Here is a 72,089-nt window from a genome sequence, read left to right as displayed (position 1 = left end):
ATGTGATGCTGTGTTCAGAAAGATATACAAATGCTGAGGACAAAGAGAGAGAAAGCTTTTTAGACAGAACTGAACTGAAGAGAACAGAACTCAAGAAGAACATAGAAGTAAAGCATAGCGTTGAGAGTAAGGCCTTGAGAGTAAGGAAATTATTGTGTCATAAGACCAAGAGGAAAGGAGATAAGAAGAAGAGAGCAAGGAGAACCTTCTAAGTCAAACTTTATGGAGGCAGACTTTTGTCTTTTAGGAAAACTGAAGAACTTAGAAATAAAGGTTAAAATCACTGTTCTTCAGCCTTCAGCCTGGCTCACTGGCTAGCCTGTGCTCTTCAGTCAGGTTCACTGGCTAGCCTCTGCTCTTCAGTCAGGCTCAGTGGCTAGCCTCTGCTCTTCAGTCAGGCTCACTGGCTAGCCCCTGCTCTTCAGCCTGGCTCACTGGCTAGCTTCTGTTCTTCAGCCTGGCTCACTGGCTAGCCTCTGTTCTTCAGCCTGGCTCACTGTCTAGCCTGTGCTCTTCAGTCAGGCTCACTGGCTAGCCCCTGCTCTTCAGCCTGGCTCACTGCCTAGCCTCTGCTCTTCAGCCTGGCTCACTGGCTAGGCTCTGCTCTTCAGCTGGCCTCACTGGTAGCCTCTGCTCTTCAGTATGGCTCACTGGCTAGCCTCTGCTCTTCAGCCTGGCTCACTGACTAGCCTCTGCTCTTCAGTAAGGCTCACTGGATAGCCTCTGCTCTTCAGTCAGGCTCACTAGCTAGCCTCTGCTCTTCAGTCAGGCTCACTGGCTAGCCTGTGCTCTTCAGTCAGGCTCACTGGCTAACCTCTGCTCTTCAGTCAGACTCAATGGCTAGCCTCTGCTCTTCAGCCTGGCTCACTGCCTAGACTCTGCTCTTCAGTCAGGCTCACTGGCCTATGGGGCCCTGGCACATCGCTTAACCATCTGCTCATGACTGCCTGACCACAATGACTACCTGACCGCCCTGACTTCTTAAAGCTGTCCTGTAGAAAGAGCACAAGAAACCAAAGAGAAACACCACAGGGACCTTTTCCAATGGGCTTTTTTCAACCTTAAGTACTTTTGTTATTTCTTTAAAAAAGTGAAATATAATTTCTGTAATTCATATGTTCAAGAGAGCTGTGCAGTAGTCATTGCTTTATGGAATTTTGTGCTAAATCAAAAGATTCCTTTATTCTATTACGATGTTATCTGTATGTTATAAGATGTATCTTTGGAAAACACAACACCAAATTCCTAAAATCTAAATGTTTTAAGACATCAGATGATAGAGAAACATAACTGCTTACCTATCTAGACTGGACTCTTTTGCTATACTGCAGGTACTATGAATTTTCCACATTACTTCCATGATTTTCAAGAATGATTAAGAGAAAAATAGGTTGAACATAATGGCCAGAAATGGGATTCTGTCAAGTTGTCTTATATTGGAAAAGATACCAAGCTATAACTGGTCAACCTAAAACCACCTATTCCCAAAACTAACAGAACTTAAAGAAAATACATACTTTCTTATGATTCCTCCTCCCCGATGGTCAGAGATTTATTGAGCACCTACTACGATCCTAGCACTGTGCATCTAAGGGTGTAATGGTGAATAAAAAACTTAATAAAAAGCCTCATTGAGGAATAAAAAAATGAACCATAATTTTGGAACTCAGGATTCAATATTAGCAATAGCACCATTTCTTTAACTGGTGATGTATGAAAACTTCATTATTTTTTCCATGGGCTTCTACCGTAATGATACTCAGTCTTGATTTTGTAAGTCACAAAAAGCAACTCACACTTCTTTCTTGGCTCCCACAACTGTCAAAGAGAACAACATTGTCGCTGTCCATTGTGCTTCCCAATCAATCCTGCTATGGATCGTAATACATTCCAGTCTTTTAAATGTGTAAACAGGCCACCACTTGAGGGGAAAGGTTATTATAATTACCCAAACCTGTATATTCTCTAAAATTTTCACATAGCATTTTACTGATATCACAATGCAAATTCACCACAAATATTTAACCAATGAAAGAGAAATATTGAATAGCTCTGCAAATAGGATCAATAATCATATACACTTGAAAACAACTATCATGGAAACAAACGACATACTAGGAGAAAAGATACATCATTAAAAGGTACAGAAGCAGCAAAAAAGACACTACATTTCTTGGTTTAAAAGTTAGGTGATACACTTGATCTTTAAAGACAGACAATGTACTTGATCTTTAAGCCCTTCAACTGTGCCCTGTCCACATAGAAACTGCAGTAGATGACAATCTTTTGTAAGATTTATTTATTTTTATGTCAGAAAATGCATCTGTCTTCAGACACAACAGAAGAGGGCATCAGTACTCATTACACATGGTTATGAGCCACCATGTGATTGCTGGGATTTGAACTCAGGACCTCTGGAAGAACACTTGGTGCTCTTACCCACTGAGCCATCTCTCCAGCCCTCACATCGGCCTCTTACACAGCATCACAGTGGTCTATTTCACTAGATGGCTCCAGGATGATAACAGAGAAACTTTCACAGTTCCTGAGCACTTCTGAGTTCAAATACCACCAGTGCCAACTCTGTGCTGTTGGCACATTCTGACCTGTCTCCTAAGGGTTGTCACCAACAAAAGGGACGGGTTAGCACCAGACAGTATTCACTGCCCTATCCTAAAAACCCCCTCGATTCTGAAAAAGCCACATTCCATGCTTGCTCCATATTTGAGGAAGCCAAATGGTTGATCTGGCTCAAGGCTCGACTTTTCTTAGCTCATCAACTTTCTTTTTCCACTTCTTGTCACAAGAAGTATTTTTTTTTATGTTGCAACTACAGTGCAATGTGTGAAGGAAACCACCATAAACTCTGGGTGCCACCTCTTGAAATTTAAAATTCACAAAACAATTCATGGCTTTCTAATCAGCACCATGGAAAATAAACAAAAACAAGCAAAACCATTCCAACGGAACTTGCTGATCTGAAGGTCTGCTCATAGCAGGTAGGAAAGAATTAAATTATGCAGAACTGTAATCTCTCAGAGCTTTGGAGGCTAAAAAAGAGGAAATCTCTGTTTATGTTCCCTTTCTCCGAGTAATTGAAGGAGGGTATTTTACATCCTCCAAATACAAGCTCTTGCAAGGGGCAACCAATTACAAAGTAGATCAGAAGAAATCTATTAAATAATACATTCATTGCCTAAGGTTTTTAGAAAATATTTTCCCTTGATCCCTGTCCTTTAACATACAATGGAAACATTACAGGGAGTGTGCCACCAGGCTAAGCTGCCTCTGAAAAGCCTATCCTGCCCTGGCAGGTACTGGCCATTTAATTCCAAATCAACTGGAGAGAGGTGACAGCCCCAATTTGCTCTGGGGATGTCAGAGCACAGCTCTCATGCACACTCCAGATTACCTCTCCACTCTTTCCCAATGCCATAGGCTTTCCAATCCCTGCTTCAGCTCTCCATACATCCCTGAACCCTCTCTTCCCCTACCCAATGGGCTCACTTTGCATTGCCTCCTTCTGTCACTGCTTTCGCAGGGCGGGGGAGGGCGGGCAGAACCAGTCCAAGGAGGGGAGCGGGTCTCCTACCTACCTTGATGATGCTGCTCTTAAGGTGCAGCCCGCCCTGCTTGCTGCTTGCTGTCCCTGGGGACCAGACCGGAGGTCGGGCTAGGGGTCAGCACGAGCACCAGGCCTCGAGGTCCCCTGGCAGGACTGGCCTCTTCCTTGGACACTGTGAGGCTGTAGTCTCCATTGGAAACCCCGCCGCTGTCATAGCACGCCCTCTGCTGGCCGAGGTGATGCCCAAAGGCGCTAAGGCCCCCTTCCCTGGCCGCTTCTTCTGCTTTTTCTTTTTTTTTTCTTTTTTTTTCTTTTTTTTTTTTTCTTTTTTTCGTTCTCGGAGCTGGGGACCGACCCAGGGCCTTGTGCTTGCTAGGCAAGCGCTCTACCACTGAGCTAAATCCCCAACTTCTGCTTTTTCTTTTCTTTTCTTCTTTCTCTTTTTGTTCTCGATGTGGCTGCCCCTCTGCTCACTTTTCTGTTTCACAGACACAAGGCGTTTTTGTCCCAAGAAAGCATCCTGGCTTAGCTGTGTGACTAAATGCTATTTGCCCTCTTCAGTGGACCTCTATTCTCAAGATTCTCTTGTTTTCTCAGCATCCCATTTGAGATGCTTGTTAGTAACTGTTACAGGTCTTCTTTACCACTGAGGAAAGACGGAATCCTACTGGAGGCCAGAAAGAATGTTCCAGACATGGATACAAGGCCTTCACTTCTGCCTGTTGAATTCAATACGCCTAAAGGTAGGGAGTGCTCCAGGTCTGCCGCCAGGCTCCAAGGGTGGGTCTCTGAGGGGCTGGAAAATGCCCCACCAATCTGGCTAAGATAAGGAAAGGATATGAAGAGAAAGTTACAGAAATTTGAAGGGCTAAGCTAAGTCGCTGAGAGTTAGTATAAGTTACAGAGAAAGTAAGGTTAAAAGAGAAAGAGGTAAAAAGAGCAGGAAGCTAGGGAAGAGAAGAGATAGAAAGTTAAGAAGAAGTTAGAGAGCTAAAGAGAGATAAAAGACGAGAGAGGAACATATACTGGCCACAGTAGTTAGGGAACCTAGGAAGATAGTACCTGGCAACAGAAGAGAATTCCTGGCTAAAGATCAGTGTGCCTAATGCAAAGAAAAAGGACACTGGGTCAGGGTCTGCCCAAGAAAGAACAAGAGGGGCCACTGGAGAGCTTCTTGGTCCTAGTGTGCTGGACAGGGACCCAATGCTTTGTGCTCCTATGCCCCCCAGTGGGCCAATATCCAAAGACCTTGAGTGCAAGGGGCTACTGAAAACGAACAATACCTATGGACTGCCCGAAGAACAGTGGACCTTGGCGTGGGCTGGGTAACCCACTAGTTCATAGTCATCCCTGACTGCCCCTATCCCTTGCTCATGAGAAAATTGCTCTCCAAAATGGCTTGCGTGGGCCAAAATGGCTGGGTGAGGCCATGTGTATGCATATCTACAGACTGTGTATGTGGAGCTTAAGACCTGTCTCAGTGCACCAGTACCTGATGCTGGGAGATGTGTGACTTAGTCCTGTTCTGCCTGGAACACATCACTCCTGCCAATCGGGCACTAACAATTATCACCCAATCAGGGCACTAACAATTATCACCCAATCCAGGACTTAAACTGTGATAGAGTGGCTGATGTTTTGCTTTTAAATAGAGTGTCCCAAAAGATGGGACCACTGGTCAGCTTCCATGGACTAGGTTCTCCACCAGTTGGGGACAATCTGGTCACCTTGCTGCCCAATCCGGACCTGGAGCCACCACAGCACGAGTGTCAAGTACTGGCAGAAGCCCATGGGTGGAGGAAAGACCTCTGCGACTGGCTGATTGACCCCTGCTGAAAGCCGAGGACCTTGTCCACAGACGGGAACAGTTCTCTTCATGAATGAAGGTCAGAGACAAGTGGGTGCTGCCATGGTGGACAACACAATGTCATCTGGGATGGCTGAACCTCTACCCCCCAGCACATCAGCGCTGCAGATGCCTTTACCATCTCTTGGATGCCCTGGTGAAGCCAACAACTGCAAGAGACAGCCTCGATAATCATCAAGAAGATACTGGAAGAAATCTTCCCCAGTCTGGAGTGCCCAAGGTAATCTGGTCAGACAACAGCCCTATTTTCGTTGCCAAGGTAAGCCAGGGTGTGGCCAAGTATTTAGAGGTCGATTGGAAATTACATTGTATCTACAGACCTCAAAGTTCAAGACAGGTAGAGTAAATAAATAAAATTTTAAAAGAGACCCTGACCAAATTAAATTAACCATGGAGACTGGCGAAGACTGGGTGACACTCCTTCCCTCTTGCTCTCTTCAGAGCAAGAAATACCCCTTCCAGATTCAGCCTTACCCCCTTTGAGATCTTATATGAGGCCTCAGCCCCCCTGACTGTATTAGATGATGTTACTGAACCAACACGTCATGGTGCCATAGTAATAATGATTTGTGTGCCAGACTAAAAGACCTACAGGTGATACAGAAAGAAATCTGCTCACAGCTGACAGCAGCCTATGCCCCGGAGACCCCTGAGACATCCCACCAGTTCCAGGTCGGAGACTGCAGCTACACTGAGCCCAGACACTCGAGCCACGCTGGAAAGGAACATACCTGGTGCTGCTGACCACCCTGACAGCTGTCAATTCTCAGCCCTCACCAGTCGTGTACTAGCTGTTGGGGCTGAGAGCTGGGACCTAGAGGGAAATTCAGTCATATTTGTCCTTGGTTCTATCAGGATAGGTGTGGGATAGGCTTGATTTCCATTACAAATGATGTAACATTACATATGTTTGTACTCCTAATACTTCTTGGGACTGTGCTTCAGGGATCACAGTCTGTATAAGTTTAGAAGTTCTAAAAGCTAGTCATGACCTTGGTGTATAGGCTTAGATAGTGTCCAGATTAGAATCCTCATGTTAAGACAACAATACCAAGCTGTTATGCTAGATGAAGCTGAGTTCTCCATGAAGTTCTAGGATTAGAACTACTCCCAAAAGGAAGTGGGGAATGAAGAATTAAAATTTCAAAAAGTTAGGACATGCCTGAGAGGGTATTAGAGATAGGACTTGCCAAACCAGCTATCAGCCCCAAGGACATTGACCATCTATAGCCACCCCCTCCCCTTCCTTCACCCCCCTGAGTGAGATGAGCCACCCTACCTGCCTGCCGAGCTGCTAGAGAGCACGTACACCTTGCTGATGTAATTTCGCGCAGAAAGTAACTGTGCACCATTTGAAATGACCAATCATGTGTAACCTCGCGAATGCCCCTATATAAACCCCCGAGTTTGGAAGCTCAGGGTCGATTCCTCTGTCTCCTGTGTGGGATACGTGTCGACCCAGGATCCCGCTATACCGGGGATCTCGTTAATAAAAGCTACCTCCTGCTGTTACATCAAGATGGCTACTCGTGATTCCTGGGGGCACCCCATCCCGTGATTGGAGTGAGAGACGCGGCTCCCAGTTTATGGTCTTTCACCAGCTGCCCCAGGCTTGAGGCTTGGGCATGGTGATTGTGCTTGCCACTCTCCTAGGCCGGCTCAGCAGGGTGCAAGCCACCACCTGCTGTCCTCACCTGAAGGCATCCTGATGGGGCTTCAGAGCCCAGGTCCAGCAGGCGAGCCTCAGGGCACCGGGCCATGGTCTTGGCTCTGCACCTTGTTGCCAGCCCCACACACATATGGCAGCATCACACATATGGCTCCTTCCACCAACCGCCACTAATCACCATTTGGACATTCCATCACAGTGTTCTCAAAAAGAAAGATTGTAAACAAACACAAAAAGAATGAAATTTAAAATCTTTTTTATCAGGCTGGAGAGATGGCTTGGTGGTTAAGAGCGCTGCTTCTCCAGTGCACCCATGTTCAATTCCCAGCAACCACATGGTGACCGACAACTATCTGTAGTGGGATCCAATGCCCTCTTCTGTCTGAAGCTCTCTTCTGACATTCAGGCACACTCGCACACAGAGTGCTCATGTACATAAATAAATAAATCTTTAAAAATAAAACCTTCTAATCAGTTAATGTATCTACATCTAGAAGCTAGAAAAGGGTCACAGCAATATTAAAAATAATTCAGAAATAGTAAAGGGATGTACGAGAGTCACAAAATTCACTGGGCAAGATGGTGTATACCTGCAATCCCAACACTCACAAGGCTGAGGTAGGTGGATTGCCTTGAGTTCAAGGCTAGCTTAAAGTGTGAGACCTTGTATTAGAAAACAAAACAAGTGGGGAGGGGATGGAGAGAGAGACAGAGAGACAGAGAAAGACGGAGAGGGTGACAGAGACAGAGAGCCAGCGCCAGAGAGAGACAGAGAAAGAGACCTCGATGTCATTTCTTGCACTGATGACAAGCTACTGAAGAATGTGAATGTCTCCTACCAAGCACAGAGAGTGCTAATGACAGAATGGGTTTCTTATTAAGATATCATAAAATGTAGATGGAAAAATAAAGGAATGTATAATAAATAAAAAAGAAATCCTAAATTTGGAAAGCCTAAATTTAGAAGATTGTATAAGTTTAAGTCATACGGGTGGGGATGAGACGATGTGGGGGGAGAGAATAATCACAATAAATTATATATGTGTATGAAAATGTTAACTAAGAGCAACCAATGAAAAGAGAAAAGCAGGTTTGTTTTACGATGAAATTGATTTCCCATATGACACTATATAACATTTTGTAAATGGATTATATAAATTATCTGCAATAAAAAAATCAATTGTTATTAAAGATGTGGTTGTGTTCATATTAATTTCAAGTGTTTTAAATTCTTTTTTTATTTGCTAATTTATTGATTGATTTTTTTAAGATAGGGTTTTTCTATGCAGACCAGGTTGACTCAAAAAAGAGATTCACCTGCCTATGCCTCCAAAGAGTTAGGATCAAAAGTATATACACACACATGAAATTTACATTCTTAAAGTGATAAAAAATTACAGCTATAACTTGGTACAATTTTTGAACAGTGATCAAGTGAATAGAAATATCAGAAACACATGTAAGGCATTAGGTTACTGTTGTTAAAAGGATCTTGAGCAGCATATATAATTCAAATCATCCAGGAGATACATTGTAAAAAAAAACATGAAACTGGGTAAAGATGATTTAAATTTTTTTAATATTTAAAATTTTAAAGTGCATTCGATATGAAAGCTCTACGTGATATACTTCACACTTTTGCTTATATACCATCTTCAATTTTATGTGCATTCTGCAGATATTGTCCATGTTTATTCAGGCTCTTAATATTTCCCTATGACTGATAACATTCACAGAAATCATATTGAGCAAACTGTATATGTTGACGTATAATAGAATTGTATTCTACACAGTATAGCATGGAAATATGTATACATAACTTCCCATATATGTGTGTATATACATATGTAAATGGCTCAAGAAAATGAGTATCACTTTATCATTGTGGTATTATTGTCATCAAAAGCCTGAGAACATTGAAATGGCATCAAATAGTGACCAGATCGGCAAAAAAATCCACAAAATAAAACTCTTACAAAGAATCTAACAATACTAGTAAAAGATGCAAAAATATTAAAGTCTCAATGAAATAAAAAGCCCAGATGAAATATTGTATAATATTTTCTCAACTCTAGGATAATGTATTTTTGTAAAACTATCAATAAAAGGCCTGAAGTTTGAAGAAATCAAAAGTAGTACAGTATAACTTTGCAGTGGTCAATATTGATGCATACCATTTTGCATAACTGCATAAACTGTCTTTCTTTTGTTCCGTGGTCTACCGTCGAACTCAGATAGATTTATGGGGAACCATTACATTGTAGACTTAAACTGGATTAATTTGGAGGTGAGTAAGTCATATTTTGGTAAAGTTGCTTTAAAAATAAACCTTTTGATATTAGTACAGCAAATAATTCTCCCTGAAGGAAAAACCAGACACCAAGAACCTAGACCACTGCTGTCCAGGAGAAATTTCTAGATGATAGAAATATTCTATATCTGCTGTGTTTCTGGCTATGGATTCTGGCTGGCTGTTTGCCTCCTGGTTTTCCTGCTGTGACTAAAGAGGCAGATTTTAGTTCTAAGTTTAGTTCATCTCAAATAGCCATGTGTGACCAGTGGGTGCCATTTGGACAGTGTAGCCACAGAAAACTGAAGCAGTGTAACCAAAGACTCACCTAGGAGTCAGTTGACCTCCTAGAATGTGACTTGGGAAAACGTTGGCAATGATAGCCTCTTGGGGAGCTCACCTTCACCAAAAGCAAACTGTGAATCCTTTACTCTTCTGCAATAGTCATAATGCAACTGGTCTCACACCCACCCCAACCCTCACCAAAGACACTTGAGAGGGAGCCTTACCCACTGTGTGCTTTAGATTTCAGTTTAGAAAGCACTTCCTTCAAAGTGGAGCAGACTGAGATTGCCAAGTCCTTTGTGTGGCTCCAGGGACTTGGGCCTGACCAGGGGTGAGGAGGAAATGAAGAATGACATTGGACGCACATACATGGGGAAGGCTGGGTCCGTGAGCTGGAGAAAATGCAGCATCCCAGAAGCTCAGCATGTTTATTATATAGAGCTGGCCAGGAAGCAGGGCTGTTGCACAGGGCAGCAAGGAGGTGGGCATTACATGCAGATAAACAAGGAGGGGAGGACTATGCATATGCAACTGACAAGGGGCAGATTTAGCTAATCTCAGTAGGAGCAGTCTCTGCAGGGAGCAGTCTTCAGGCTGTAAATATACAGATGGGACCAGGGAGAAAGGTAGAGTGGACTTTTTCTGTACACACTATCAACACCATCCTGAGAAGGCATTGTCATGTCTCTGAGCCTCAAGGGGCACGGGGGCCTTTGCCTTTTCCCCATGGATAAATGGCTTTGGGTCCAAGGCATGGTCATATCAGGTTTACAGCACACATCCTCTTAGGGCTGCACTTCCTCAGGTCTTCCTCTGCTCCCACAGTGAGATCTCAAAAGAAAAACAGAAACCAAACAAAGAAAAAATGTGCTCAGTGAACTGGTTAATTCCCTTAACTGTACAGATCCAGTGTCCTAACTAGGACTTCTTCAAAGGCTACAGAAAATCCTGTGGACCTAAAGTAAGCAAGAAAAAAAAACACCAAAGACCCTTGGCCCCCCAAAAAATGAATGGGAGAAAAAATTTTTTAAAGATTTTCATAGAAAATTGTTTAAGAAAAACACACGGGAATTGTACTTAATAGAGTTAGTGTGCTGAGATGTGAGACCCACTCACAACATGCAGCATTTGGAAGTCTCAGACAACTTAACAGAAGAGGACTCCTAATGTTCTTTGTGACCACTCTCCACATACTACTCACAGCTTAACACTAATCTCCAAAATTGAGTTGGGGACAGTGTTCACCATAGCAGATAATTGAAGCGTTAGTGCACACAGACACAGAGACAGACAGACAGACAGACAGACACACACACACACAAAACAAACACACACAAAAACACACTCACACACAAAACACACACAAAACACACACTCACACACACTCACACATACACTCACACACATACACACACACTCAAACACACACTCATACAAAACACACACACTCACACACACTCACACATACACTCACACACATATACACACACTCAAACACACAAGCACACACACATACACACACACTCACACATACACACACACAGAACACACCAAACACACACACACTCAGTAGCACACACAAGAGAAATATATATTCTATGAAATTTCTTGGTATATTTTTATTTGTAAGCCTCAATGCTGGAGTATTCTTGGTTTTGCATAAAGTGGGGGGAAAAGTCAGGCTTCATTTTCCCCCTTTTGAAATGACAGGTATCTGTGTGTTAAACATACTCTGATGGCTGTCCAGGCTGCCTCGGCCTATTTGACAGCATCCAGGTCACCTTGGTCAGGACACTGGTTGCTCTTCTTATTGGCAACTGGTTTGCATCACAAGAGTTTTTCACATCCTTACCAATATTAGAAGTTTGGTGACAGAAGCAGCTTGACAAACAGTAAAATTATTGTGGTTTTGCCTTTCTGGAGGACATTAAAATTTACATGTTTTGCATATGGCTTTTTTTCTTAGCATTTAGTCCTGCTTTAGCACTGTTCAAATGTGGCCATGCAGCCAGCATCCCTTTGCTCCAGGCTCTCAGCACCCCATTCCCATCACTGATCTGATACATACTTGGTCCCAGAGATGGACAGCAGTGGGATTTGACACACAGCATCCACTCTGCTCCACTGCTTTGCTTTTTGTAAATTCTTTACAATGGCTATTTCTTGATTTATTATTACTACGACCATGACTTGTCTTGATATTTTGAGATAGGATCTTCTTAGGCAGCCCAGGGTGGCCTTGATTTCACAATTCTCTGGACTTGGTCTTCCACCATTCCTGATTCTGAGTTTGTTATTAGAGGTAGTTATATGGCCCCATTTCCAAATAAAATGTTCTTCTGGCTCTATTACTTTGCCCTTTCAACAGACTTTTATTAATTATGCAAAGTAGATGGTGCTTAATGTCTAAATACTAGATATATTAACTCGTCAGTCCCAAAGACAACTCTGTGAATTAAACACTCGTTATCATCCTCACTGTGAAGATAAGGGAATTGAGTCACACAAAGGTAAAATAACTTCTCCACAGTTGAACATCTAATGGGTGTGAGAGCCAAGCTTTGAGTCCAACTACAAAGTAGATCGGCCTATAATGGGCTGGTCTGTGCTGCTGTATATTCAAATGCTAAATTCTGTCCCCTAAGGTCTGGTTGCTCCAAGACAAGGAGATCCTCATGTATACCAGATTTTTTTTTTGCCTCCTAAGTTATCCCTGATTGGTTAATAAAATCCCTACAACACGGGCTGGGCAGAAGAGAGGGGACAGAGCAAAGTATCCCTGGGCCTGGGGGCTCAGGCAGGGTCCACGAGGAGAGGGAAAAGACATGGAGGAGAAGGAAGGAGACAGCACCCCATAGGGTAGGTGGATCGTGAGTGTATTACCATGAGGGCCAGCCTGTTAGAACAGGAGTGGCCCAGGCAGAGCATGGCAAGCAATACCTTGGGGTTATTGACAGGGAAGCAGAAAAATAGCACAGAGGGTTGATGTCTGCCCAGCTCTAGTACTTTAAGGCTTATTCTAAATCTGAAAGTTTTGTGTCTTTTATTTGGGAACTAAATAATCTACGGTGGGGTAGAAAACCCCTAATAATATTTACTGTAGCAATGGCCACTCATTTATTGTGGTATTTTAAATATAACACACATTGAATTTCACAATTCAGATGCAAGGCTTTTAATATTTCCAATGTGACTGTACACCTGAGGTCATGTCTAGGTATAGAGACATAACATGGGAGAAATACCTAGAACATTTTCAGGTCACCACAGGGAACAATGAAAGCCACAGGCTATACAGACTATGATGGATGAGGAGAAGGCTTAGTGCTCTCTGGGAGTCCCCTTCCCTAGTCTTGAGATAAGACTTCCAGTAAGCCAAGACCATAATCCTCTTTCATTTTCACTGAGCCAGGGTTAGAACCACATATATGATTTCTTAGCCTGCAGTGTTTTTTTTCCAAGTGCTGCCCTGTTTGAGGACTTGGCAAAGGTAAGCACCATCAGAGGAAGGCCAGCATATGAATTCTGTATAACTCTGCTCTGACAGCATGTACATATCAAGTACTGGAAGCCTTGCTGGAAAGATTAATCAACCTCTAGGATCAAAAGGAAACAACCCGAGGGCCATATGGCTGTAAAGCAAGTCTGGAACCATAGCCCAGTATGGAAGTTCAGCCTTGGATCTTACATCAAACAGCGATAGCATCCAAAAGAAAAACGAAACTGAAATGGCAAGGTGACTGGTAATGACCTCATGGCAAGGATATCTAAGTCATGTGGAAAGATCCCAGTGCAAAGACACATGTCCACGAAGCTTTCACCAAGAATCCCTATTCTGTGTTCTACAACATTATATATACACACACACAAAGAATACTCATTTATGGTCAGCTATGGGGATTGATTCTCTGGGAATCTGACTTTGAGATTGACATAGATGTATAAAGGTGTTTGACAAGTGCTCTTGGGGACCATGGCTGTGACAAAGAGGAGAGAAGAGGATGGGGCAGAGAGCACTCTGGCTTTAATGCAGTCACAAGGGTATGCAGGCAGCCCTGTGTGGGTCTCAGGAGCTGGCCTGACCCTGAAGTCTTAGCCTGCACTGGAACAAGCAGGAGGCCCGGCCTTAAAGTCTCCATTGGCTAAGGACGAGGTTCCTGGTCAGAACCCAGTTACGACATTGTAACCACATAGCCATCCCTTCTCCAATATCATTCTTCCTGAATTTCCAAGTCCTATCATGAGGATATTTGGGGCTCCACTCTGATCTTTTACTCATAGCAAACATAAAAATCAGGTGGATGGGTAGGGAGTGGAATGGCCTAAGGTTAGGCTATACCTCAATTTTAATGTGTCCATAAGTTCAGGAGGGAGTCCATTGGCATTGTCATCTGTGGCTTCTGGGTCCTTATCCCGGGTGAGCTGACTCTGTGATATGATGCCACATCACCTCCCAGATGTCAGGGTGAAAATCATGTATGACTTTTCTGGGAAGAACTCTGCCTTTTCCTACCATCTGGAGTTATACAACATCTCTATGCACAGCTCAGAAGAGAGGGGTGGAGATTGTGGAGGCCTTAGAAGTTGAGGATCTTTTCTGATTAAGGCACATATTTTTTCCTATGTAATTTTCCCCTTGCTCTTTCCCTAATGATGGTTGACTTCATTCCTGGCCTGAAGTAAACTGGATTCCAAGGTTTTGGATTAGGGAAGTCCCTAGTTTTGAGATGACAGGCCCAGCAAGGGATGCCACTGCATACAGGTTCCTATTCCCAAGGAAGTTGTTGCTGCAGAATCACAGCCTGGGGGCAGCAGCACAGGATATCTCCCAGCTTTCTCTCCTGCACCTGCTGCAACTGTAATAAGGCTGTTTGTTTGTTTGTTTGTTTGTTTGCTTGCTTTTTATTGGAAATACCTAAAAACTGGTCAGAGTTAATACATGCCTTTAATACCAGCACCCACAAGGTATTTTTGTTTTTGCTTTTGTTTTTGTTTTATTTCATTTCATAATTTCTGTAATTGTTGTTAGGATTCTTATTGTTTTCTTTGGTAATTTCCTCTAGCTATTCACTCTGTACCTAGAATGTGAAGCCCATGCTCTGCATGGTCCTGTTATTCATGTTAAGGATTTTATTCTAACCACCGATGCCACAGATGAACACATTATTTACTTTCTAATCAGGGAAACAGGCATAAAGAGGAGAGCTATGTAGTTTGGTCTCAGGTAAGCAGGCAATCAGGAGTGTAGGATGGCTTCCCAATGTTTTGGATTAGGTAAGCTTCTGTTATTGAGATGAAAGGCCCTTGCTGAAACCTTCAGTTGAGTAACAGAGAGCCTGTAAAGACTGAAAGAGTGGTTGTGAAAGAGCGTACCCCAAAACGGGGAGCCGCGTCTCTCGCTCCGATCGCAGGGTGGGGTGCCCCCAGGAATCACGAGGAGCCATTCTTGATGTAACAGCAAGAGCTAGCTTTATTAACGAGATCCCAGGTCTTAGCGGGATCCCGGGTCGACACGTATCTCACACAGGAGACAGAGGAATCGACCCCGAGCTTCCAAACTCGGGGGTTTTTATAGGGGAGGTAAGGAGCATTCACGCGGTTACACATGATTGGTCAATTCAAAAGGTGCACGGTTACTTTCGGCGCGAAATGACATCAGCAAGGAGTATGTGTTATCTAGCAGCTCGGCAGGCAGGTAGGGTGGCTCATCTCACTCAGGGGGGTGAAGGAAGGGGAGGGGGTGGCTATGGATGGTCAGTGTCCTTGGGGCTGATAGCTGGTTTGGCAAGTCCTATCTCTGGCTCTCCCTCAGGCACGTCCGGCCCTGCACATCCGGACTCTGACAATGAGCAACCTTTATGAAACTCTAGTTCTACATTCCCCAATTCTTTTTTTTTTTTTTTTTTTTGGTTAATAGTTCTAATCCTAGAACTTCATGGAGAACTCAGCTTCATCTAGCATAACAGCTTGGTATTGTTGTCTTAACATGAGGATTCTAATCTGGACACTATCCAAGCCTATCCACCAAGGTCATGACTAGCTTTTAGAACTTCTAAGCTTATACAGACTGTGATCCCTGAGGCACAGTCCCAAGAAGTGTTAGGAGTACTAACATATGCAATGTTACATCATTTGCAATAGAAATCAAGCCTATTTCCACACCTATCCCGATGGAACGAGGGCAAACATGAAATTCTTGTTTCTAAAGCACACTCCTCAAGTGAGCATTATAGCAACCTCCCAGTCAGTTTCTGATGTATCCACTTATCTGATGTGTAAGTCTAGGGAGCTTTTTGAAGATCTGAGTGTCCCTCTAGGTCTCAGCTCTCAGCCCCAACAGCTAGTATGTGGCTGGTGAGGGCTGAGAATTGACGGCTGTCAGGGTGGTCAGTAGCACCAGGTACAGTCCTTTCCAGCGATGCTCGAGTGTCTGGGCTCAGTGTAGCTGCTTCCGACCTGGAACTGATGAGATGTCTCAGGGGTCTCCGGGGCATAGGCTGCTGTCAGCTGTGAGCAGATTTCTTTCTGTATCACCTGTAGGTCTTTTAGCCTGGCACACAAATCATTATTACTATGGCACTATGACATGTTGGTTCAGTAACATCATCTAATACAGTCAGGGGGGCTGAGGCCCCATAAAAGATCTCAAAGGGGGTAAGGCTGAATCTGGAAGGGGTATTTCTTGCTCTGAAGAGAGCAAGAAGGAAGGAGTGCCACCCAGTCTGTGCCAGTCTCCATGGTCAATTTGGTCAGGGTCTCTTTTAGAGTTCTATTTATTTACCCTACCTGTCCTGAACTTTGAGGTCTGTAAATACAATGTAATTTCCAATCGACCTCTAAATACTTGGCCACACCCTGGCTTACCTTGGCAACGAAAGTAGGGCCGTTGTCTGACCAGATTACCTTGGGCATTCCAGACCTGGGGAAGATTTCTTCCAGTATCTTCTTGATGATTGCAGAGGCTGTCTCTCGTTTGGTGAGGAAAGCTTCTATCTATTCCTGAAAAAGTATCTACAAGCACTAGGAGATACTTGTGATTATATTTTTCTGGTTTTATCTCAATGAAGTTCACTTCGACTTTTCACTAAACTCTCTAGGTCTCTTTGCCCTGTTTGCTTGCTAAGCATTCACTTATTGTCATACCTTATACTTTCTACTGCCTCTCTGGCTAAAATCTTAAAGTCTATTACATACACTTAACTACTTGGACAAACTTTTTATCTCCTAAATGAGTCCATTTCTGTATTTGGTAAAGTGAGTCTTTTTTTGTTCTCTGGGGAGTATAGCTTTCCCCTCAAGTGCGTCATTGTCTTTTTTTTTTTTTTTTTCGTTTAAGCAATTTGGGCCTTTTCTTCTGTTTTACATTCTAAGTGAGGCCATCCCTTAGTCCGATCCTAGTTCTCAGTGGCTGTCTCTTGCAGGCCTTCAACCAGGATAGGCTCCTGCATAGCCATTTCCCGAGCCACTTTATCTGCTTTGTTACTGCCCAATGCCACTGAATCTCTTCCCTCCTGATATCCTGAGCAATGAATAGTACTCACAGTTGTTGGCTTCACCAGGGTATCCAAGAGATGGCAAAGGCATCTGCGGCACTGATGTACTGGGGGGGTAGAGGTTCAGCCATCCCAGATGACATTGTGTTGTCCACCATGGCAGCACCCACTTATCTCTGACCTTCATGAAGAGAACTGTTCCCGTCTGTGGACAAGGTAGCCTCGGCTTTCAGCAGGGGTCAATCAGCCAGTCGCAGAGGTCTTTCCTCCACCCATGGGCTTCTGCCAGTACTTGACACTCGTGCTGTGGTGGCTCCAGGTCCGGATTGGGCAGCAAGGTGACCAGATTGTCCCCAACCGGTGGAGAATCTAGTCCATGGCAGCTGACCAGTGGTCCCATCTTTTGGGACACTCTATTCAAAGGCAGAACATCAGCCACTCTATCACAGTTTAAGTCCTGGATTGGGTGATAATTGTTAGTGCCCGGTTGGCAGGAGTGATGTGTTCCAGGCAGATCAGGACTAAGTTACACATCTCCCAGCATCAGGTACTGGTGCACTGAGACAGGTCTTAAGCTCCACATACACAGTCTGTAGATATGTATACACATGGCCTCACCCAGCCATTTCAGCCCACGCAAGCCATTTTGGAGAGCAATTTTCTCATGAGCAAGGGATAGGGGCAGTCAGGGATGACCATGAATTAGTGGGTGGGTTACCCGGCCCACGCCAAGGTCCACTGTTCTTCGGGCAGTCCATAAGTATTGTTCGTTGCCAGTAGCCCCTTGCACTCAAGGTCTTTGGATATTGGCCCACTGGGGGGCATAGGAGCACAGAGCATTGGGTCCCTGTATCCACACTTCCCTTCTATCTCTGTACATAGCCAGCACTCTAGGACCAAGAGGTTCTCCAGTGGCCCCTCTTGTTCTTCTTGGGCAGTCCCTGACCCAGTGTCCTTTTTTCTTCGTATTAGGCACACTGATCTTTAGCCAGGAATTCTCTTCTGTTGCCAGGTACTATCTTCCTAGGTTCCCTAACTACTGTGGCCAGTATATGTTCCTCTCTCGTCTTTTATCTCTCTTTAGCTCTCTAATTTCCTCTTCTTTTTGTCTCTTTTCTTCCCTAGCTTCCTGCTCTCTTTACCTCTTTCTTTCTTTCTTTCTTTCTTTTTTTTCAGTCTCTCTGCATCTTCTTCTACAGCTATTAGGTGCTGTCCACTTTTCTGCACAGACCCTGAACCATGCATCAACTTATTTTCTCTGCAACTTACAATAACTCTCTCAGTGACTTAGCTTAACCCTTCAAGTTTCTGTAACTTTCTCTTCATATCTTTTCCTTATCTTAGCCAGATTGGTGGGGCATTTTCCAGCCCCTCAGAGACCCACCCTTGGAGCCTGGCGGCAGACCTGGCACTCCCTACCTTCAGGCGTCTGAAGGGAGCAGGAAGAAGTGAGGGCCTTCTATCCGTGTCTGGAACATTTTTTTTTTTTATAGCCTGTTGACAGCATTTCTGATCTTTTAGGCAGCTACGCACTAAGTGTCAAACCGGCTGAAACTCCGCCTTTAAGATTCCTTACTCCCAAGCAAAATTTAAATCTTCCTCTAGCTTATCTCAGCTGGCTGCGAGCACAAGCACAGATAAACCACTGTTTTAAAAATTAACTTTGGCTATCAACAAACACACTGCCACTAGAGCGGGGTCCATAAGATTAAGTTTCTTAGAACCATCTGATTTTACCTCCCAACAGAATTCCAGAGTATCCCCTTGCCCTAACATCCGTCCAATGGTCCACCATCAAAGACAAAGGGGTTATCACAGTCAGCTCTTTTTGACTGCTAGTTGCCGGGTCCTCCCGACAAAGGCTGGCTCGAGGAACGTCTCTCACACGTCCCAGAGCCAGGACCCGACAAAGACTGGCTCGCGGAACGTCTCTCACGCGTCCCAGAGCCTGCGCGATTGGGGCGTCCCCCGGTGCGCTTTCTAAAAAGGAAAAAAGAAAGAAAAAGACTATTCGGAGTAGGAATCCTTCATCTACTCACAGGCGCCATTTCGGGGTGGGGAACCTTCTTCCACCCGTGCACAGGGCAGGAATCCTCCTTCTGCCCAGACAGTGCACTCTCAAGCTAGCTTTCTACGGGGTGGGGAACCTTCTTCCACCCGTGCACAGGGCAGGAAACCTTCTTCTGCCCAGACAGTGCACTAAGACTCTCATGCACAGGGCAGGAATCCTTCATCTGCCCAGACAGTGCACTAAGACCTTAAACCGGTACCGAAAAACACAGACTACAGGACTTAATTCACACACACTCACACACAGCAGCCGCTTTCCAGCACTCACACTAATGTACCTCCAAGTGGCATTCGGGGTTCCGGGGGTCACGCTCCGATCCCGGACGAGCCCCCAAATGAAAGAGCGTACCCCAAAACGGGGAGCCGCGTCTCTCGCTCCGATCGCAGGGTGGGGTGCCCCCAGGAATCACGAGGAGCCATTCTTGATGTAACAGCAAGAGCTAGCTTTATTAACGAGATCCCAGGTCTTAGCGGGATCCCGGGTCGACACGTATCTCACACAGGAGACAGAGGAATCGACCCCGAGCTTCCAAACTCGGGGGTTTTTATAGGGGAGGTAAGGAGCATTCACGCGGTTACACATGATTGGTCAATTCAAAAGGTGCACGGTTACTTTCGGCGCGAAATGACATCAGCAAGGAGTATGTGTTATCTAGCAGCTCGGCAGGCAGGTAGGGTGGCTCATCTCACTCAGGGGGGTGAAGGAAGGGGAGGGGGTGGCTATGGATGGTCAGTGTCCTTGGGGCTGATAGCTGGTTTGGCAAGTCCTATCTCTGGCTCTCCCTCAGGCACGTCCGGCCCTGCACATCCGGACTCTGACAATGAGCAACCTTTATGAAACTCTAGTTCTACAGTTGCACCTTGAAGGTGAAGGCTGGCCCTTCAGTGCCTCTGCAGCCTGAGGCAGAGTAATTTTGGGAACACAAGAGCACTTGGCCAGAGATCATAGGGGACTGCATTTTGCTTGAGCCCTGAGACCTGGATGAGAGGAGGCCTCCACAGTCCTGATAAAGGGAAGCAGAGTCACATAGATGCGAGGGAACAATGGATCTGTGATCTACATGTTATCCACTTCATTTATCTTTGCTGTGTACATAGTATATGTAAACGACAAGGGCATCCTACTTTATCACATCTAGTCTCTCTAGATGTTAAAGCATGTGCAAGTGTAAACACAGTAGAGTTAGTTCAGCAATACATTGTGTCCCATTTTGTTAAAGACCTTTATTTTATTTCTATTTATGTATTTTTTCTTTTTCACTTTACGTTCTGCTCACTGACTACTGATACTTAATTACTCTCTCCCACAATCCTTCCCCAATTCTCCTGGCACAGTCTTCTCTGAGTGTATGAGGGCCAACTGTCTCACTACCTCCCTTCTTTTAACAAAGCCTTCCCTGGGGTCATTGGTGAGGATGCTGGTTTTGAATGCCTTGGACTTGGCTTTCTTCATGCTCCAGTTTGCTGGCTTTGAGAAGTTTGTGAAGAACTGTCTGTGAACTTGGTACTTCATCCAGATGGTAAACAAGAGGCAGTGGTTTTGTTAATATTTTTGAGAGTATATTTCAATCAAACCTCTCCTACTAATATCCTAACAATGACAAAGGTAATGGGAGGCTACACATCTATTTCATTAGTTTTTAGTTCTCCTCAGACCAGCAGTGTAGAAGCCCACAAAGCTGGCAAAGTGAAGTGAGGTCACGCAGGGGTCCTAAGAGCATAGTCCTACTTTCTTAGAGTAACTCCTAGGGACTTACCATATCCATACACCCGTAGCTCCATATGCACTGGACCCCAGTGAAGTGCTCAACATTCATTGCTTTTGCCACGCAGTTTGCCACAAATGTTAGAAATCTGAAAAGTTCAGCAAATTTGAAGGTGTGAGTAACTCCCAGTGACTGGAGTAAGCTCAAACAGTCTGTGACAACGAAGAAATGATTAAGTATCCAAGAGAGAAGACCCTCACCAGGATCGTAGTCCTATTCCAGTAAGAAAATTTAATAATAAGGATTCAGGTGAAAAGATAAATTAGGAGATCTAGGCCAAATATTTTATCCTCTGCCCTCAGGGTTGCAGCCATTCTGTCAGCCTTTCCTGGCCTCTCACAGGATCAGAGTTCTCACCTGGAAGCAGGAATATCTTGAAGGCACATAATACATATCCACAGACGACTCTTTGGGTACAAACTGACAGGCAACTTCAAGGCTTAAAGTTATTCTCTCTCTCTCTCTCTCTCTCTCTCTCTCTCTCTCTCTCTCTCTCAATCTCTCTCTCTCTCTCTCAGCTTGAGGCTGCACACACTCTCATTCTTTTGTGCACTCTGCCTTTTTTATTGCAGTTTTCTTTTCTCAAACTCCCACAATCATTCACACGTCTGTTCATTACCCTTTCATTCTCACACACAGTCTTCATACACACCTCATACCTATCTCACACACACCACATGCACTCTCCTTTCACGCACACACACAATCTTCATACACACCTCATACATATCTCACACACAGCACGTGCACTCTCCTGTCACGCACACACACAATCTTCATACACACCTCACATTCTCTCCTCACTCATTTTCAAATTCTCCTCTTATGCTCTCTCCCTGGCTCTCATATTTGTTCTTACATTTGCTCTGTGATTTACTCTCTCATTCACTCCCTCATGCACTCTCTCATTTACTCTTCACATGTTCTGTAGTTATTAATAATCCAAAAGCGGGTAGAAAAAAGAGCTTTTATAATCATTGCCAAATCAAATGCAAAGAATGACTAAATCCCACCAAGAACTAAGAATTACAACTGTTCCCCAAAGTTTCAGGCTTGCCCTATACCCAGGCCTGTGGCCAATATAATAATAATAATTGTAAACTTATCATGATTTAAACTTTAACCATTTACTTTTATACTTCAGAGTCCAAAGCTCTGAGGTCAGCTAATTGCATTTTCCTGTGACACTCTAATGATAAATGACATAGGCAAAACTGCCAGGCAGTGGCCAGAAAGAATCAAGGTAACCCTTAGCACACTAATTCCACTAGCGTTCTGTTCCTTGCACACAATGACTCTCATAAGGGTTCCAGTAGTTAGACTTAGTTTACTAGTATATTATTTTATATATTCTATACTTCCTTAACCAGTCTATAATATTATGTAAAACTTACTTCCTAACTTCAATAACTTTTTCCTTTCTTGGGGTCCCAATATTGGCTCTAATTCATTTTCTCTCATTTTCTTCAAGCTGTCTTTGCAAGTAAAACCCAAATCTAGAACTACAATTCTGCAGTTATTACATTTTTTTCCAAGATGAGAATACACAGTATGCACCTGGGCCACTAGGGCTGTGCTGTGCTGTGCCCCTATGCATCAATTTCCAATTGTCTAAGAATCATAACATCAAGGAACATCTAGTTTCACAGAATTTACCAGAGCAGAAGGAGAAAGAAGTAGGAAAGTCAGATATAATACAATAATTGTGCACACCAAGGCCAACTGATAGGCAGTCACACACAAATGAAATCTATACAGCCGTTGTCCAGGGCTAAGGTTTGGAGAAATGGAAACAACCAGTTTTTACAAAAAGCTACTGCGGGCTACTGAGATGTCTCCATTGTATGTTGTCCCCAGTATTAGCCAGAACTCAGACAAAAAAGAGAGGTCAAAAGGATACAGATTGGAAAGGAAGAAGTAAAAATATCACTGTTGCAGAGGATAGGGTAGTATACATGGGACACCCCAAAAGTTACAACAGAGAACTCCTAAGCCTGATAAACAACTTCAGCAAAGTGGTTGGGTATAAAATTAACTCAAACAAATCAGTAGCCTTCCTCTACACAAAAGATAAACAAGCTGAGAAAGAAATTAGGGAAATGACACCTTACATAGTAGTCCCAAATCATATAAAAATACCTCAGTGTGACTTTTATCAAACAAGTGAAAGATCTGTGTGACAAGAACTTCATGATATGAAGAAAGAAATTGAAGAAGATCTCAGAAAATGGAAAGATCTCCCATGTTCATGGCTGGCAGTATGAAGATAGTAAAAATGGCCATTTTCCCAAAGTGACCTACAGTTGCAATGCAATCTCCATCAAAATTCGATTCCAATTCTTCATAGGGTTAGACAGAACAATTTGCAAATTCATTTGGAATAACAAGTAATGCAGGATAGCTAAAACTATCCTCAACAATAAAAGGACTTCCCTGGGAATCACCATCCCTGAACTCAAGCAGTTTACAGATCATTAGTGATAAAACTGTATGGTATTGGTACAGAGACAGGAAGATAGACCAGTGGAATAGAACTGCAGACCGAGAAATGAACCAGCACACCTATGGTCCCTTGATTTTTGACAAAGGAGACAAAAGCATCCAGTGGAAAAAGGATAGTATTTTTAGCAAAGGGTGCTGGTTCAAATGGAGGTCAGCATATGGAGGAGTACAAATCATCCCCTTCTTATTGCCCTGTGTAAAGCTTAAGTCCAGGTGGATCAAGGACCTCTACATCAAACCAGATCACTCAAACTAATAGAAGCAAAAGCAGGGAAGAATCTTGAACACATGGACACTGGAAAAAATTTCCTGAACAAAACACGAATGGCTTATGACCTACGATCAAGAATAGACAAATGGGACCTCATAAAGCTACAAAGCTTCTGTAAGACAAAGGACACTGTGGTTAGGACAAAACAGCAACCAACAGATTGGGAAAAGACCTTTACTAATCCTACAACTGATAGAGGGCTAATATCCCAAATATACAAAGAACTCATGAAGTTGGACTGCAGAGAGACTAATAACCCTATTAAAAATTGCAGTTCAGCGCTAAACAAAGAATTTATAGCTGAGGAATATGGAGTGGCTGAGAAGCACCAAAAGAAATGTTCAACATCTTTAGTTATGTGGGAAATGCAAATCAAACAACCCTGAGATTCCACCTCACACCAGTCTGAATGGCTAAGATAAAACACTCAGGCGACAGAAGATGCTTGCACGGATGTCAGAAAGAGGAACATTCCTCCATTGTTGGTGAGATTGCAGACTGGTACAACCATTCTGGATATCAGTCTGGAGGTTCCTCAGAAAATTAGACATTGCACTAGCTGAGGACCCACCTATACCTCTCTTGCACATATACCGAAAAGATGATCCAACATACAACAGGGCACATGCTCCACCATGTTCATAGCAGCCTTATTTATAATAGTCAGAAAATGAAAAGATCCCAAATGCCCTTCAACAGAGGAATGGGAACAGAAAGTGTGGTACATCTACACAATGGAGTACTACAGAGATATCAAAAACAATGACTTCATGAAATTCATAGGCAAAGAGAATGAACCAGAAAATATCATCCTGAGTGAGTTAACCCAATCACAAAAACACACACATGGTATGCACTCACTGATAAGTGGAATTTAGCCCAATTGCTCAAGTTCTCCAAGATTCACAGACCAAATGAAATTCAGGAAGGATGACCAAAATGCTGATTCTTCACTCCTTCCTTTAAGGAGAAGAAGAATCCCTATTGAAGGGGTAGGGAGGCAAAGTTTAGAACAGAGCCTGGAGGAATGGCCATTCAGAGTCTACCCCACGAGTGGCCTATACATATACAGCCTCAAACTAGATAAGGTGGATGAAGCTAAGAAGTGCAGGCTGATAGGAACTGGATATAGATGTCTCCTGAGAGGCACAGCCAGATCATGTCAAATACAATGGCAAATGCTAGCAGCAAACCTTATTGATCTGAGAACTGGACCTCAGTTGGAGGAATTACAGAAAGATTGAAAGAGCTGAAGGGACTTGCAACCCCATAAGGACAACCATGCCTGCCAAGCAGAGTTTCCAGAGACTAAACCAATACCAATCACTATACAGGGACTGTGCCATGGCTCCATCTGCATGTGTATCAGAGGATGGTTTTCTTGGGCACAAATGGAATGAGCAGCCCTTGGTCCTGCCTAGGCTGGGAAAGTGGATGGCTGGTGAAGGGAATACTTTTATAGCAGAGGTGGAGGGCAATGGTATTCAGACTTATTTCTGGAAAACAAGGAAGGAATAACATTTGAATTCGAAATGAAAAATATCCAACTAAAAATCAACAACAACAAAATGGTATTTTGAGCTTCGAATCAAAAAAAGCCACAGTCAGGAAACAGAGAATTGTATGCTTCTGGTTTTCTTCAAATATGCTCAGGGCCCAGGTAGGTTCTGGGCCCAGGCTGAACCAAGCAGGTTCCTGCCACTGACTTCTCTATTCCTGTTTCCAGAGGCATCATGCAGATTAATATTGGGCCAGAGATGTGGGCAGAGCTGGTCAGAAGTGGCTTTCTTTCCTGTGGTCTCAGGATTATCTGCATTCCTGGGTGTTCAGCATTTTCTGCCCCGGGATTTGGGTGCAGGATTCCCGATGGCTTTAAACTCCCTTATACCATGTTTATATGTCCTGGGAGGTGTTACAGAAAAATTAATGTTTATCCTATTAATTTGGTCAAAACTCTCATCGACAGAGTATAATTTAGAGGTAACTATATATTTGACAGCAAGCATACACAGTGGGTAATGTATGCATGATGAAGTTGAAATTCAGAGTTGGAAACACAGTGCACAGTGACTGTATAAATTCCTGTGAATCTCAGTCTGACTGGGAAGTGATTTGATGCCCAGTCCCCATGAGAATGCAGAGATCCATCCCTCCCTGATAGCTGTGGGACTTCAGATGTTGACACTAATGATCAATAAACAAGGTTCTTAAGAGTGAAGAGTTTGAGATTACTCCTTTATTGACCAGAATACATCCAATTTACTTGATAGTAACCAGATGCAGGTAGTCAATATATACAGTCTATATCTTTATCAAAATAGAAAAGCAAATGAAGAAAACAACAACAACAGATAAATAACAAATCTTCAAATGAATAGAAGGAAAACCAAATACCCAAACAATTAAAAATTAACCAAACTTTAAATAGAGGAATTGCACTAAGCATTTTTTGCTGCTCCTTTTGCAGAATAGACTTATAGCCTGTGGCTTGCCTTGGAGACATAGTAGACAAGCAGTTAGTGATGGTAATAATCTTTTCAAGAGGAGTGGAAGTAGGTCTGTTTTGTTGGCGTGGGGGTATTAAGGAAAAAGCCATCCAACACTGAGTAGAAATTATATTATAGACTTTGTCACAAAGTCTTTCCAATATTGTGAACTGATCTCCATGAAACTCTTCTGGATGACCCATCAGGACAAGTACAAATTTACATGTGCACAGTCTTTCTGGATGACCAGCAGCTCTTGATTGATGTGCATCAGCACTTCTCTGAGTCCCTCAAAAAGTGTACACTTGCTGGAGAGAGGCAAGGTGAAAATACAGCGTATTCAATCCAAAGAAATCAAACTACAGGAGGAAAATGCAGTCCACAGTTGCTATGGACATTACAAGTGAGATGCAATAGTGGTGTATTTGCTGTGCACACTTAGTTCTCCTCCTGTAGCTCTTCTCTCCAAGGGAGATCTTGTTCTGGACTGTGTCATGTTCGAGTTTCTGCTGGAGAATTTCAGACCTAGCAGAGCAAGGGAAAAAAAGGTTTAGTGAGTGGTTGTCAATTCGGCTCTCCCTCATACATCAGCTCTATTCAGTTGGACAATCCAGCATGACCTGTCAGCTGAGGTCAGTCCCTGCATCCCCAAGTGTCCTAGAGTACCTGCGCTTGGATTTATATCTCACCTTTCAAACTGTTAGAATTTGAACTGTGGACTATGCACTGTACTGGGATTAAGAGAAAAATGAGTATTTTTTTCCCACTAGTCCAGGTATATGACATTGAATAATAACATTGTAGCTATGTCTGAATCTGAGTTCAAGAGAGGTATGAGCAACCTAGAATACCATGTGGATTCCTTCTGGAGAACATGCCCAGAATTGAGGTGAAATTTCTGATTATGTTAGCACTGAAGGAACCCGTCTAGTTTCTATTTGTAACCACTGAGTCTGCAAATACACAGAGAAGCCATCTCACATCAAATCCATGGGAATTGCATAGATCCTGTAATCACTGAGAATGTGCTCCATGCAAATCTTCCCAGCGTACACATGGACATTAAAGGTGATTGTGATGTAGAAACAGAACAGCACCCCTGTAAGTCTATGGCTAGTGTAAGGCAATTTGTGAGAGGACAGAAGAGAAAATGTCCTCAGATCTTTCCGGAGAGATCACAGGAAGAAAGGAGTAGAACATAGCAAGAAATCCAGAGGATCATATATATTGTTTCATGGGCAAAATTCACATGAACTGTACCAGAACAATACTCTGAGTAGATCTTTAACTGCCTGAGGCTGAAATCCAGGTGGGGTGGTCATCCACCCAAAAAGGGTATTTATATAGGGAAGGATATTCAAATGGCTTCTTCCAGCCTGTGTTCCTACCTGAACATTAATGCTTAATGTAAATATTCCCCAGGATTCGCTGGAGGCATAAAAAAAATGTAGAGTGGGATATGTACATAGTGGCCAGAGCCTATAGACAGCTCAGTCAGTGATGTGCTGTCCTCCAATAAACTGTCATAGACTCAGGGTTCTTTTTCCATTAACAATCTGGCTTAGCAAGTCCCAAAGGCTGTGTAGAGCTGTCTTGTTGCTCAGCAAAGGATCATATATTGGTGGTGGACTAGACTCTTGTTCTTGTTCACTCTTTCAGACTTTCCCCAAAGTGTGCAACTTCTTCTAATTGGAGCTGTCTTTACCATAGCCTGAGTGACTTCATGCCCAAAGCTAGAATCATAGGAAATCTCCATAACCAGGATCCAAATCAACAAATTTTCTCCCCGTAATGTGATTGCTCCACAGATAATTTGAATAAGTAAGTAAAAGCTTGCATGGATTATCTCACACTGAATCAGAATCTATGGAAGGGCTCCATCGTATGGTACACTTTTACTCCTTGGCTGATGGACGTCTGGATAGATTCTCCTTCAAGGTTACTCTGGGACCACTACAACACTGATGCTCCCTAGTTGCAATGGCAATACCTACTCCTTGTTGTGGAATCACTGGGTTAACTAAAACTTCTGTTCCACTTTCTGAACATGGCTTCTCATAGGGCTACCTGTTCTTACACTGTCAGACCCATTTGAAGCTCATCATTTCTCCTAACCCATTGAGGCTGAAATTAACTGAGAGAAAATGATGTTGATCGACAGCACTTGCAGAATGCTACACAGATAACATAGAGGAGCGCTTTGGATTATCTGTGCACCTAAAGGGGTTCCTGAAACTGCCCTGTTCTTGCACCACAGCATAGCCATGGGACTTTTTCTGGATGACGATACAATTCCAAGCAACTCAAATTCTCAATGAATAAAATCCAAGCCAACTCCCACGGGAAGTTGTAGTGTGCCAAGGTAGCTGGAAAGAAATGGTAGCAGGCAATGTGGAAAGCAACCTTGGAGAAGACACAGTGAGTGACACAACCTTCCAGTGGGCTTTCACAATTCACAAAGAACAGAGAAGCAGAATAAACTCATGAATTTTTCTAGAGAAGCCTTGCCCTTACCTCCCAGTACTCCATTCCTTTGATGTGCTCCAAAGGATTTCAATGCAGATCAGTAGTTTTGCCCGTAATCACTTGAAAATCTAACTTTACAGGTGTTTTTGTGTCCTCTTTTTGGGGGTTGCATTTCTAAAGGATTTTATTGTCCTGCTACTACACCATAACAAAAAGGGACCTGCAAGCTCTAGGCCTATACCATTTGTTACCCCTGTGAAACACGACTCACTTGAACATATTTCCACTCCTCCCCCAGACTTCACAAGATAATTCTCTTCTGAAATTTTTGGAAACAGAATAAATTAGTAATTTAAGTGACATTTTGCTGTACAGAGCTAGATGGAGATGCCAAATGACTGGGCAGCTCTATTTCATGTTTCAGGGATGTAAAGTGAACGCTTAGAGTACTTTTCTCATGAATCTTGGAAAATCAGGGAAACACACGTTCACTACTGCAAACACACACACACACACACACACACACACAAACACACACACAAACACAGACACACAGATACACACTCGCATGCACAAATGAAAACTTTGCTCTTATGCAGCACATTTCCTGTTGAGTGAGGAATTAGTGGGAACAATGCTGTGTACAAGTCTCTTAGACTTAAGCAATATGTGCTGCCCTGACCTGTACTCATTTCCACTTCAGGAAACCTTTCTATGCAGATACTTGCTGGTCCGACAAGTAAGTTACATGTTCTGCACAGATAGCCTAAACAACACAACATCAAATCCCCAAGAGAGAAATTTCTAGGAAAAGACTCCATCAAGTTCTATGCTGACTCATCATAGGCCCCTCACTAAAACTACCCTGTTTCCTTCATAGAAGACTTTGGAAGCACCAGAGAAGACAGTAACTCATGGTCAGTTCCGAGGAACATTTGATCACATCAGAGTTCCTGTGATATAAAAACAACCTCAATGTCAGTCAGAAAAAGGCTAAATAAATAACATACAGTGAATTTTCTGAAATGCAGCACTGTGTACAATATTGAGAGGGAATCTATCCTGAAAGAATGCAGTGCCCATGATATAGTCAGCAAAGCAATGTCAGCAGAGGGTTGCACTCTAGGATTCAATGCAAGATCATGGTGAAGCCAATAAGACAATCCAGAATCTTCCCGGGGGATAACTCTGTTCAGGTAAAGTGAAGAAATCTAATCCTTATTTTTAAAATAGGTGAATGGTTTAAGAATGTGTTGAGACAAATAGGAGAGGGGGCTCCACTTGGAACTGGACGAATGATGCAAAGACTGCTGGCCAGCATAAAACAGGAAGCTTCATGTTTGTTGAGAGACCTAGGCTTAAAGGACTAAGTTAGATAATGACTGGACAAAACTGCATGTCATGAACTGGCCTCCCCGCATGCTCCCTAAGATGCAGGTCAGCACAGCAATGCACCTTTCTTGGTGAGAATTGGGGGTATATACGGATAACTTTGTTCTTGAAGTCTCAAATCTCTCATGCCTACCCTCAGCCTTTGAGAAACCGTTTCCACATCCTTGCTCTTCTAACCAGCTTCAGGTTGTAAGGCCCAGTTATGAACTCTCAGGGGCACTCAAATAAGACAGGATTGACATACTGATACACAGGCTCTGTAGTTACCCAAGATCTATGAAGCATGAAGTCACCATCTTCATATACAGAGACATGAGGGGAGGAAGAACAAAAGCCACCACAAATGACAATGAGAACTATTTCTTTGGCATTTCCACCAGGCTCTCCTCCTTGAAAACTACTTACTTCCTGAGTCTCACACGATCCTGAAAGTAAAATGAGCTCCAGGCTTTTGCTTCATCCCTCAAAGCCCTGTTCTAGTCTAAAGAGGGGCTCCCACAGAGCACCCTACATACATAATGGCATGTAGTGCTGTGATGTGTGATCAACCTATCTCCCTTAATGAAGTGCAGATTCTCGAAGAGCAGTAGCATTTGCTTTCCAAACATGCAGTTTCTTGAAAAGGGGCTATCTCCACAAAAAGCCTTGTAAACCATTACATGAATGAACACTTGGATGAGACCTAGGTCAGGACACGGATCAGTCAATAGACAGTTACATTGGTTTGTCTATGATTATGGTAAGACATGAGGACAACCTGACCCTGAGGCCTAACCCTACCTGCTGTTGCTTGGCTCTGGGGTCACAGATGTTCATTCCGGCCTCTTCACAGAGCCTCTTTGCCTCCACAGAGGATGCTGGCAGTTCAGTCTGCTCCACCAGCAGTTTTCTCTTCTCATTCAGCAAAATCTGTATATTGTTCTCCAATTGAGCTTGTTCACGCAGGAGCTGGGATTGCCTGATGCTGAACCACAAACAAAAAATGGTAAATCCCAGCCAGCTTCTATTTGCCTGTCACTCCTGCAAGTCCAATCATCCCTTCAAGGGTCCTCATCCTCAGAAATCCCCAGAATAGAGCCACACTATTCAAGTTAGCACCAATTAGAGGAGGTCAAATCCAGAATCCACATTCCACATGAATCAACGTACTTCTGAAAATCCTGACACTAAGACGGTTTATATAAATCAAGGAAGAAGAGATGGTCCATAAGGGAGCTCGTATGTCCATGGTATGGTGAAACCATCTTCACGTTGTGGGGAAAGCCCCTCTGAGGGGTAGTTGAAGACCCAATAGCTATACAATCTTTCCATGTGTTTCTCATGGATCACAGATCTTTAAATCTCCTGTCAGAGTCCTAGAGATTCAGAGTTGATTGCTATTCCCATCATGGTGCAAACCTTTTCTATCTAGAGGATCTTTATCGGGGAAAATAACAATTGGAGTGTCTTCTACACCCTTCACATGTATGACAACTGAGTCCAAGAGCTACAAATCCAAGACCCTTGACAGGAGGCAGGCTTCTTGTTAAGAGTCAGACACTACAGAACCAGAGCCCTGACTTTTGTTCAAAGTCATACAGGACAGAAGCATTCCGTGCCTAGTGCTGGGTTCTCATCTCTGTCAGCGACTCACCGGTAGGAACTGTTCACTTGTATGAGCTCCTCGTACCTCTCCATGGCATCACTTATTGAGTTGGTCATCATTTGCATAGCCATCATTCTCATCTCATGTTCGGATTGAAGGACTGGCAATTCGACATGCAGCCTGGGTTAGGTCATGGCCAAAGGAACAAATAATGTTTTGAACTCACGATTTCAGAATTAGGTGAAATGTAAATAAAAATATATAATAAAATATATAATATATAATAATATATAAATATAATATAAAAATATATAATAAAAAATTTCAAAAAGATGACATTTCTCTTGTTTTGAAAGCAGGTATACTCAATCCTTGGTTTCTATCGTTACATGAATTCCCAGAGGGCATAACTAAGTTTGACAGGGAAGAGGATTTATAGCACCTCCTCCCCTCAGGAGAGTCCTGTGTGCCACCAAGGTATACAGAAGGAGCAAAGTGCTCTTTTGATCAGTGTGGGCCTCCACGTACTCATCACTATCATGACCTGCAAAGTGTTGATCAAACAAATCCTCAGACCCCATCAAAGGTCCCAGACGTCCTGATCCTGAGTAAACACCACATATACTTCCACATACACACATACCAACCCATATGCAAACACGTTTAGAATGCCAACTACATGCATGGAGGTGCCATAGAATCAGAGTATAATGAACAAATTCAGAGGAAAGAGTGATGACGTGCAGGCATTTCATTCACACACACAGTTGCAGCAAGTGTGACCAGGTCCTTCCAGCTGCTGACAGAACCAATGCTAATCCAAGAGGCTCAGGGTCAAGTACAAAAGTGGTTGACCCTAAACACACAGCACCTAGCTCATCTCACAAGCAAATGCCTGCCAAATCTCCTTAAAATCCAGGATGAGAGGTGAAACTTTCTCGTGCTATGAGTAAATTTTGAGGTAGCAGAGAGAGAGCGCAAGACAGTGAACAGGTTACTGGGCATAATGACTACCTGTGGTCCCACTCATCATAGATATAAAGATCCAGGATTTGATAAAGTTCATCCCTCTCGAATTGACACTTCTGGATTTCAAATTTGAGTTCCTCCAGTTCCTTTAGACACTCCTCTTGCTTACTGATGACATTTTGGGATGATGCCTTCCTACCAAAACCTGTACACAGATAAACCCAAGTGAATTTGCATATTTGAACCAATGGGCAGAATAGATCATTCTGAATCCGAAAAGGAGGTTGAGGAAGGGGAAATGGTAGAGACTGGGTTAATCCCTGAAAGAGCAGAAAAGCTTTCTTAAAGGTTGATTCTTAAGCTATGTCCCTCTTCCCAACCTCTAATGCCATACACGTGCCACACTCACTATTACACAACCCCCGGCACTGAAAGTGATAATGTGACAGAGACATAAACATCTGCGACATTGTTATCTCATATCAGATGTGGTGCAGATAATCCTGGAGTTCATAATGACTTCATAATAGTTAGCACCATCAAGCTCTAACCAAGTGTGGTCCAGCCCAAAGTGTCTGAGTACTCAATTCATGACTAGGTGTGCATCCTTCTTTGTTCTTGCCATCAGAGACTTATATAACCTACAGTAATCTAGAGGATGAAGTTCTTCAACTCCCAAACATGGATGGTCACATTGTTAATCTCACAGTGCCTCCTCCTGCCATTCATTGACACTCACAGTTAAAAAGCTTCAAGAAAAGACACTGAAGTCTTACAACTTTCTGGCTTTCTCTCAAATTAAAGATCAGGAACTCCTGACTCTTGGTTTGCCTTTGAAAAATCCCAAGGCTCCTGATTGTAAGGCCTAGTCTTAGAAGGCACATCTCAAACATACCTCCTTGAGGATGTTCCCCAACTCTGCCCACGACTCACCAAGCCTTCCCCAGAATGATTTCCTCCTTCCTGTTTCACTAGAGAGGGGGTCAGCTTCCCTCTGACCTGGTGCGGTCTCTCCTTGATCAACACTTTCCTTCCGAAATAGCCTGAGCAGCTGGCGAAACATGCCTGCTTGTGAACCCAAAGGGAACTGAAGTAATATCCCAAAGGCAGTTGGTGTCACCACAACACTGGCGACATCACAGAAGATTCTAGGGATCTCTTAGATACAATAGAGTGTCCAGTGAAGGGCTTACTGGTGATGTCACTGGAAAATTCTATGGCCTACCTACTAACCAGCTCTCCCCACACTGATGAATTTATGTGGGGACCCTTTCCTCCAGTCTCCCATGTGTCACTGGGAATACCATTTGGCAACCTCTATTTCAAAGGTAGATATGTCTCTCTGCTTCATTAGATGTCAACAATGCTTTTGCTGGGGAGGGTTGCTTACAACCCTGAATTGGAGAACAGATTTTTCTTAGCACCCAAATCTCTAGGGACCAAGGAGGAGGGAGATTTTTCTTAAAAGTAAATCTACTACTCGAGACAATGCATGTGACACACATTTCGATTCCTAAGCTTTTCCCTTTTTCTAGAGGCCAATATATTTCTTCTATACCTCTGAGTGTATAAAACCTGGAAATATGTGCTTATTGTGCAGTCCTTGAAAGCCGACATTGTTTCCATTTACATATCCATGTATTTCAGAAAATCAATGGTCTATAATCCTATTTTTTTGCAATAAAAACTCCTTTTACTTGGGAACATAGGGTCCAACTACAGGGCATATATAAAATAATAAATTTCTGTGCGTTTTATATATTATGTAGGACATCCTCCCTTTCTCAAATATAACAAGAAAATTAAATTGGACATCAGTGAGCAAAGGTCAACCTGGACCTTGTGTTACTACATTGTAACTATATAGCCATCAGTTCTCCAATATCATTATTCGTGAATAGACAAGTCTAGGCATGAGAATGTTGGGGACTACACCATGATCTTTTACTTGTAGCAAACATAAGAATCAGGAGGATGGGAAGGGAGTGGAATGGCCTGAGTTCAGGTTGAACCTCAATTTTAATGGGTCCATATGTTCAGGCGGGAGTCTATTTGGCATTGTGATATATGGATTCTGTCTTCTTATCATAGGTGTTATAATAATTCAACATGAATGTGTGCTATAATGCCACCCCACCTCAGAGATGTAAGAGTGAAAATCATGTCTGACCTTTCTGGGAAGAACTCTGCCTTTTACTACCATCTGGAGTTATACAACATCACTATACAAAGCTCAGAAGAGAGGGGTGCAGATGTGCAGGCCTTAGAAGTTGAGGATCTTTTCTTCTAATTAAGGCACTTGTTTTTCCTATGTAATTTTTCCCTTGCTCTTTTACTAATGGTGGCTGACTTCTTTCCTGGCCTGAGGTAAACTGGAGTCCAATCTTTGGATTACCGAACCTTCTATTTTTGAGATGACAGGCCCACCAAGGGTCCTACTGCATACAGAAGGTATGAATAAGTCTCAGGGGCTGGAGTAAGTTAAAAACGTCTGTTACAACAAAGAACTGATTAAGAAAACAAGAGCCCAGCTGCTCCTCAAGATCACAGTTGTATGATAGTAAGAAAATGTGAATAGGGCATCGGGTGAAAAGATAAATTAATTAGGAGGTCATAGGCCTAGAAGGGGTAGCCTTTGCTCTCAGTGGAGCTGCTATTCTTTCTGCCATTCATCGCCCTCTGCCACAGGACCAGAGACTTCCCCAAACAACTGGCTGGCCTTGCCAAAGACCTGGCAGGGCTTCTCCCTGTAGAATAGGAACGTAGAGTCCTTGATGAGTCACCAAGAGGTCTCCTCCACACAGGTTCCTTGTTGTCAAAGGGAAATGTTCCTGCAGAATCCTGCCATGGCAGCAGGAATTTCAACCTGGCTGCTCTTGGTCCAGCTCACTGGGTGCAGACCTGTGGCCCAGGGGTATCTGGGGAAAGAAGCAGCACGCACTACCTCACAGCTTTCTCTTTGTTGGATGCAACTGCTAGGACTGTGATAGGATTTTTGTTTCTTTGTGTGTTTATTAGAAATACCTACAAAGCTGATTAAAGTTGCAACATGCCTTCATACCCAGAGTGCAGAATGTTTTTACATCGTTGTTGTTCCTGTTTTATGTTTGGATTTTGATTTTTAATCCCCTCAGGAAATTTCCCTGTGCTTAGAATGTTAAGCACATGCTCGGGAGGGATCGATTATTCAAGTTCGGCAAAGCTTTTGTTCTCACCATCACTCCAGAGATGATGCCATTACTTACTTTGAAATAAGAAAACAGTTATAGAGAAGTAAATTAACCTGTAAGCTATCAAAGAAGAAACACATCATGATTGTGGAATGGCACCCCAGTATTTTGTATTTCCTAAGTTATTTTTATTTTAAACTTTTTTATTGGATTTTTTTGGGTACATTTCATCTTTTTCAAATCCTCAAAGGTATCTTTTATTCCTCTCCTCCCATTTACAAGGTGGGATTTCACATGTAATTGTTAGTCCAGATAGTTTGGTCAATGGCTTAGACATCACCTTGGCCTAGTTTCCTTGGCATAAGCTGGGTTAGAAGCAGACTCAAAGATTCAGGACCAACAAATAATAAATTCCACTACATCTGGATACCTAGACTCACAGCCAGGAAGGGACTGTATTTCCATTCACTATTAAAAAAAAGATGCAGTTCATTAACATGTAAAAAATTTCTCAAGTATAGTAAAGTGTTTACCATGGTCATACAGTTTTTCAAATACCTGGCATTCATCTTTTTCCAAAACCTAAAATTTCTGTCTTATTCACATTTTTTGATTATTTTTTGGTATTAGTATCATTTTTTTAAATTTCAGTTTTTTTAATAGATATATATGTTTTATTCAAACGTTATTCCCTTTCCCAGCTTTTGGTCCATAAGCCCCCCTGCCATGCCCTCTCCCATATGTATGGTCCCCCAATCCATGCCACTTAGAAACCCCTTCCTGGACATTTCCCTGCAGTCAGGGTCCAACCTTGTTAAGAACAAGGGCTTCCCCTTCCACAGGTGCCCCAACAAGGATATTCTCTCCTACATATGCATTTGGACCCCTGGGTCAGTCCACGTATAGTCTTTTGCTAGTGGTTTATTTGGTTGGCATTGCTGTTCTTATGGGGTTGCAAGCCCTTCAGCTCTTTGAATCCTTCTTCTAATTCCCATAAAGGGCGTCCTGTTCTCAGTTCAGTAGTTTACTGCCAGCACTGACCTCTTTATTTGACATGCCTTGGATGTGTCTCTCAGGGGAGATGCATATTCTGTCCCTTTCAGTAAGCACTTTTTAGCTTCATCAAACTTACCTAGTTTTGGTGGATGTATATATATGGGCCCCATGTGGGGCAGACTCTGAATGGCTGTTCTTTCGGTCTCTGCTTTAGATTTGGCCTCCATATACCCTCCTATGGATATTTTTGTTTCCCATTTTAAGAAGGAGTGGGAGCATCTGCACTTTGGTCATCCTTCTTCTTGAGTTTCCTGAGATCTGTAGATTGCATCTTGGGTAATTTGAGGTTTTGGTCAATATCCACTTATCAATGAGTACATACTGTCAACGAGGGGTGCTGAGAATCTGGAAGAGAATGAGGGATAAGAGATATGAAGAAGGATGCCAAGAGAAGAGTCTGATCAAGGTGACAATTTTATTTTTCCCCAATGCTGAATTTGTACCATAAAAAGGGTAACAGAGAGGGGAGAGAAGTAAGAAACATTTACCCACGCCAAGGACACAATATTCATGTGGTCAGGGAATCCGCTGATGTTGACAGGTAGTCAAAAAGGTCACAGGTTTGTCATATCTATTAGACAGCATGATGTTGGTTTTTCAGAAAGGTTACAGGTCATGACATTGGGTATATTAACGTCACACGTTCTCATATGATTATTCATCTTGACCACCACATTTGTATTAGTCTTCTGCAGCTGGCTGGGTTTTTCCATGAACCCAGTCATACTTAATGCTAACCATAATAATAACATCAATAATGGAGTGATTCGAGGCCATTGCTCCCAAGAACATACCAAGTGTGTTTTTCTGTGATTGGATTGCCTCCCTGTGGATGATATTTTTTAGTTCTTTCCATTTGCCTATGAATTGAATGTAGTCATTGTTTTTGATAGCTGAGTGGTACTCCTTTGTGTAGATGTACCACATTTTTCGAATCCATTCCTCTGTTGAAGGGCATCTGGGTTCATTCCAGCTTCTGGCTATTATGAATAAGGCTGCTATGAACATAGTGGATCATATGTGTTTGTTGTATGTTGGAGAATCTTTTGGGTATATGCCCAGGACAGGTATAGCTGTGTGCTCAGGTAGTGCAATATCCAATTTTCTGAGGAACCTTCAGACTGATTTCCAGAGTGCTTGTACCAGTTTGCAATCCCAGCAACAATGGACAAGTGTTTCTCTTTCTCCACGTCCTCCCCAGCCTCTGTTGTCACCTGAGTTTTTGATCTTAGCCATCCTGACTGGTGTGAGGTGGATTCTTAGGGTTGTTTTGATTTGCACTTCCCTGATGACTAAGGATGTTGAGCATTTCTTTAGGTGCTTTTCAGCTATTCGATATTCCTCAGCTGAGAATGTTTTCTTTAGCTCCGTACCCCATTTATTAACAGGGGTGTTTGGCTCTCTGTACTCTAACTTCTTGTGTTTTCTGTATACTTTGGATATTAGCCCTCTATCAGATGCAGGAATGGTAAAAATACTTTCCCAATCTGTTGGTTGCCTTTTTGTGTGAATGACACTGTCCTTTGCCTTACAGAAGCTTTTCAGTTTTATGAGGTTCCCCCCATTTGTCGATTCTTGATCTTAAAGCATAAGTCATTGGTATTTTGTTCAGGAAATTTTCCTTAGTGCTCATGTCTTCGAGACTCTTCCCTACTTTTTTCTATTAATTTTAGTGTATCTGGTTTGATGTGGAGGCCCTTGATCCACTTGGACTTAAGCTTTGTACAGGGTAATAAGAATGGGTCAACTTGCATTCTTCTACATGCTGACCTCCAGTTGAATCAGCACCATTTGTTAAAAATACTATCTTTCTTCCATTGGATGTTTTACCTCCTTTGTCAAAGATCAAATGACCATAGGTGTGTGGGTTCACTTCTGTGTCTTCAATTATGTTCCACTGATCGGCCTGTCTGTATGCCAATACCATACAAACTATTGCTCTGTAATACTGCTTGAGGTCAGAGATGGTGATTCCCCAGAAGGTCTTTTATTGTTGAGTATAGTTTTGCTATCCTGAGTTTTATGGAATACCAAATGACGGCAAATTGCACTTTCTACCTTTATAAAGAATTGAGTAGGAATATTGATGCTGATGGCATTGAATCTGTAGATTGCCTTTGGCAAAATGGTCATTTTTTACCATATTCATCCTGCCAATCTATGAGCATGGGAGATCTTTCCATCTTCTGAGATCTTCTTCAATTTCTTCAGAGATTTGAAGTTCTTGTCACACAGATTTTTTACTTGCTTGGTTCAAGTAACAGCAAGTTATTTTATAGTATTTGGGACTGTTGTGAAGGGTGTCATTTCCCTAATTTCTTTCTCAGCCTGTTTACCCTTTGAGTAGAGGAAGGCTACTGAATTGTTTGGGTTAATTTTATACTCGGACAGTTTGCTGAAGTTGTTGATCAGGTTAAGTAGTTCTCTGGTAGAATTTTGGTGTTGCTTAAGTAGACTATCATATCATCTTCAAATATTAGTGTTTTGACTTCATCCCTTCTAATTTTTTCCCTTTGACCTACTTTCATTGTTTGATTGCTATGGCTAGGACGTTAAGTACCATATTGTACTTAATTAGGGAAAGAGTGGGCAGCCTTGTCTCGTCCCTGATTTTAGTGGGATTCCTTCAAAATTCTAAGTTTAGTTTGATGTTAGGTACAGGTTTGATGTATTTTGCATTTTCCTATATTTAGATTCAGGCCTTCAATTCCTGATCTTTCCAGGACTTTATTAATGAAAGGGTAATGAATTTTGTCAAATGATTTCTCAGCATCTAATGAAATGATCATGTGGTTTTGACTTTGTTTATATGATGAATTTCATTGATGGACTTCCGTATATCAAACCATCCCTGCATCCTTGCCATGAGGCCTACTTGATCATGATGGATGATTGTTTGGATGTGTTCTTGGATTCAGTTTGCAAGAATTTTATTGAGCATTTTTGATCAATATTCATAAATCAAATAGGTCTGAATTTCTCTATCTTTGTTGTATCTTTGTGTGGTTTAGGTATAAGAGTAATTGTGGCTTCATAGAAGGAATTTGGTAGTGCTCTGTCTGTTTGTATTTTGCGGAATAGTTTGGACAGTATGGTATGAAGACTTCTATGAAGGTCTGATAGAATTCTGCACTAAATCCATCTGGTCCTGGGCTCTTTTTGGATGGGTGATGTTTAATAGCAGTTTCTATGACTTTATGAGTTATGTGGTTGTTTCAATGGTTTATTTGTTCCTGATTTAACTGTGGTACCTGGTATCTGTATAGAAAATTGTCCATTTCCTCCACATTTTCCAGTTTTGTTGAATATATGTTTTTGTAGTAGGATCTGATGGTCTTTTTAATTTTTTCAGAGTTTGTTGTTATGTCTCCCTTTTATTTCTGATTTTATTAATTTGGATACACTCTCTGTGACCTCTGGTTAATATGGCTAAGCGTTTATGTATCTTGTTGATTTTCTCAAAGAACCAGCTCCTGGGTTTGCTGATTCTTTTGATACTCGGTTTTGTTTCTTCTTGTTTGATTTCAGCCCTGAGTTTGATTATTTCCTGCCTTCTACTCCTCTAGGGTTTATTTAATTTTTTCTAGAGCTTTGAGGTGTGCTGTCAAGCTGCTGACATATGCTCTCTCTTGTTTCTTTTTGCAGGCATACAGAGCTATGAGTTTTCCTCTTAGCGCTGCTTTTATTGTGTCCCATAAGTTTGGGTATGTTGTATCTTCATTTTCATTAAATTCTAAGAAGTCTTTAATTTCTTTCTTATGTCTGCCATGACCAAGTTGTCATTGACTTCAACTTCCATGTATATGTGGGCTTTCTGTCCTATTTGTTGTTATTGATCAGCAGCCTTAGTCCGTGGTTTTTTGATACGAGACATGGGATTATTTCTATCTTCCTGTATCTGTTGAGGCCTGTTTTGTGACCGATTATATGTTCAATTTTGGAGAAGGTACAATGGGATGCTGAGAAGATGGTAAATCCTTTGGTTTAAGGGTGGAGTGTTCTATAAATATATGTTAAATCCATTTGTTTCATAACCTGTTAGTCTCTCTATGTCTCTGTTTAGTTTGTTTCCCTGATCTGTCCATTGATGAAAGTGTTGTGTTTAAATCTCCTACTATTATTGTTTGTGGTGCAATGTATGATTTTTTTGAGCTTTAGAAAGGTTTCTTATTGTTTAGGGACACAACTGCTATATACTTGACAAATATAGCAATCACCCAGAATATCCGTAGAAAGCATGTGACTGTTGGCCACATGAGGATGAGTTTCTTTCAAAGATCATCATGATTTTTGGTAAGATCTTCCCTGTAATTGGTGGCATGGCTTCCCACAAACATGGTCCAGTAGTCTAAAATCTACACCTTGGTAAGCATCTTGTTTTATCTGACTCATACACCAAATGCCGGGCCTCAGCCTGTGCATGGTCATAGGCCTGAGGGAGGATCCAATGGTGAATCTCATCCTAATCCAGTTTCCCATCCTTGTTCAGATCTGGGAAATCATTGAACTGCTCCCCAGACAAAACCCAGTCTGTCTCAGGGCAACTGTCCTCGTGAGAAAAAGATGTCCACAATGTACTCATCCTGGTCCACAAAACCATCCCCGTTCTTGTCGATATTCTACAGCGTTTCCAGAACTACAATATCCTTCATATGTTCTAAATCCTCTTAGTGTAGAAAAGCAATGAACCCGTCCTGAGTAGCTGTCAGGTCACCATCAAGGCCTTAAACCTCCTCTCATCTCGTGGAGGCAACTTGTTACAGTTGTGATGATCAGAGCTATCTTGGAATTCAGCAAGGTTTCCCAGGTAGTAGCCATAGGTAGCCTGCTTGTATTCTTCCCAGGAGATTTTTCATCTATGTCCCCATCATAATCCTTCCAGAGTTTAGCCACATTTTGGTTGATGTATCTTTTCTGTACCTGTTTGATCCAAACTTTCAGGTCCTCAGTAGTAACAAGGCCGCATTCATCACTGTCAATTGGATCAACAATTTTCCCCAGCCTCTCCTGCTCTCGTCCAGGCTTAGCTATCAAAGGTCTTGGAGTCCTCCTTGCCCAGGAAGACCTCATGATCGTACAGGAAGCTGTGCTTATTCCCTGGTGGCCACTCGCCCTGCTCTGAATCAGGACAAACCATGTGCTCCTTGCTCATCATGCTCTTGGCCAGGAACGCCAGGACCAGTGCCAGCAGCAGCCCATGGAGAGTCCCAGGCTGACACCATGCACCACAGTCGTGATCAAAGGGAGGCAGCAGGGAAGTAGGGGCTCAGAGCACCTTATCTGCTTTCCATTCCCCAGAGAGGGCTTTTGTTACATTTCAAACGTTATCCGTTTTCCTGGTTTCCACAAAACCCCTTATAAAACCCCCTCCCCCTTCTACTGTGAGGGTGTTACGACATCCACCCAAACACCCAGGCCTACCTGCCTCCCTGTTCTGGTTTCCCCTACACTGGGGCATCAAGCCTTTACAAGACCAAGGGCTTCTCCTCCCATTTGTGCCCAAGAAGGCCATCCTCTTCTACATATGCAGCTGTAGCCATGGGTCTGTCCATGTGTACTCTTTGGATGGTGGTTTCGGTCCTGGGAGCTCTGGGTGTTTCTTAGTGTTGTTCTTATGGGGCTGTAAACCCCTTCAGCTCCCTCAATCCTTTCTCTTACTCCTCCATTGTGGGGGACCCTGCTCTCAGCTGAATGGTTGGCTGCAAGTATCTGCCTCTGTATTTGTCATGCTCTTTACCCCACTCTTTTGAGCAGATCACCACAGAGCAACGAAGATGTATTGTCTTGGCATGATGATGTACAGACAAATAGATGATTTCTTAATTCTTATGATGGTTCTATAAGAATTCCTAAAATTAGATTAGTAATTTTAAGCTCCTTTATAATGGGACAGCTATTATGTTTTCTCTGGTAATCAAAATTGCATTGAGAACTCTTCCTTCTTAAAGTGTCATGAGTGAATTGCTTCTGCAATACCAAGCAGGCATCTACAAATTAGAACCCAATCTAAGAGGGTATAAAGCAATTAACCAAAGTACATAAAAAGAGAACTAATGATTTACTATAGATGCAAGGACTGAACATAAATAATTGATTGGATTTGCCTATAGGTAATTTCACTTATTCTTTTCTCATAAAAATTACACCTTTTAACTCATCATGAATGTGGAGAGCTAGTGACAGATGGTGACAGTATATCCTGATGATTACTCTTCATGGATATGCATGTAAACATTCTCTGTCGTAAACTTATTATCCAACTTATGATTTGAATTCCTGTGCAAACTTGTGGTGAACTTTTCACCATGTGATGCTGTTTTCAGAGAGATATACAAATGCTGAGGACAAAGAGAGAGAAAGCTTTTTAGACAGAACTGAACAGAACAGAACAGAACTGAAGAAGAACTTAGAAGTAAAGGCATAGTGTTGAGAGTAAGGCATTGAGAGAAAGGAAATTATTGTGTCATAAGAGCAAGAGGAAAGGAGATAAGAAGAAGAGAGCAAGAAGAACCTTCTAAGTCAAACTTTATGGAGGCAAACTTTTGTCATTTAGGAAAACTGAAGAACTTAGAAATAAATGTTAAAATCACTGCTCTTCAGCCTTCAACCTGGCTCAGTGGCTAGCCTCTGCTCTTCAGCCTGGTTCACTGGCTAGGCTCTGCTCTTCAGTCAGGCTCACTGGCTAGCCTCTGCTCTTCAGTCAGGCTCACTGGCTAGCCTGTGCTCTTCAGTCAGGCTCACTGGCTAGACTCTGCTCTTCAGTCAGGCTCACTGGCTAGCCTCTGCTCTTCAGTCAGGCTCACTGGCTAGCCTCAGTGCTTCAGTCAGGCTCACTGGCTAGCCTCTGCTCTTCAGTCAGGCTCACTGGCTAGCCTCTGCTCTTCATTCAGGCTCACTGGCTAGCCTCTGCTCTTCAGTCAGGCTCACTGGCTAGCCTTGCTCTTCATTCAGGCTCACTGGATAGCCTCTGCTCTTCAATCAGGCTCACTGGCTAGCCTCTCCTCTTCAGCTGGGCTCAGTGGCCTATGGGGCCCTAGCACATTGCTTAACCATCTGCTCATGTGTGCCTGACCACACTGACCACCTGACTGTCCTGACTTCTTAAAGTCATTCTCTAGAAAGAGCACAAGAAACCAAAGAGAAACACCACAGCAAACTTTTCCCATGGGCTCTGCTTTAACCTTAAGTGCTTTCATTATTTCTTTAAAAGAGTGAAATATAATTCCGGCTATTCATATGGCCAAGAGAGCTGTGCAGTAGTCATTGCTTTATGGAATTTGGTGCTAAATCAAAAGATTCCTTTATTCTATCACGATGTTATCTGTATGCTGTAAGATGTATGTTTAGAAAACACAACACTAAATTCCTAAAATCTAGATGTTTTAAGACATCAGCTCATGGAGAAACATAACTGCTTACCTATCTAGACTGGGATTTTTTGCTATACTGCAGGTACAATCAATTTTCCACACTACTTCCATGATTTTCAAGAATGATTAAGAGAAAAATAAGTTGAACATAATGGCCAGAAAGAAGGTTCTGTCAAGTTGTCTTATGTGGGACAAGATACCAAGGTATGACTGGTAAACCGAAAACCCCTGTTCCCGAAACTAACAGAACTTACAGAAAATATATATTTTCTTATCATTCCTCCTCCCCGATGGTCAGTGACTTTTTTTTTTTTTGGTTCTTTTTTTTTTCCGGAGCTGGGGACCGAACCCAGGGCCTTGCGCTTCCTAGGCAAGCGCTCTACCACTGAGCTAAATCCCCAACCCCGATGGTCAGTGATTTAATGAGCACCTACTATGATCCTAGCACTGTGCATCTAAGTGTGTAATGGTGAATAAAAAACTTAATAAAAAGCCTCATTAAGGAATAAAGAAAAATGAAACATAACTTTGAAACTCAGAATTCAATATAAGCAAAACCACCATTTCTTCAGCTGGTGATTTCTGAAAACTTCATCATTTTTCCATGGGCTTCTATAGTAATGATACTGAGTCTTGATTTTGTAAATCACAAAAAGCAAGTCACACTTCTTTCTTGGCTCCCACAACTATCAAATAGAACAACACTGTCACTGTCCATTTTGCTTCCCTATCAATCCTGCTATGGATGGTAATGAATTCCAGTCTTTTCAATGTGAAAACAGGCCACCACTTGAGGGCAAAGGTTATTAAAATTACCCAAACCGGTATATTCTCTAAAATTTTCACATAGCATTTTACTGATAGCACAATGTAAATTCACAACAAATATTTAACCAATGAAAATATTGAATAGCTCTGCAAATAGGAGCGCTAATCATATATACTTGAAAACAACTATTATGGAAACAAAGGACGTACTAGGAGAAAAGTTACATCACTAAAAGCTACACAAGCAGCAAAAAAGACACTACATTTCTTGGTTTAAAAGTTAGGTGATACACTTGATCTTTAAAGACAGGCAATGTATTTGATCTTAAAGCCCTTAAACTGTGCCCTGTCCACATAGAAACTGCAGTAGATGACAATCTTTTGTAAGATTTATTTATTTACATGTCAGACAATGCAGCTGTCTTCAGACACACCAGAAGAGGGCATCAGTACTCATTACAGATGGTTGTGAGCCACCATGTGGTTGCTGGCATTTGAACTCAGGACCTCTGGAAGAACACTTGGTGCTCTTACCCACTGAGCCATCTCTCCAGCCCTCACAATGGCCTCTTACACAGCATCACAGTGGTCTATTTCACTAGATGGATCCAGGGTGATAACAGAGAAACTTTCACAGTTCCTGAGCACTTCTGAGTTCAAACACCACCAGTGCCCACTCTGTGCTGTTGGCACATTCTGACCTTCTCCTAAGGGTTGTCAGCCACAAAAGGGACGGGTTAGCCCCAGACAGCATTCACTGCCCAATCCTAAAAACCCCCTCGATTCTGAAAAAGCCACATTCCATGCTTGCTCCATATTTGAGGAAGCCAAATGGTTGATCTGGCTCAAGGCTCTACTTTTCTTAGCTCATCAACTTTCTTTTTCCACTTCTTGTCACAAGAAATATTTTTTATGCTGCAACTACACTGCAGTGTTTGAAGGAAACCACCATCAACTCTGGGCGTCACCTCTTGAAATTTAAAATTCACAAAACAATTCATGGCTTTCTAATCAGCACCATGGAAAATAAACAAAAACAAGCAAAACCATTCCAAAGGAACTTGCTGATCTGGAGGCCTGCTCATAGCAGGTAGGAAAGAATTAAATTATGCAGAACTGTAATCTCTCAGAGCTTTGGAGGCTAAAAAAGAGGAAATCTCTGTTTATGTTCCCTTTTCCCGAGTAATTGAAGGAGGGTATTTTACATCTTCCAAATACAATCTCTTGCAAGGGGCAACCAATTACAAAGTAGATCAGAAGAAATCTATTAAATAATAATTCATTGCCTGAGGTTTTAAGGAAATTTTTTCCCACGATCCCTGTCCTTTAACATAAAATGGAAACATTACAGGGAGTGTGCCACCAGGCTAAGCTGCCTCTGAAAAGCCTGTCCTGCCCTGGCAGGTACAGGCCATTTAATTCCAAGTCATCTGGATAGATGTGACAGCCCCAGGTTGCTCTGGGGATGTCAGAGCACAGCTCTCATGCACACTCCAGAGCACCTCTCCATTCTTTCCCAATGCCATAGGCTTTCCAATCCCTGCTTCAGCTCTCCATACATCCCTGAACCCTCCCGTCCCCTACCCAGTGGGCTCCCTTTGCATTGCCTCCTTCTGCCACTGCTTTCCCAGGGCGGGGGAGGGGGGCTAGAAGGAGCTTAAGGACCGGCGGGCGCGGGTCTCCTACCTACCTTGATGATGCTGCTCTTAAGGTGCAGCCCGCCCTGCTTGCTGCTTGCTGTCCCTGGGGAGCAGACCGGAGGTCGGGCTAGGGGTCCGCGCGGGCGCCAGGCCTCCAGGTCCCCTGGCAGGACTAGCCTGAGCTTCTTCCCTGGAAACTGCAGGGTGGAGTCTCCGTTGGAAACCCCGCCACTGTCTTAGCGCGCCCTCCCGTGGCCGAGGTGACCCCCAACGCCGTTACCGCCCCCTTCTCTGTCAGCTTCTTCTGATTTTTCTTTTCATTTTTTTCTTTTCTCTTTTTGTTCGCGACGTGGCGCCTGCGAAGAGCTCGTCTCCAGGAAGGAGGACATCGTGCGGACAGAATCACCTCTGGGCCCTGCCGGGGTCGGAGAGGGAGAGAGAGGAGTCAGCTTGGGCGGCGGCGCCCTGGCTGCCGGCACCCGCGGAAGGAAAACTCGCCCAGGCACACGCGCTGCTGCGGGCGCCAAATATAACGCGAGCGCCCCGCCCCCTCAGGCCCCGCGCTCACCCACGAGCTCCGCGTGCCCTGAGGCCCGGCTCGGGCGCGGTCGAACGGCGGGGTGGGAAGGACACGTGTGCCCACCCGCGGTGCAGGCAACACCGGGAGCCGCGACACGGGGAAGCGCTTTGTGTGGAGCTCCCGGCTCCGCTCAGGCCCGTCAGTCCCCTCTCAGGGCCTGCGGAGGCCGGGGCGGCTTCTTCGGGCCTCCAGGCCCACCGTGACCAACCCGCGGCCATCACAGCCAGAGCTTCCTGGTGCCCCAGGCTGGAGGCTTGGACATGGCGATTGTGGTTGCCACTCTCCTAGGCCGGTTCAGCAGGGAACAAGCCACCACCTGCTGTCCTAGCCTGAAGGCATCTTGATGGGGCTGAGAGCCCACATCCAGCAGGCGAGCCTCAGGGCACTGGGCCATGGTCTTGGGTCTGCACCTTGTTGCCAGCCCCTCACACATATGGCAGCATCACACCTATGGCTCCTTCTACCAACCGCCACTAATCACCATTTGGACATTCCATCACAGTGTTGTCAAGAAGAAAGATTGCAAACAAACACGAAAAGAATGAAATTTAAAATCTTTTTTATCAGGCTGGAGAGATGGCTTGGTGGTTAAGAGTGCTGCTTCTCTAGTGCTCCCAAGTTCAATTCCCAGCAACCACATGGTGACCGACAACTATCTGTAGTGGGATCCAATGCCCTCTTCTGTCTGAAGCTCTCTTCTGACAGGCAGGCACACTCGCAAACAGAGTGCTCATGTACATAAATAAATAAATCTTTAAAAATAAAACCTTCTAATCAGTTAATGTATCTACATCTAGAAGCTAGAAAAGGGTCACAGCAATATTAAAAATAACTCAGAAATAGTAAAGGGATGTACAAGAGTCACAAAATTCACTGGGCAAGATGGTGTATACCTGCAATCCCAACACTCACAAGGCTGAGGTAGGTGGATTGCCTTGAGTTCAAGGCTAGACTAAAGTGTGAGTCATTGTACTAGAAAACAGAACAATTGGGGAGGGGATGGAGAGAGAGACAGAGAGACAGAGAGACAGAGAGACAGAGAGACAGAAGAGACAGAGAGACAGAGAGACAGAGAGGGAGACAGAGACAGAGAGACAGAGATAGAGATAGAGAGAGAGAGAGAGAGAGAGAGAGAGAGAGAGAGAGAGAGCGAGAGCTTGATGTCATTTCCTGCACTGATGACAAGCTACTGAAGAATGTGAATGTCTCCTATCAAGCACAGAGAGTGCTAATGACAGAATGGGTTTCTTATTAAGATATCATAAACTATAGATGGAAAAGTAAAGGAATGTATAATAAATAAAAGAGAAATCAGACATCGGAAACCTAAATTTAGAAGACTGTATATGTTTAAGTTCCAGAGGAGGGAATGGGACGATGTGGGGGAGAGAATAATCAGAATAAATTATATATGTGTATGAATATGGAAACTAAGAGCAACCAATGAAAAGAGAAAAGCAGGTTTATTTTACGATGAAATTGAGTTCCCATATGACACTATGTAACATTTTTTAAATTGATTATATGAATTATCAGCAATAAAAATTAATTGTTATTAAAGATGTGGTTGTGTTCATATTAATGAGAAATGTTTTAAATTCTTTTTATTTGCTTATTTATTGATTGATTTTTTTTAAGATAGGGTTTTCCTATATAGACCAGGTCGACCTCAAAAAACAGATCCACCTGCTTATGCCTTCAAAGTGTTAGGATCAAAAGTGTATACTCACACATGAAAGTTACATTCTTAAAGTGATAAAAAAGAAAGTACAGTTATCAACATGGTACAATTATTGAACATTGATCAAGTGAATGGAAATATCAGAAACACATTTAAGGCATTAGGTCACTGTTGTTAAAAGGATCTTAAGCAGCATATATAATTCAAATCATCCAGGAGACACATTTCGAAAAAAAACAAGAAACTGGATAAAGATGATTTAAATTTTTTAATCTATTAAAAATTTTAAAGTGCATTCGATATGAAAGTCTAAGTGATATACTTCACATTTTTGCTTATATACCATCTTCAATTTTATGTGCATTCTGCAAATATTGTCCATGTTTATTCAGGCTCTTAATATTTCCCCATGACTGATAACATTCACAGAAATCATATTGAGCAAAATGTATATGTTGACGTATAATAGAATTGTATTCTACACAGTATAGCATAGAAATATGTATATATAACTTCCCATATGTGTGTATATACATATGTAAATGGCTCAAGAAAATGAGTATCACTTTATCATTGTAGTATTATTTTCATCAAAATCCTGAGAACATTTAAATGGCATCAAATACTGACCAGATTGGCAAAAAGCAAAAAAAAAAACAAAAAACAAAAAGAAAAAAAAACTCCAAAAAATAAAACTCTTATAAAGAATCTAACGATACTAGCAAAAGATGCAAAAATATTAAAGTCTCAATGAAAAAAAAAAGCTCAGATGAAATACTGTATATTTTCTCAACTCTAGGATAATATATTTTTGTACAACTATCAATAATAGGCCTGAATTTTGAAGAATTCAAAAGTAGTGCAGTATAATTATGCAGGGGAAAATACTGTTGCATACCATTTTACATAACTGCATACACTCTCGTTCTTTTGTTCCGTGGTCTAACAACGAACTCCGGTAGATTTATGGGGAACTCGGGTAGATTTATGGGGAACCATTGCACTGTAGACTTAAACTGGATTAATTTGGGGATGAGTAAGTCGTATTTTGTTAAAGTTGCTTTAAAAATAAACCGTTGGATATTAGTATGGCAAGTAATTCTCCCTGAAGGAAAAACCAGACACCAAGAACCTAGACCACTTCTGTCCAGGAGAAATTTCTAGATGATAGAAATATTCTGTATCTGCTGTGTTTCTGGCTATGGATTCTGGCTGGCTGTTTGCCTCCTGGTTTGCCTGCTGTGACTAAAGAGGCAGATTTTAGTTAAGTTTAGTTCATCTCAAATAGCCATGTGTGACCAGTGGGTGTCATTTGGACAGTGTAGCCACAGAAAACTGAAGCAGTGTAACCAAAGACTCACCTAGGAGTCAGTTGACCTCCTAGAAGGTGACTTGGGAAAACGTTGGCAATGATAGCCTCTTGGGGAGCTCACCTTCACCAAAAACAAACTGTGAATCCTTACTCTTCTGCAATAGTCATAATGCAACTGGTCTCACACCCACCCCAACTCTCACCAAAGACACTTGAGAGGGAGCTGAACCCATTGTGTGCTTTAGATTTCAGTGTAGAAAGCACTTCCTTCGAAGTGGAGCAGACTGAGATTGCCAAGTCCTTTGCCTGGCTCCAGGGACTTGGGCCTGACCAGGGATGAGGAGGAAATGAAGAATGACATTGGACACACTTACATGGGGAAGGCTGGGTCCATGAGCTGGAGAAAATGCAGCATCCCAGAAGCTCAGCATGTTTATTATATAGAGTTGGCAGGAAGCAGGGCTGTTGCTCCAGGCAGCAAGGAGGTGGGCATTACATGCAGATAAACAAGGAGGGGAGGACTATGCATATGTAACTGACAAGGGGCAGATTTAGCTAATCTCAGTGGGAGCAGTCTCTGCAGCTGGCAGTCTTCAGGCTGTAAATATCCTGATGGGGAAAGGGGAAAGGTAGAGTAGACTTTATCTGCACACACTATCAACACCATCCTGAGAAGGCTTTGTCATGTCTCTGAGCCTCAACGGGTATGGGGGCCTTTGCCTTTTCCCCATGGATAAATGGCTTTGGGTCCATGGCATGGTCATATCATTTTTACAACACACACCCTCTTAGGGCTGCAGTTCCTCAGGACTTCCTCTGCTCCCACAGTGAGATCTCAAAAGAAAAACAGAAACCAAACAAAGAAAAAATGTGCTCAGTGAACTGGTTAATTCCCTAAACTATACAGATCCAGTGTCCTAAGTCTAGGACTTCCTCAAAAGCTACAGAAAATCCTGTGGACCTAAAATAAGCAAGAAAAAAAAAAAAGAAAAAAGGAAAAAAAACAAAACAAAGACCCTTGTCCCCTCCACAAAAAATGAATGGGAGAAAAAATTATTAAAGGTTTTCATAGAAAATTGTTTAAGAAAAACACACGGGAATTGTACTTAATAGAATTAGTGTGCTGAGATGTGAGGCCCACTCACAGCATGCAGCATTTGGAAGTCTCAGACAACTTAACAGAAGAGGACTCCTAATTAGTCTTTGTGACCACTCTCCACATACTACTCACAGCTTAATACTAACCTTCATAATTGAGTTGGGGATAGTATTCACCATAGCAGATAATTGAAGCATTTGTGCACGCACACACACACACACACACACACACACACAAACATGCACACAAAACACACACACTCACACATACACACAGACACACACACATGCACACAAAACACACACACACATTCACAAACATACACACAGACATACACTCATGCACACAAAACACACACTCACACACACACTCACACATACACACACACTCACACATACACACACACTCACACATACAAAACACAAACAAAACACACACACTCAGGAGCACACACAAGAGAAATGCATATTCTATGAAGTTTCTTGGCATATTTTTATTTGTAAGCCTCAATGCTGGAGTATTCTTGGTTTTGCAAAAAGTGGGGGGAAAAGTGTGGCTTCATTTTCCCCCTTTTGAAATGACAGATATCTGTGTGTTAAACATTCTCTGATGGCTGTCCAGGCTGCCTCGGCCTATTTGACAGCATCCAGGTCACCTTGGTCAGGACAGTGGTTGTTCTTCTTATTGGCAACTGGTTTGCATCACAAGAGTTTTTCACATCCTTACCAATATTAGAAGTTTGGTGACACAAGCAGCTTGACAAACAGTAAAATTATTGTGGTTTTGCCTCTCTGGAGGACATTAAAATTTACATGTTTTGCATATGGCTTTTTTTCTTAGCATTTAGTCCTGCTTTAGCACTGTTCAAATGTGGCCATGCAGCCAGCATCCCTTTGCTCCAGGCTCTCAGCACCCCATTCCTGTCACTGATCTGATGCATACTTGGTCCCAGAGATGGACAGCAGAGGGACTTGACACACAGCGTCCACACTGCTCCACTGCTTTGCTTTTTGTAAATTCTTTACAATGGCTATTTCTTGATTTATTATTACTATGAACCTGACTTTTCTTGATATTTTGAGATACGATCTTATTATGCAGCCCAGGCTAGCCTTGATTTCCCATATCTCTGCCCTTAGTCTTCCATCATTCCCTGATTCTCAATTTGTTATTAGAGGTAGTTGTATGGCCCCATTTCCAAATCAAATGTTCTTCTGGCTTTATGACTTTGCCCTTTCCACAGACTTTTATTAATTATGCAAAGTAGATGGTGTTTAATGTTTAAATACTAGATATATTAACTCGTCAGTCCCCAAGACAACTCTGTGAATTAACACTCGTTATCATCCTCACTGTGCAAATAAGGGAATTGAGTCACACAAAGGTAAAATAACTTCTCCAGGTTGAACATCTAATGGGTGTGAGAGCCAAGCTTTGAGTCCAACTACAAAGTAGATTGGCCTATAATGTGTCTGCTGCTGCTGTATATTCAAATGGTAAATTCTGTACCCTCAGGTCTGGTTGCTCCAAGACAAGGAGATCCTCATGTATACCAGATTTTCTTCCTTCCTTCCTTCCTTCCTTCCTTTCTTTCTTTCTTTCTTTCTTTCTTTCTTTCTTTCTTTCTTTCTTTCTTTTTTTGCCTCCTATTTTATCCCTGATTGGTTAATAAAATCCCTACAACATGGGCTGGGCAGAAGAGAGGGGACAGAGCAAAGTTTCCCTGGGCCTGGGGGCTCAGGCAGGGTCCACAAGGAGAGGGAAAAGACATGGAGGAGAAGGAAGGAGTCACCACCCCATAGGGTAGGTGGATCGTGAGTGTATTGCCATGAGGGCCAGCCTGTCAGAACAGGAGTGGCCCAGGCAGAGCATGGCAAGCAATACCTCGGGGATATGGACAGGGAAGCAGAAAAAATAGCACAGAGGGTTGATGTCTGCCCAGCTCTAGTACTTTAAGGCTTATTCTAAATCTAAAAGTTTTGTGTCTTTTATTTGGGAACTAAATGATCTACGGTGGTGTAGAAACCCCCTAATAATATTTACTGTAGCAATGGCCACTGAATTATTGTGGTATTTTAAATAAAACACACATTGAATTTCACAATTCAGGTGCAAGGCTTTTTATGTTTCCAATGTGACTGTACACCTGAGGTCATGTCTAGGTATAGAGACAGAACATGGCAGAAATACGTAGAACATTTTAAGGTCATCACACTGACCACAGGAAAGCCACAGGCTATACAGACTATGATGGATGAGGAGAAGGCTTAGTGCTCTCTGGAGTCCCCTTCCCTAGTCTTGGGATAAGACTTCCAGTAAGCCAAGACCATATTCCTCTTTCATTTCTCAAAGAGCCAGGGGTAGACCCACATATATGATTTCTTTCCCTGCAGGGTTGTTTTTTCCAAGTGCTGCCCTGTTTGAGAACTTGGTAAAGGTAAGCACCATCAGAGGAAGGCCAGCATATGAATTCTGTATAACTCTGCTCTGACAGCATGTACCTATCAAGTACTGGATGCCTTGCTGGAAATATTAATCAACCTCTAGGATCAAAAGGAAACAACCCGAGGGCCATATGGCTGTAAGCAAGTCTGAAACCATAGCCCAGTGTGGAAGTTCAGCCTTGGATCTTACATCAAACAGCGATAGCATCCAAAAGAAAAACGAAACTGAAATGGCAAGGTGAATGGTAATGACCTCATGGCAAGGATATCTAAGTCATGTGGAAAGATCCCAGTGCAAAGACACATGTCCACGAAGCTTTCACCAAGAATCCCTATTCTGTGTTCTACAACATTATATATACACACACACACAAAGAATACTCATTTATGGTCAGCTATGGGGATTGATTCTCTGGGAATCTGACTTTGAGATTGACATAGATGTATAAAGGTGTTTGACAAGTGCTCTTGGGGACCATGGCTCTGACAAAGAGGAGAGAAGAGGATGGGGCGGAGAGCACTCTGGCTCTAATGCAGTCACAAGGGTATGCAGGCAGCCGTGTGTGGGGGTCAGGAGCTGGCCTGACCCTGAAGTCTTAGCCTGCACTGGAACAAGCAGGAGGCCCGGCCTTAAAGTCTCCATTGGCTAAGGACGAGGTTCCTGGTCAGAACCCAGTTACCACATTGTAACCACATAGCCATCCCTTCTCCATTATCATTCTTCCTGAATTTCCAAGTCCTATCATGAGGATATTTGGGGCTCCACTCTGATCTTTTACTCATAGCAAACATAAAAATCAGGTGGATGGGCAGGGAGTGGAATGGCCTAAGGTTAGGCTAAACCTCAATTTTAATGGGTCCATAAGTTCAGGAGGGAGTCCATTGGCATTGTCATCTGTGGCTTCTGTGTCCTTATGCCGGGTGAGCTGACTCTGTGATACGATGCCACCTCACCTCACAGATGTCAGGGTGAAAATCATGTATGACTTTTCTGGGAAGAACTCTGCCTTTTCCTACCATCTGGAGTTATACAACATCTCTATGCACAGCTCAGAAGAGAGGGGTGGAGATTGTGGAGGCCTTAGAAGTTGAGGATCTTTTCTGATTAAGGCACATATTTTTTCCTATGTAATTTTCCCCTTGCTCTTTCCCTAATGATGGTTGACTTCATTCCTGGCCTGAAGTAAACTGGATTCCAAGGTTTTGGATTAGGGAAGTCCCTAGTTTTGAGATGACAGGCCCAGCAAGGGATGCCACTGCATACAGGTTCCTATTCCCAAGGAAGTTGTTGCTGCAGAATCACAGCCTGGGGGCAGCAGCACAGGATATCTCCCAGCTTTCTCTCCTGCACGTGCTGCAACTGTAATAAGGCTGTTTGTTTGTTTGTTTGTTTGTTTGTTTGCTTTTTATTGGAAATACCTAAAAGCTGGTCAGAGTTAATACATGCCTTTAATACAAGCACCCACAAGGTATTTTTGTTTTTGCTTTTGTTTTTGTTTTATTTCATTTCATAATTTCTGTAATTGTTGTTAGGATTCTTATTGTTTTCTTTGGTAATTCCCTCTAGCTCTTCACTCTGTACCTAGAATGTGAAGCCCATGCTCTGCATGGTCCTGTTATTCATGTAAAGGATTTTATTCTTACCACCGATGCCACAGATGAACACAATATTTACTTTCAAGTCAGGGAAACAGGCATAAAGAGGAGAGCTATGTAGTTTGGTCTCAGGTAAGCAGGCAATCAGGAGTGTAGGATGGCTTCCCAATGTTTTGGATTAGGTAAGCTTCTGTTATTGAGATGAAAGGCCTCTGCTGAAACCTTCAGTTGAGTAACAGAGAGCCTGTAAAGACTGAAAGAGTGGTTGCACCTTGAAGGTGAAGGCTGGCCCTTCAGTGCCTCTGCAGCCTGAGGCAGAGTAATTTTGGGAACACAAGAGCACTTGGCCAGAGATCATAGGGGACTGCATTTTGCTTGAGCCCTGAGACCTGGATGAGAGGAGGCCTCCACAGTCCTGATAAAGGGAAGCAGAGTCACATAGATGCGAGGGAACAATGGATCTGTGATCTGCATGTTATCCACTTCATTTATCTTTGCTGTGTACATAGTATATGTAAACGACAAGGGCATCCTACATTATCACATCTAGTCTCTCTACATGTTAAAGCAAGTGCAAGTGTAAACACAGTAGAGTTAGTTCAGCAATACATTGTATCCCATTTTGTTAAAGAACTTTGTTTTATTTATATTTATATATTTTTTCTTTTTCACTTTACGTTCTGCTCACTGACTACTGATACTTAATTACTCTCTCCCACAATCCTTCCCCAATTCTCCTGGCACAGTCTTCTCTGAGTGTATGAGGGCCAACTGTCTCAGTACCTCCCTTCTTTTAACAAAGCCTTTCCTGGGGGCATTGGTGAGGATGCTGGTTTTGAATGCCTTGGACTTGGCTTTCTTCATGCTCCAGTTTGCTGGCTTTGAGAAGTTTGTGAAGAACTGTCTGTGAACTTGGTACTTCATCCAGATGGTACACAAGAGGCAGTGGTTTTGTTAATATTTTTGAGAGTATATTTCAATCAAACCTCTCCTACTAATATCCTAACAATGACAAAGGTAATGGGAGGCTACACATCTATTTCATTAGTTTTCAGTTCTTCTCAGAGCAGCAGTGTAGAAGCCCACAAAGCTGGCAAAGTGAAGTGAGGTCAGGCAGGGGTCCTAAGAGCACAGTCCTACTTTCTTAGAGTAACTCCTAGGGACTTACCATATCCATACACCAGTAGCTCCATATGCACTGGACACCAGTGAAGTGCTCAACATTCATTGCTTTTGTCACTCAGTTTGCCACAAATGTTAGAAATCTGAAAAGTTCAGCAAATTTGAAGGTGTGAGTAACTCCCAGTGACTGGAGTAAGCTCAAACAGTCTGTGACAACGAAGAAATGATTAAGTATCCAAGAGACAAGACGCTCACCAGGATCATAGTCCTATTCCAGTAAGAAAATTTAATAATGAGGCTTCAGGTGAAAAGATAAATTAGGAGGTCTAGGCCAAATATTTTATCCTCTGCCCTCAGGGTTGCAGCCATTCTGTCAGACTTTCCTGGCCTCTCACAGGATCAGAGTTCTCACCTGGAAGCAGGAATATCTGGAAGGCACATAATACATATCCACAGACGACACTTTGGGTACAAACTGACAGGCAACTTCAAGGCTTAAAGTTATTCTCTCTCTCTCTCTCTCTCTCTCTCTCTCTCTCTCTCTCTCTCAGCTTGAGGCTGCACACACTCTGCATTCTTTTGTGCACTCTGCCTTTTTTATTGCAGTTTTCTTTTCTCAAATTCCCACAATCATGCACACGTCTGTTCATTACCCTTTCATTCTCACACACACTCTTCATACACACCTCATACATATCTCACACACACCACATGCACTCTCCTTTCACGCACACACACAATCTTCATACACACCTCACATTCTCTCCTCACTCATTTTCAAATTCTCCTCTTATGCTCTCTCCCTGGCTCTCATATTTGTTCTTACATTTGCTCTGTGATTTACTCTCTCATTCACTCCCTCATGCACTCTCTCATTTACTCTTCACATGTTCTGTAGTTATTAATAATCCAAAAGCGGGTAGAAAAAAGAGCTTTTATAATCATTGCCAAATCAAATGCAAAGAATGACTACATCCCACCAAGAACTAAGAATTACAACTGTTCCCCAAAGTTTCAGGCTAGCCCTATACCCAGGCCTGTGGCCAATATAATAATAATAATAATAATTGTAAACTTATCATTATTTAAACTTTAACTCTTTACTTTTATACTTCAGAGTCCAAAGCTCCGAGATCAGCTAATTGCATTTTCCTGTGACACTCTAATGATAAATGACATAGGCAAAACTGCCAGGCAGTGGCCAGAAAGAATCAAGGTAACCCTTAGCACACTAATTCCACTAGCGTTCTGTTCCTTGCACACAATGACTCTCATAAGGGTTCCAGTAGTTAGACTTAGTTTACTAGTATATTATTTTATATATTCTATACTTTCTTAACTAGTCTATAATATTATGTAAAACTTACTTCCTAACTTCAATAACTTTTTCCTTTCTTAGGGTCCCAATGTTGGCTCTAATTCATTTTCTCTTATTTTCTTCAAGCTGTCTTTGCAAGTCAAACCCTAATCTAGAACTACAATTCTGCAGTTATTACATTTTTTTCCAAGATGAGAATACACAGTATCCACCTGGGCCACTAGGGCTGTGCTGTGCTGTGCCCCTATGCATCAATTTCCAATTGTCTAAGAATCATAACATCAAGGAACATCTAGTTTCACAGAATTCACCAGAGCAGAAGGAGAAAGAAGTAGGAAAGTCAGATAGAATACAATAATTGTGCACACCAAGGCCAACGGATAGGCAGTCACACACAAATGAAATCTATACAGCCGTTGTCCAGGGCTAAGGTTTGGAGAAATGGAAACAACCAGTTTTTACAAAAAGCTACTGCGGGCTACTGAGATGTCTCCATAGTATGTTGTCCCCAGCATTAGCCAGAACTCAGACAACAAAGGGAGGTCAAAAGGATACAGATTGGAAAGGAAGAAGTCAAAATATCACTGTTGCAGAGGATAGGGTAGTATACATTGTATACCCCAAAAGTTACAACAGAGAACTCCTAAGCCTGATAAACAACTTCAGCAAAGTGGTTGGGTATAAAATTAACTCAAACAAATCAGTAGCCTTCCTCTACACAAAAGATAAACAAGCTGAGAAAGAAATTAGGGAAATGACACCTTTCATAGTAGTCCCAAATCATATAAAAATACCTCAGTGTGACTTTTATCAAACAAGTGAAAGATCTGTGTGACAAGAACTTCATGATATGAAGAAAGAAATTGAAGAAGATCTCAGAAAATGGAAAGATCTCCCATGTTCATGGCTTGGCAGTATGAAGATAGTAAAAATGGCCATTTTCCCAAAGTGACCTACAGTTGCAATGCAATCTCCATCAAAATTCGATTCCAATTCTTCATAGGGTTAGACAGAACAATTTGCAAATTCATTTGGAATAACAAGTAACGCAGGATAGCTAAATCTATCCTCAATAAAAGGACTTCCCTGGGAATCACCATCCCTGAACTCAAGCAGTTTACAGAGCATTAGTGATAAAACTGTATGGTATTGGTACAGAGACAGGAAGATAGACCAGTGGAATAGAACTGCAGACCCAGAAATGAACCAGCACACCTATGGTCCCTTGATTTTTGACAAAGGAGACAAAAGCATCCAGTGGAAAAAGGATAGCATTTTTAGCAAAGGGTGCTGGTTCAAATGGAGGTCAGCATATGGAGGAGTACAAATCATCCCCTTCTTATTGCCCTGTGTAAAGCTTAAGTCCAGGTGGATCAAGGACCTCTACATCAAACCAGATCACTCAAACTAATAGAAGCAAAAGCGGGGAAGAATCTTGAACACATGGACACTGGAAAAAATTTCCTGAACAAAACACGAATGGCTTATGCTCTATGATCAAGAATAGACAAATGGGACCTCATAAAGGTACAAAGCTTCTGTAAGGCAAAGGACACTGTGGTTAGGACAAACCAGCAACCAACAGATTGGGAAAAGACCTTTACTAATCCTACAACTGATAGAGGGCTAATATCCAAAATATACAAGAACTCATGAAGTTGGACTGCAGGGAGACTAATAACCCTATTAAAAATTGCAGTTCAGAGCTAAACAAAGAATTCATAGCTGAGGAATATGGAGTGGCTGAGAAGCACCAAAAGAAATGTTCAACATCTTTAGTTATAAGGGAAATGCAAATCAAAACAACCCTGAGATTCCACCTCACACCAGTCTGAATGGCTAAGATAAAATACTCAGGCGACAGAAGATGCTTGCACGGATGTCAGAAAGAGGAACATTCCTCCATTGTTGGTGAGATTGCAGACTGGTACAACCATTCTGGATATCAGTCTGGAGGTTCCTCAGAAAATTAGACATTGCACTAGCTGAGGACCCAGCTATACCTCTCTTGCACATATACCCAAAAGATGCTCCAACATACAACAGGGCACATGCTCCACCATGTTCATAGCAGCCTTATTTATAATAGTCAGAAAATGAAAAGATCCCAGATGCCCATCAACAGAGGAATGGAAAGAGAAAGTGTGGTACATCTACACAATAGGATACTACAGAGATATCAAAAACAATGACTTCATGAAATTCATAGGCAAATAGAATGAACCAGAAAATATCATCCTGAGTGAGTTAACCCAATGACAGAAATACACACATGGTATGCACTCATTGATAAGTGAATATTAGCCCAAATGCTCAAATTCTCCAAGATTCACAGACCAAATGAAATTCAGGAAGGATGACCAAAATGCTGGTTCTTCACTCCTTCCTTTAAAGGAGAAGAAGAATCCCTATTGAAGGGATAGGGAGGCAAAGTTTAAAACAGAGCCTAGAGAAATGGCCATTCAGAGTCTACCCCATATGTGACCTATACACATACAGCCTTCAAACTAGATAAGGTGGATGAAGCTAAGAGGTGCAGGCTGACAGGAACTGGATATAGATGTCTCCTGAGAGGCACAGCCAGAGCATGTCAAATACAGTGGCGAATGCTAGCAGCAAACCATTGAACTGAGAACAGGACCTCAGTTGGAGGAATTACAGAAAGATTGAAAGAGTTGAAGGGACTTGCAACCCCATAAGAACAACCATGCCTGCCAAGCAGAGTTCCCAGAGACTAAACCACTACCCAACCACTATACAGGGACTGTGCCATGGCCTCATCTGCATGTGTATCAGAGGATGGTCTTCTTGGGCACAAATGGAATGAGCAGCCCTTGGTCCTGCCTAGGCTGGGAAAGTGGATGGCTGGTGAAGGGAATACTTTTATAGCAGAGGGGGAGGGCGATGGTATTAGGACTTATTTCTGGGAAAAAGGAAAGAATAACATTTGAATTCAAAAAGAAAGATATCCAATTAAAATTCAACAACAAAATGGTGTTTAGAGCTTCGAATCTAAAAAAGCCACAGTCAGGAAATAGAGAATTGTATGCCTCTGGTTTTCTTCAAATATGCTCAGGGCCCAGGTAGGTTCTGGGTCCAGGCTGAACCAAGCAGGTTCCTGCCACTGACTGCTCCTCTATTCCTGTTTCCAGAGGCAGCATGCAGATTAATATTGGGCCAGAGATGTGGGCAGAGCTGGTCAGAAGTGGCTTTCTGTCCTGTGGTCTCAGGATTATCTGCATTCCTGGGTGTTCAGCACTCCCCACCATGGGATTTGGGTGCAGGCTTCCGGATTGCTTTAAACTCCCTTATGCCACGTTTATATGTCCTGGGAGATATTACAGAGAAATTAATTTTATCCCATTAATTTGTTCAACACTCTCATCCACAGAGTATAATTAAGAGGTAACTATATATTTGACAGCAAGCATACACAGTGGGTAATATATGCAATATGAAGTTGAAATTCACAGAGTTTGGAACACAGTGAACAGTGACTGTATAATTGCCTTTGAATCTCAGTCTGACTGGGAAGTGATTTTGATGCCCAGTCCCCATGAGAATGCAGAGATCCATCCCTCCCTGATAGCTGTGGGACTTCAGATGTTGACACTAGTGATCAATAAAGAAGGTTCTTAAGAGTGAAGAGTTTGAGATTACTCTTTTTTTCACCAGGATATATCCATTTTACTTGATAGTAACCAGATGCAGGTAGTCAATATACACAGTCTATATCCTTATCAAAATAGAAAACAAAATGAACAAAACAACAACACATAAATAACAAAACTTCAAACGAATAGGAGGAAAACCAAATAACCAAAATAATTAAAACTCAGCCACACTTAAATAGAGGAGCTGCGCTAAGCATTTTTTGCTGCTCCTTTTGCAGAATAGATTTATAGCCTGTGTCTTTCCTTGGAGACACAGTAGACAAGCAGTTACTGATGGTAATAATCTTTCCAAGAGGAGTGGAAGTAGGTCTGTTTTGTTGGAGTGGGGGCATTAAGGACAAAGCCATCCAATACTGAGTATAAATGATATTACAGACTTTGTCTCAAAGACTTTCCAATATTGTGAACTGATCTCCATGAAACTCTTCTGGATGACCCATCAGGACAAGTACAAATTTACACGTGCACAGTCTTTCTGGATGACCAGCAGCCCTTGATTGATGTGCATCAACACTTCTCTGGGTCCCTCCAAAAGTGTACACTTGCTGGAGAGAGCTGAGGTGAAAGTACGGTCTATTCAATCCAAAGAAATCAAAGTAAAGGAGGAAAATGCAGTCCACAATTGCTATGGACATTACAGATGAGACGCAATAGTGGTGTATTTGCTGTGCACACTTAGTTCTCCTCCTGTAGCTCTTCTCTCCAAGGGAGATCTTGTCCTGGTCTGTGTCATGTTCGAGTTTCTGCTGGAGAATTTCAGACCTAGCAGAGCAAGGGAATAAAGGTTTAGTGAGTGGTTTCCAATTCAGCTCTCCCTCTTACATCAGCTCTATTCAGTTGGACAATCCAGCATGACCTGTCAGCTGAGGTCAGTCCCTGCATCCCCAAGTGTCATAGAGTACCTGGGCTTGGATTTATATCTCAGGTTTTCAAACTGCTAGAATTTGAACTGTGGACTATGGACTGTACTGGGATTAAGAGAAAAATGAGCATATTTTGTCACTGGTCCAGGTATATTATATTGAATAATAACATTGTAGCTGGGTCTGAATCTGAGTTCAAGAGACGTATGAGCAACCTAGAATACCATGTGGATTCCTTCTGGAGAACATGCCCAGAATTGAGGTGAAAGTTCTGATTATGTTAGCACTGAAGGAACCCGTCTAGTTTCCATTTGTAACCACTGAATCTGCAAATACACAGAGAAGCCATCTCACTTCAAATCCATGGGAATTGCATAGATCCTGTAATCACTGAGAATGTGCTCCATGCAAATCTTCCTAGCGTACACATGGACATTAAAGCTGATTGTGATGTAGAAACAGAACAGCACCCTGTAAGTCTATGGCTAGTGTAAGGCAATTTGTGAGAGGACAGAAGAGAAAATGTCCTCAGATCTTTCCAGAGAGATCACAGGAAGAAAGGAGTAGAACATAGCAAGAAATCCAGAGGATCATATATATTGTTTCATGGGCAAAATTCACATGAACTGTACCAGAACTATACTCTGAGTAGCTCTTTAGCTGCCTGAGGCTGAAATCCATGTAGGTGGTCATTCACCCAAAACAGGTACTTATATAGGGAAAGGATATTCAAATGGATTCCAGCCTGTGTTCCTACCTGAACATTAATGCTTAATGTAAAGATTCCCCAGGATTCGCTGGAGGCATAAAAACAAATGTTGAGTGGGATATGTACATAGTGAATAGAGCCTACAGATAGCTCAGTCAGTGATGTGCTGTCCTCTCATAAACCGACATAGACTCAGGGTTCTTTCCCTATTACCAATCTTGCTTTGCAAGTTCCCGAGGCTGTGTAGAGCAGTCTTGTTCCCCAGCAAAGGATCATATGTTGGTGGTGGACTAGACTCTTGTTCTTGTTCACTGTTTCAGACTTTCCCCAAAGTGTGCAGCTTCTTCTAATCTGAGCTGTCTTTACCATAGACTGAGTGACTTCATGCCCAAAGCTAGAATCATAGGAAATCTCCATAACCAGGATCCAAATCAACAATTTTTCTCCCCGTAATGTGATTGTGCCACAGATATTTTGAGTAAGTACGTAAAAGCTTGCATGGATTTTCTCAGACTGAATCAGAATCTATGGAAGGGCTCCACCCTATGGTACACTTTTACTCCTTGCCTGATGGACGTCTGGATAGATTCTCCTTCAGGGCTACTCTGGGACCACTACAACACTGATGTGCCCTAGTTGCAATGGCAATACCTACTCCTTGTTGTGGAATCACTGGGTTAACTAAACCTTCTGTTCCACTTTCTGAACATGGCTTCTCATAGGGCTACCTGTTCTTAAACTCCCAGACCCATCTGAAATTCATCATTTCTCCTAACTCCATTGAGGCTGAAATTAACTGAGAGAAAATGATGTTGATTGACAGCACTTGCAGAATGCTACACAGATAACATAGGGGAGCGCTTTAGATTATCTGTGCACCAAAGGGGCTCCTGACACTGCCCTGTTCTTGCACCACAGCATAGCTATGGGGCTTTTGCTGGATGACAATACAACTCCAAGCAACTCAAATTCTCAATGAATAAAATCCAAGCCAAAGTCCCAGCGGAAGCTGTAGTGTGCCAAGGTAGCTGGAGAGAAATGGTAGCAGGCCATGTGGAAAGCAACCTTGGAGAAGACACAGTGAGTGACACACCCTTCCAGTGGGCTTTCACCATTCACAAAGAACAGAGAAGCCGCATAAACTCATGGATTTTAGAGAGAAGCCCCCCTTACCTCCCTGTACTCCTTTCCTTTGATGTGCTCCAAAGGATTTCAATGCAGACCAGTAGTTTTACCCCTAATCACTTGAAAATCTAACTTTACAGGTGTTTTTGTGTCCTCTTTTTGGGGGCCTGCATTTCTTTTTTGGGGGGGGGCTGCATTTCTACAAGACTTTATTGTCCTTCTTTTACACCATAACTAAAAGGGACCTGCAAGCTCCAGGCCTGTACCATTTGTTACCACTGTGAAACACGACTCACTTGAACATATTTCCCACTCCTCCCCCAGACATCACGAGATAATTCTTTTACGGTATTTTTGAAAACAGATTAAATTAATACCTTAAGTGTCCTTTTGCTGTACAGAGCTGGATGGAGATGCCAAATAACTGGGCAGCTGTATTTCATGTTTCATGGATGTAAAGTGAACTCTTAGAGTACTTTTCTCATGAAACTTGGAAATAGAGGGAAACACATTCACTACTGCAAACACAAACACACACAAACACACAGAAATACACAGATACTCACTTGCACGCACAAATGAAAACTTTGATCTTGTGCAGCACATTTCCTGTTGAGTGAGGAATTAGTGGGAGCTATGCTGTGTACAAGTCTCTTAGACTCAAGCAGGCTGTGCTGCCCTGGCCTGTACTCATTTCCACTTCAGGAAACCTTTCTATGCAGATACTTGTTGGTTTTACAAGTAAGTTACATGTTCTGCACAGATAGCCTAAACAATACAACATCAAATTCCCAAGAGAGAGATTCTAGGAAAAGACTCCATCAAGCTCTATGTTGACTCATCATAGGCCCCTCACTAAAACTACCCTGTTTCCTTCATAGAAGACCTTGGAACCATCAGAGAAGACAGGGACTCATGGTCATTTACCAGGAACTTTTCATCACATTAGAGTTCATGTGATGTTAAAACAACCTCAATGTCAGTCAGAAGGAGGCTAAAGAAATAACATACCCTGACTTTTCTGAAATGCAGCACTGTGTACAGTATTGAGAGGGAATCTATCCTTAAAGAATGCCATGCCCATGATATAGTCAGCAAAGCAATGTCAGCAGAGGGATGCACTCTAGGATTCCATGCAAGATCATGGTGAAGCCAATAAGACAATCCAGAATCTTCCCGGGGGATACCTCTGTTCAGGTAAAGTGAAGAAATCTAATCCTTATTTTGAAAATAGTTGAATGGTTTAAGAATGTGTTGAGACAAATAAGAGACAGGGCTCCACCTGGAACTGGACCGGTGATGCAAAGACTGCTGGACAACACAAAAAAAGGAAGCTTCATGTTTGTTGAGAGACCTAGGCTTAAAGGACGAAGTTGGATAATGACTGGACAAAACTGCATGTCATGAACTGGCCTCCCCGCAGGCTCCCTAAGATGCAGATCAGCACAGCAATGCACCTTTCTTGGTGAGAATTGGGGGTATATACGGATAACTTTGTTCTTGAAGTCTCAAATCTCTCATGCCAACCCTCAGCCTTTGAGAAACCTTTTCCACATCCTTGTTCTTCTATCCAGCTTCAGATTGTAAGGCCCACATACGAACTCTCCAGGAGCACTCAAATAAGACAGGACTGACATGCTGCTCCTCAGGCTCTGTAGTTATCCAAGATCTATGAAGCATGAAGTCACCATTTTCATATACAGGGACATGAGGGGAGGAAGAACAAAAGCCACCACAAATGAGAACCGGTTCTTTGCCATTTCCACCAGCCTCTCCTCCTTGAAAACTACTTACTTCCTGGAGTCTCACAAGATCCCTGTAATGAAAATGAGCTCCAGGCTTTTGCTTCATCCCTCAAAGCCCTGTTCTAGTCTAAAGAGGGGCTCCCACATAGCACCCTCCACACACATGGCATGTAGTGCTGTGATATGTGATCAACCCATCTCCCTTAATAAACTGCAGAGTCTCAAAGAGCAGGAGCATTCGCTTTCCAAACATGCAGTTTCCTGAAGAGGGGCTATCTCCACAGAAAGCCTTGTAAACCATCACATGAATGAACACTTGGATGAGACCTAGGTCAGGACATGGATCAATCAATAGACAGTTACATTGGTTTGTCTATGTTTATGGAAAGACCTGAGGACAACCTGACCTGGAGGCCTAATCCTACCTGCTGTTCCTTTGCACTGGGGACACAGATGTTCATTCCGGCCTCTTCACAGAGCCTCTTTGCCTCCACACAGGATGCTGGCCGTTCAGTCTGCTCCACCAGCAGTTCTCTGTTCTCATTCAGCAAAATCTGTATATTGTTCTTCAATTGAGTTTGTTCACGCAGAAGCTGGGAGTGCCTGATGCTGAACCACAAACAAAAAATGGTAAACCCAGCCAGCTTCTATTTGCCTGTCACTCTTGCAAGTCCAATCATCCCTTCAAGGAATCCCTCATCCCCAGACATCCCCAGAACAGAGCCACACTATACAAGTTAGCACCAATTAGAGGAGGTCAAATCCAGAATCCACATTCAACATGAATCAAAGTACTTCTGATAATCCTGACACTAAGACGGTTTATATAAATCCAGGAAGAAGAAATGGTCCATATGGGTGCTTATATGTCCATGATATGCTAAAACCATCTTCACGTAGTGGGGAAATCCCCTCTGAGGGGTAATTGAAGTCCCAATAGCTATACAATCTTTCCATGTGTTTCTCATGGATCACAGATCTTTAAATCTTCTGTCAGAGTCCTAGAGATTCAGAGTTGATTGATATTCCCATCACGGTACAAAACTTTCTATCTAGAGGATCCTTAATGGGGAAAATAACAATTGGAGGGTCTTCTATAGCCTTCACATGTAGGACAACTGAGTCCAAGAGCTACAAACATAAGACCCTTGCCAGGAGGCAGGCTTCTTGTTAAAAGTCAGACACTACAGAACCAGTGCCCTGACTTTGGTTCAATGTCATACAGGACAGGAGCATTCCCTGCCTAGTGCTGGGTTCTCATCTCTGTCAGCGACTCACCGGTAGGAACTGTTCACTTGTATGAGCTCCTTGTACCTCTCCATGGCCTCACTTATTGAACTGGTCATCATTTGCATAGCCATCATTCTCATCTCATGTGCGGATTGAAGGACTGGCAATTCGACATCCAGCCTGTTGTGGGGCATGGCCCAAGAAAAAAATAACCATCTGAACTCAGGATTTCAGAATTAAGTGAATTGTAAATTAAAAAAACCCAATAAAAAATTGAAATTTAAGAAATGTGGGGGGAGGGAAGAATGTGGCAAACACAAAGACCAGAGCAAAAAACACAACAGTGAGACTCCAACAACAATTCTTTCAAGGAAATATTTCTACGCAAATCAGCAAAGAGTTATTTTGAAATATGGACATTTTCTAAGACTGTGGAGATATGGTTCCCCCAAGACCAACTGTACTGCAGTGGCTTGGGTCTAACAGATAGCTGTGATGATATTTCTTTTGTTTTGAAAACAGGGATTCTCAAACCTTGTTTCCTACTGTTCCATGAATTCCCAGAGGGCATAACTACTTTGACAGGGAAGAGGATTTGTAACCCCTCCTTCCCTCAGGAGGGTCCTATCTACCACCTAAGTAAACAGAAGATGCAAAGTGCTCAGTTGATCCATGTGGGCATCCCCACTATCATGACCTGCAAACTGTCCATCAGACATATCCTAAGATCCCATGAAACTCCCCAGACTCCCTGACCGAGAGCTTAATACCCACAAACACTTTCACATACTTACATACCAATCAATATACAAACACAAGCAGAATCCCAACTACATGCATGGAGGTGCCATAGAATCAGTGTATAATGAAAAAAATTAGAGGAAAAGAGGGATGACGTGCAGGCATTTCATCCCCTCACTTAGAGGCAGCAAGTGTGACCAGGTCCTTCTAGCTGTTGACAGAACCAATGCTAATCCAAGGAGCTCAGGGTCAAGTACAAAAGAGGTTGACCCTAAACACACAGGACCTAGCTTGTCTCACAAGCAAATGCCTTCCAAATCTCCTTAAAATCCAGGATGAGAGGTAAACCTCTCTTGTGCTAAGAGGAAATCTTGGGTTAGCAGAGAGAAAGCACAAGACAGTGAACAGGTTACTGGCCATAATGACTACCTGTGGTCCCAATCATCATAGATATAAAGGTCCAGGATTTGATAAAATTCATCCCTCTCGAATTGACACTTCTGGATTTCAAATTTAAGTTCCTCCAGTTCCTTTAAACACTCCTCTTGCTTACTGATGACATTTTGGGATGATGCCTTCCTACCAAAACCTGTAAATAGATAAACCCAAGTGAATTTGCATATTTGGTGGCCCATGGGCAGAAAAGATCATTCTGAATCCGAAAAGGAGGTGAGGAAGGGGAAATGGTAGAGACTGGGTGAATCCCTTAAAGAGCAGAAAAGCTTTCTTAAAGGTGGATTCTTTTTTTTTTTTTTTTTTTGGTTCTTTTTTTTTTTTTTTTTTTCGGAGCTGGGGACCGAACCCAGGGCCTTGCGCTTCCTAGGCAAGCGCTCTACCACTGAGCTAAATCCCCAACCCCCTTAAAGGTGGATTCTTAAGCTATGTCCCTCTTCCCAACCTCTAATGCCATACACGTGCCACATTCACTTTTACAGGACCCCTCACCCTGAATAGTATAACCTGACTGATACATAAACATCTGGGACGTTGTTATCTCATATCAGATGTGTTTCAGTTAATCCTGGAGTTCATACTGCTTAGCACCATCATGCTCTAATCATGTGTGTTCCACCCAAAGTGTCTGAGAACTCAATTCATTTCTCGGGGTGCATCCTTCCTTGTTCTCACCATCAGAGACTTATGTAACCTACAGTAATCTAGAGGAAGAAATGCTTCAACTCCCAACCATGGATGGTCACATTGTTAATCTCACTGTGCCTCCTCCTGCCATGCATTGACACTCACAATTAAAAAGCTTCCAGAAAAGAAACTGAAGGCTTACCACTTTCTGGCTTTCTCTCAAATTAAAGATCAGGAACTCCTGACTCTTGGTTTGCCTTTGAGAAATCCCAAGGCTCCTGCTTGTAAGGCCTAATCTTAGAAGGCACATCTCAAACATACCTCCTTGAGGATGTTCCCCAACTCTGCCCAGGACTCACCAAGCCTTCCCCAGAATGATTTCCTTCCTTCCAAGGAAGATGAGAGGAGGTCATCTTCCTTCAGCCTTGGTGTGGTCTCTCCTTGATCAACACTTTCCTTCTGAAATAGCCTGAGCGGCTGGCGAAACATGCCTGTTTGTGAACCCAAAGGGAACTGAAGGAATATCCCAAAGGCAGTTGGTGTCACCACAACACTGGTGACATCACAGAAGATTCTAGGGATCTCTTAGATACAATAGATTGTCCAGTGAAGGGCTTACTGATGATGCTACTGGGAAGTTCTATAACCTACCTGCTAACTAGCTCTCCAAAAATTGATCAATTTCTGTGCGGACCCTTTCCTCCAGTCTCTCATACATCACTGGGAATAGCATTTGGCAACCTCTATTGCTAAGCTAGATGTTTCTCTGTGCATCATTAGAACTCAACAGTGCTTTTGCTGGGGAGGGCTGCTTACAACCTGAATGAGAGAACAGATTTTTCTTAGCACCCAAATCTCTAGGGACCAAGGAAGAGGGAGTTTTTTCTTAAAAGTAAATCTACTACTCGCGACAATGCATGTGACACACATTTCGATTCCTAAGGTTTTCCTTTTTATGGAGGCCAATATGTTTCTTCTAGACCTCTGAGTGTATAAAACCTGGAAATATTTGCTTACTGTGCAGTCCTTGACAGTTGACATTGTTTTTATTTACATATCCATGTATTTCACAAAATCAATGGTCTATTATCTTATTTTTTTAGAATAAAAACTCCTTTTTTCTTGAAACATAGGGATCAACTACAGGGCATATATAAAATAATAAATTTCTGTACCTTTTATATATTAAGTTGGACATCCTCCCTTTCTCAAATATAACAAGACAGTGAAATCGGACATCAGCGAGCAAACGTCAACCTGGACCTTGTGTTACCACATTGTAACCACATAGCCATCCCTTCTCCAATATCGTTCTTCCTGAATTTCCAAGTCCAATCCTGAGGATATTTGGGGCTGCACGCTGATCTTTTATTCAGAGCAAACATAAAAATCAGGCGGATGGGCAGGGAGTGGAATGGCCTAAGGTTAGGCTAAACCTCAATTTTAATGGGTCCATAAGTTCAGGAGGGAGTCCATTGGCATTGTCATCTGTGGCTTCTGTGTCCTTATCCTGGGTGTGCTGACTCTGTGATACGATGCCACCTCACCTCACAGATGTCAGGGTGAAAATCATGTATGACTTTTCTGGGAAGAACTCTGCCTTTTACTACCATCTGGAGTTATACAACATCACTATGCACAGCTCAGAAGAGAGGGGTGGAGATTGTGGAGGCCTTAGAAGTTGAGGATCTTTTCTGATTAAGGCACATATTTTTTCCTATGTAATTTTTCCCTTGCTCTTTCACTAATGATGGTTGACTTCATTCCTGGCCTGAAGTCAACTGGATTCCAAGGTTTGGGATTAGGGAAGCCCCTCTTTTTGAGATGACAGGCCCAGCAAGGGATCCCACTGCATACAGGTTCCTATTCCCAAGGAAGTTGTTGCTGCAGAATCACAGCATGGGGGCAGCAGCACAGGACATCTCCCAGCTTTCTCTCCTGCACCTGCAGCACTTTTAATAAGGCTGTTTGTTTGTTTGTTTGCTTTTTATTGGAAATACCTACAAAGCTGGTCAAAATTAATACGTGCCTTAAATTCCAGCACCCACAAAGTATTGTTGTTTTTGCTTTTGTTTTTGTTTTATTTCATTTCATTATTTCTGTAATTGTTGTTAGGATTCTTATTGTTTTCTTTGGTAATTCCCTCTAGCTATTCAATTTGCAAGTAGAATGTAAAGCCATGCTCTGCATGGTCCTCTTATTCATGTTAAGGATTTTATTCTTACCACCAAGACCACAGATGAGCACAATATTTACTTTCAAATCAGGAAAACAGGCAGAAAGAAGAGAGCTATGTTGTTTGGTCTCAGGTAACCAAACAATGAGGAGTGTAGGATGGCTTCCCAATGTTTTGGATTAGATAAGATTCTGTTATTGAGATGAAAGGCCTCTGCTGAAGCCTCCAGTTGAGTAACAGAGAGCCTGAAAAGGCTGAAAGAGTGGTTGTACCTTGAAGGTGAAGGCTGGCCCTTCAGTGCCTCTGCAGCCTGAGGCAGAGTTCTACTGGGAACAGAAGAGAACTTGGCCAGAGATCATAGGGGACTGCATTTTGGTTGAGCCCTGAGACCTGGATGAGCAGAGGCCTCCACAGTCCTGATAAGGGAAGCAGAGCCACATAGATGTGAGGGAACAATGGATCTTTGAACTGCATGTTCTCCAATTCATTTATCTTTGCTATATACATAGTATATGTAAATGACAAGGGCATCCTACTTTATCACATCTAGTCTCTCTAGATCTTAAAGCATGTGCAAGTGTAAACAGAGTAGAGTTAGTTCAGCAATACATTGTGTCCCATTTTGTTAAAGACGTTTATTTTATTTCTATTTATATTTTTTTCTTTTTCTTTTTCTTGACTACTGATACCTAATTACTCTCCCACAATCCTTCCCCAATTCTCCTGGCACAGTCTTCTCTGAGTGTATGAGGGCCAACTGTCTCAGTACCTCCCTTCTTTTACCAAAGCCTTTCCTGGGGGCATTCGTGAGGATGCTGGTTTTGAATGCCTTGGACTTGGCTTTCTTCATGCTCCAGTTTGCTGGCTTTGAGAAGTTTGTGAAGAACTGTCTGTGAACTTGGTACTTCATCCAG

At 42.6% G+C, this 72,089-nt stretch overlaps 2 protein-coding genes and 1 long non-coding RNA gene across 5 annotated transcripts; 1 reads left to right on the top strand and 2 right to left on the bottom strand.

Annotated features, from left to right (window-relative positions):
* Positions 1 to 25,999: 25,999 nt before the first annotated feature.
* On the bottom strand, positions 26,000 to 47,185 carry LOC134480546 (uncharacterized). Of its 3 annotated transcripts, XM_063268102.1 has the most exons (6): positions 46,731 to 47,185; positions 36,979 to 37,247; positions 32,722 to 32,881; positions 31,756 to 31,887; positions 30,903 to 31,086; positions 26,000 to 26,789 (listed from the first exon to the last, which is right to left on the bottom strand). In XM_063268102.1, the coding sequence occupies exons 2-6, from the start codon at positions 37,067 to 37,069 to the stop codon at positions 26,784 to 26,786; spliced, it is 573 nt and encodes a 190-aa protein (XP_063124172.1). In that variant the 5' UTR covers positions 37,070 to 37,247; positions 46,731 to 47,185; the 3' UTR covers positions 26,000 to 26,783. The 3 variants fall into 3 exon arrangements, with proteins under 3 accessions (XP_063124172.1, XP_063124173.1, XP_063124171.1); XM_063268103.1 differs by having other exon boundaries at positions 36,979 to 47,053; XM_063268101.1 differs by lacking the exons at positions 36,979 to 37,247; positions 46,731 to 47,185 and adding an exon at positions 33,610 to 33,986.
* LOC134480549 (uncharacterized) lies at positions 33,909 to 47,468 on the top strand. Its single transcript, XR_010054930.1, has 3 exons — positions 33,909 to 34,004; positions 44,355 to 44,476; positions 47,045 to 47,468. It is a non-coding gene; the product is annotated as an uncharacterized LOC134480549 (long non-coding RNA).
* Positions 47,469 to 61,225: 13,757 nt separating this feature from the next.
* LOC134480538 (uncharacterized) lies at positions 61,226 to 69,577 on the bottom strand. The gene is made up of 5 exons (XM_063268074.1): positions 69,359 to 69,577; positions 68,349 to 68,508; positions 67,227 to 67,358; positions 66,374 to 66,557; positions 61,226 to 62,268 (listed from the first exon to the last, which is right to left on the bottom strand). The coding sequence occupies exons 1-5, from the start codon at positions 69,486 to 69,488 to the stop codon at positions 62,263 to 62,265; spliced, it is 612 nt and encodes a 203-aa protein (XP_063124144.1). The 5' UTR covers positions 69,489 to 69,577; the 3' UTR covers positions 61,226 to 62,262.
* Between the last annotated feature and the right edge of the window lie 2,512 nt (positions 69,578 to 72,089).

This window comes from Rattus norvegicus, chromosome 9, assembly GCF_036323735.1.
Source record: "Rattus norvegicus strain BN/NHsdMcwi chromosome 9, GRCr8, whole genome shotgun sequence".
In the NCBI taxonomy this organism is placed as follows: Eukaryota; Metazoa; Chordata; class Mammalia; order Rodentia; family Muridae; genus Rattus; species Rattus norvegicus.
This window is presented reverse-complemented; position numbering and strand designations above follow the sequence as displayed.

Excerpts from the sequence above, each read along its gene's own strand:
- LOC134480546 (XM_063268101.1), bottom strand. The coding sequence starts at position 33,739 with ATGTTTCGCCAGCTGCTCAGGCTATTTCGGAAGGAAAGTGTTGATCAA. Across the intron at positions 32,882-33,609 it reads ATCATTCTGGGGAAGGCTTG|GTTTTGGTAGGAAGGCATCA; the intron begins GTGAGTCGTGGG and ends ATCTGTGTACAG. Across the intron at positions 31,087-31,755 it reads CAAGTGAACAGTTCCTACCG|CATCAGGCAATCCCAGCTCC; the intron begins GTGAGTCGCTGA and ends TTTGTGGTTCAG.
- LOC134480538 (XM_063268074.1), bottom strand. The coding sequence starts at position 69,488 with ATGTTTCGCCAGCCGCTCAGGCTATTTCAGAAGGAAAGTGTTGATCAA. Across the intron at positions 67,359-68,348 it reads TATGATGATTGGGACCACAG|GCTGGATGTCGAATTGCCAG; the intron begins GTAGTCATTATG and ends GCCCCACAACAG. Across the intron at positions 66,558-67,226 it reads CAAGTGAACAGTTCCTACCG|CATCAGGCACTCCCAGCTTC; the intron begins GTGAGTCGCTGA and ends TTTGTGGTTCAG.